The sequence below is a fragment of the Zea mays genome, chromosome 4 (genome assembly GCF_902167145.1).
Source record: "Zea mays cultivar B73 chromosome 4, Zm-B73-REFERENCE-NAM-5.0, whole genome shotgun sequence".
Taxonomy (NCBI): Eukaryota; Viridiplantae; Streptophyta; class Magnoliopsida; order Poales; family Poaceae; genus Zea; species Zea mays.
In genome coordinates, this window is record NC_050099.1 from 31,072,108 (window position 1) to 31,142,093 (window position 69,986).

The 69,986-nt window shown below is 45.4% G+C and overlaps 4 protein-coding genes, 3 non-coding genes and 3 pseudogenes across 22 annotated transcripts in view; 1 reads left to right on the forward strand and 9 right to left on the reverse strand.

The window, feature by feature from the left end:
• Positions 1 to 18,175: 18,175 nt before the first annotated feature.
• LOC103653031 (uncharacterized) lies at positions 18,176 to 22,978 on the reverse strand. Of its 2 annotated transcripts, XR_002269034.3 has the most exons (5): positions 21,794 to 22,978; positions 20,504 to 21,668; positions 20,068 to 20,224; positions 19,721 to 19,898; positions 18,176 to 18,344 (listed from the first exon to the last, which is right to left on the reverse strand). XR_002269034.3 is itself a non-coding variant. In XM_008680011.1 (2 exons), exons 1-2 carry the CDS (start codon positions 19,939 to 19,941, stop codon positions 18,236 to 18,238), a joined length of 330 nt encoding a protein of 109 aa, XP_008678233.1. In that variant the 5' UTR covers positions 19,942 to 20,033; the 3' UTR covers positions 18,176 to 18,235. The 2 variants fall into 2 exon arrangements, 1 of the variants encoding a protein (XP_008678233.1); XM_008680011.1 differs by lacking the exons at positions 20,068 to 20,224; positions 20,504 to 21,668; positions 21,794 to 22,978 and having other exon boundaries at positions 19,721 to 20,033.
• LOC111591445 (small nucleolar RNA snoR99) lies at positions 18,562 to 18,661 on the reverse strand. The gene has a single exon (XR_004858076.1). It is a non-coding gene; the product is annotated as a small nucleolar RNA snoR99 (small nucleolar RNA).
• LOC111591447 (small nucleolar RNA snoR99) lies at positions 18,775 to 18,872 on the reverse strand. Its single transcript, XR_004858078.1, has one exon. It is a non-coding gene; the product is annotated as a small nucleolar RNA snoR99 (small nucleolar RNA).
• On the reverse strand, positions 19,045 to 19,141 carry LOC111591446 (small nucleolar RNA snoR99). The gene has a single exon (XR_004858077.1). It is a non-coding gene; the product is annotated as a small nucleolar RNA snoR99 (small nucleolar RNA).
• Positions 22,979 to 23,065: 87 nt separating the features above from the next.
• Positions 23,066 to 32,063, forward strand: LOC100274932 (uncharacterized). Of its 9 annotated transcripts, none has more exons than XM_020551393.3 (4): positions 23,066 to 23,670; positions 31,240 to 31,339; positions 31,482 to 31,524; positions 31,596 to 32,063. In XM_020551393.3, the coding sequence occupies exons 1-3, from the start codon at positions 23,262 to 23,264 to the stop codon at positions 31,492 to 31,494; spliced, it is 522 nt and encodes a 173-aa protein (XP_020406982.1). In that variant the 5' UTR covers positions 23,066 to 23,261; the 3' UTR covers positions 31,495 to 31,524; positions 31,596 to 32,063. The 9 variants fall into 9 exon arrangements, 7 of the variants coding, with proteins under 7 accessions (XP_020406982.1, XP_035823114.1, XP_035823115.1 ...); XM_035967217.1 differs by having other exon boundaries at positions 23,190 to 23,670; positions 31,168 to 31,339; XM_035967218.1 differs by having other exon boundaries at positions 23,190 to 23,670; positions 31,168 to 31,339; positions 31,599 to 32,063.
• LOC100191482 (uncharacterized) lies at positions 23,864 to 31,056 on the reverse strand. 3 transcript variants are annotated; one of them, XM_020552503.3, is made up of 4 exons: positions 30,511 to 30,834; positions 29,849 to 30,008; positions 26,841 to 27,134; positions 23,866 to 26,248 (listed from the first exon to the last, which is right to left on the reverse strand). In XM_020552503.3, the coding sequence occupies exons 3-4, from the start codon at positions 27,130 to 27,132 to the stop codon at positions 24,153 to 24,155; spliced, it is 2,388 nt and encodes a 795-aa protein (XP_020408092.1). In that variant the 5' UTR covers positions 27,133 to 27,134; positions 29,849 to 30,008; positions 30,511 to 30,834; the 3' UTR covers positions 23,866 to 24,152. The 3 variants fall into 3 exon arrangements, with proteins under 3 accessions (XP_035823109.1, XP_020408092.1, XP_020408093.1); XM_020552504.2 differs by having other exon boundaries at positions 30,359 to 30,796; XM_035967216.1 differs by having other exon boundaries at positions 23,864 to 26,248; positions 29,849 to 31,056.
• An 818-nt stretch (positions 32,064 to 32,881) lies between the features above and the next one.
• LOC115307086 (LOC100383769-like pseudogene) lies at positions 32,882 to 34,014 on the reverse strand (annotated as a pseudogene). The gene is made up of 2 exons (NR_163961.1): positions 33,725 to 34,014; positions 32,882 to 33,472 (listed from the first exon to the last, which is right to left on the reverse strand). The product of NR_163961.1 is annotated as a protein-like pseudogene (transcript).
• Positions 32,902 to 36,709, reverse strand: LOC115307087 (uncharacterized; annotated as a pseudogene). The gene is made up of 6 exons (NR_163962.1): positions 36,363 to 36,709; positions 36,145 to 36,240; positions 35,956 to 36,004; positions 35,746 to 35,843; positions 33,725 to 34,764; positions 32,902 to 33,472 (listed from the first exon to the last, which is right to left on the reverse strand). The product of NR_163962.1 is annotated as an uncharacterized protein (transcript).
• On the reverse strand, positions 34,645 to 36,783 carry LOC100502263 (LOC100501133-like pseudogene; annotated as a pseudogene). Its single transcript, NR_163960.1, has 5 exons — positions 36,363 to 36,783; positions 36,145 to 36,240; positions 35,956 to 36,004; positions 35,746 to 35,843; positions 34,645 to 34,764 (listed from the first exon to the last, which is right to left on the reverse strand). The product of NR_163960.1 is annotated as a protein-like pseudogene (transcript).
• A 21,244-nt stretch (positions 36,784 to 58,027) lies between these two features.
• LOC100216734 (uncharacterized) overlaps positions 58,028 to 69,986 on the reverse strand; it is an 18,804-nt gene continuing 6,845 nt past the window's right edge. The window contains exons 8-11 of one of the 2 annotated variants that reach the window (XM_020551323.2): positions 69,595 to 69,816; positions 59,353 to 59,853; positions 59,057 to 59,266; positions 58,028 to 58,554 (exon numbers count right to left, since the gene is read on the reverse strand). In XM_020551323.2, coding sequence (XP_020406912.1) covers positions 58,450 to 58,554; positions 59,057 to 59,266; positions 59,353 to 59,853; positions 69,595 to 69,816 — 1,038 coding nt within the window. In that variant the 3' untranslated portion in view covers positions 58,028 to 58,449. The remainder of the gene's footprint in view (positions 58,555 to 59,056; positions 59,267 to 59,352; positions 59,854 to 69,594; positions 69,817 to 69,986) is intronic. The other variant, NM_001320074.1, reaches the window with a different exon arrangement.

Consider the following 69,986-nt stretch of genomic DNA (forward strand, 5'->3'; position numbering starts at 1 on the left):
GTTTGTCTTCATGGTGTGCCAAAGAAGATAGTGTCAGACAGAGGAACGCAGTTCACCTCTCATTTCTGGCAGCAGTTGCATGAAGCCTTGGGCACGCATCTGAATTTCAGTTCAGCTTATCACCCGCAGACAGATGGTCAGACTGAAAGAACCAATCAAATTCTTGAAGATATGTTGAGAGCCTGTGCGTTGCAAGATCAGTCCGGATGGGACAAGCGATTGCCTTATGCAGAGTTTTCCTATAACAACAGTTATCAGGCCAGTTTGAAGATGTCACCATTTCAGGCGCTCTATGGAAGGAGTTGTAGAACTCCGTTGCAATGGGATCAGCCTGGAGAGAAGCAAGTGTTTGGGCCAGACATTTTGCTTGAAGCCGAAGAGAACATCAAGATGGTCCGAGAGAATCTGAAGATAGCGCAATCAAGGCAGCGAAGCTATGCAGACACAAGAAGAAGAGAGCTGAGTTTCGAAGTCGGAGACTTTGTCTATCTGAAAGTGTCACCGATCAGAGGAGTCAGAAGATTCGGAGTGAAAGGCAAGCTAGCACCCCGCTACATTGGTCCGTATCAGATTCTTGCAAGACGTGGAGAAGTGGCTTATCAGCTCAGTTTGCCAGAGAATTTGTCTGCTGTGCATGATGTCTTTCATGTGTCTCAGTTGAAGAAGTGCTTGCGTATGCCAGAAGAGCAGTTGCCAGTGGAAGGTCTTGAAGTCCAGGAGGACTTGACCTACGTTGAGAAGCCAGCTCAGATCCTTGAGGTTGCAGATAGAGTCACCCGAAGGAAGACCGTCAGGATGTGCAAAGTCAGATGGAGTCACCACTCTGAGGAAGAAGCAACCTGGGAGCGTGAAGATGATCTGATGGCCAAGTACCCGGAGCTCTTTGCTAGCCAGCCCTGAATCTCGAGGGCGAGATTCTTTTAAGGGGGATAGGTTTGTAACGCCCCGAATTTTTGCAGTTGAATTTTTTCTTTTCTTTACTCGCCAAAATTCGGGCGTTACCTTTCCTTTTCTTTTTCCCTCGCTAAACCTTGACCTTTTCCAAAGTTCTAGCGGGATTCGGTTTGGATTTCCCGTGTAAGAAAAACCCTAAATGCTTTATGTTGTTTGATGCACCATGCCGAACCTTGCATTTCCTTTGATTGCTTTGAAAGTGCAAATGCATTCATGTAGAAGAATCGGATTTCGAAAATGTTTTCTTTCTCTTTTCTTTCTCTTTTCTCTCTCTCTTCCTTTTTTTTTTCTCTCTCCCGCGCCGTGGGCCGACCCCGGCCGGCCCAGCCGCCCCTGCGCGCCCCCCCCTGGGCCCAATAGGCCCAACCGCCCTCCCCACCTCCCCTTTTTCCCCAAACCCTCTCCCTCTCCCTCTCATTTTCTCTCATTTTCTCTCCCTCTCCCTAAGCCGCCGCCCCTACCCCTGCCCTAAGCCGCCGCCGCCCCCTGCCCAACCGCCGCCCTCGGCCGCCCCTGCCGCCGGCCGCCCCTCGCCGTCGCGCCCCTCCCCGGTGAGCTCCCCCTCCCCCTCTCCTCCCTCCCCCATCCCCTCTCCCCTTTCCCCATGGCCGGTTCGGCCGCCCCCTGCGCCGCCTCCCTGCCCGCCGGTTCGGCCGCCCCGCCCCCCGGCTCGGCCGCCCCCTGCGCCGCCTCCCCAACCGCCGGTTCGGCCGCCCCGCCCCCCGGCTCGGCCGCCCCCTGCGCCGCCCCCTGCCCCGCCGGTTCAGCCGCCCGCGCCCGCGCCCCGCCTAGGGCCGGTTCAACCGCCCTAGGGCCGGTTCAACCGCCCCCCCCTTCTGTTTTTTTATTTTTTTTTTATTTTATTTTATTTACTTTCTGTAATCATAATTACTGTATTTTAAGTAGGCTAATCACTGTTCATGCTATGGGAAAATAGGAAGTTTAATTTAAAATTCCGTTATGCTATTGATGCACGTAGTTAATTGTTTACCCTGTGCAATGTTGATCAACTAAAAGTGATTAGGTTTCCATTAGTGTATATGTAACAGAATTCTTTTGTTAAAAACCAATTGTGTCATTAGTGCATAAGATTTAACCCCCCCCTGCGAGACCTTTCCCGTTTCTTTCTAACCATAACAAATGCGTTATCGAATGTCATACTTGATGCATATTCGCTTTATTTGTTATCTTGTATGGTGTACTGTTCTTTTGTATTAAATATGTGGATGTATGTATGTATGTTTGCGCTCGCATAGAGAACGATCCGGTCGAAGAGCCCGAGGAATTCGCAGGAGAAGCCCCTGAGCAGCAGTCGTTTGGTGGAGGCAAGTGTCCTTTGACCTATCTATGTCCTATTCATTCTTTAATTCACCTCCCGCTTTACACATTTATACCTAAGGATTGACTAGCTTTTGTTATCCATGTCCTTGTTTACCTATTTGGGTCGGATTATTACTACTTAGTCTGATGCTATTGCTCAACTCTAATCAATGAACATGATGTGATTATCTATGATACGCTGTTTTCCCGCTCTTCTTTATGATTATACTTGTGGTTTTCAAGGGGACTCGAGCGGTTTCTCGAGTGCCTCTCCGTAAGGACCTGTTCTATGGATGACCGCCCGGGAAAACAGTGCAACCATGAGGGTGGAATGGGGTGCCCTTAGCTGAATAATTAGAGGATCCGGGGTGTAGTTCACTTAGCCGTCGTGCCGTCAATGGGGCTCGGTGTATGCGGCTCGCTCTGCCAAGTTTGGGTTCGCCCCTTGGGGAGGAGTGCGGTGCATTTAGGAAACCTAACGGGTGGCTACAGCCCCGGGGAATCTTTGTAAAGGCTTCGTAGTGATGCCCTGCTGGATCACCTTGGTAGTGATCAATGGAGAGTCATGATCTCCGGGCAGAATGGGAATCACGGCTTGTGGGTAAAGTGCACAACCTCTGCAGAGTGTTATGAAACTGATATATCAGCCGTGCTCGCGGTTATGAGCGGCCAAGGGAGCTCCAATGATTAGTGGTACTTGATCAGAGATATTGTGGTACAGGTGGTTATGAGACTGTTGAATCTGGTTATGATTATGGTGCTGGTAAGTGGTATTCTTTCCGTTTGGAAGGGATACATTGGGCTAATAACTTGGGTTAATGTTAAAACCTGGCTTTCTACTAGTAAGTAATAACCTGACCAACTAAAAGCAACTGCTTGACTTATCCCCACATAAAGCTAGTCCACTACAGCCAAACAGGATACTTGCTGAGTATGTTGATGTGTACTCACCCTTGCTCTACACACCAAACCCCCCCCCCCCCCAGGTTGTCAGCATTGCAACCACTGCTCAGGCGAAGATGAAGCTGTGGAAGGAGACTTCCAGGAGTTCCAAGATTACGACGAGTTCTAGGTGTGGGTTAGCGGCAACCCCCAGTCGGCTGCCTGTGAAGGCCGCGTTATCTACGTTTCTTTTCCGCACTTTGATTTATTGTAAGAACTATATGGACGTCTCAGACGTATGATGTAATCGACTATTATTTCCCCTTTTAATATTATTTTGAGCACTGTGTGATGATGTCCATATTATGTAACTGCTGTGTACGTGAATAACTGATCCTGGCACGTACATGGTTCGCATTCGGTTTGCCTTCTAAAAACCGGGTGTGACACATACATGGGTCCAACTTTATGTGTACTTTTATTTTGTTGACATTTTCCCCATATTTGCGCTTCTAAAACCTTCTCGCTATAGACTCCCTCCCAGACTTATTGTTGAGTCCTTGAGCTTGTCATCAAGCCCATGGGCCCTTCTACCTAGACTCTTCTTTGTTAAGCTTGGCTTGGTATCCTTGGTACATATCATTCACATTAGGCCCCTAAGTCTTTGATGCGGGAAAATGAGACTCTTCTCGTAAACCTTAACTAAAAACCTTCAAATCTTCAAACCTTCAATAGTTCTTGATTCATGTAATTCTCGTTTAAACTTGAACCATCATGATCGAAATAGTCTATCTTTGGTTGAGTCCTTGACTCACTCTAGCATCTCTCGAGTCTGTAGACTCGGCTCAGAGCTTAGGACTAGCTTGGTCACTTTATCTTTTTAGTGCTCAAATTCATTAGTCTCACAACGTTTTATCTTCTCCAAGCCTCTATAAAAATATATCATCGTGTCACTTTAGCTTGCTTCGGCCAATAACCTTCACTTTCCACTTCTAAATGCTCATCCACAATTGTATCTTTGTCTCCCATTAGAGAGATTCTGTCCTAGGTTCGCTCCACTGCCTACAATGGTCGTCGCTCACTATCACGAGTTTGAGTCTTCCTCATTGGAGCGTAAGGATCTACAAGCTCGTCGGGCGAGGGGACTGTTGCAAAAGAAAGAGGTGGTCCAACGGTATCTCTTTACTTGTAAAGAGCCTTACCGATGCTAAACTAGACAAAGATCTTGGTCTTCACTCCATTTCTAGAGAATGGGTTTGGTCTTTCTGCCTTTCAGTTTTTGTGACCTCATTTAATTCTACCAGATTAAGTTGATCCACTCGAAACCTACTTCTATCTCGCACATTGCTATTTTTGCATATCTGTGCGAAGCCTACTTAGGCATTCCTGAGAGCACCTAGAGGGGGGGGGGGGTGAATAGGTGATCCTGTAAAACTTCAAAACTTAAGCCACAAAAACTTATTAAGTGTTAGCACAATTATGGCCAAGTGGCTAGAGAGGAGTCAAAACACAATAACCACAAGAAATCAATCACAGAGATGACACGATGGTTATCCCGTGGTTCGGCCAAGTACTAAACTTGCCTACTCCACGTTGTGGCGTCCCAACGGACGAGAGTTGCACTCAACTCCTCTCAAGTGATCCAATGATCAACTTGAATACCACGGTGTTCTTGCTTTTCTTTTCACAATCCCGTTTGCGAGGAATCTCCACAACTTGGAGCCTCTCGCCCTTACAAAAGATGTTCACAGAGAATCACGGAGCAAGGGAGGGATTAGCAACTCACACACAACACAAAGATCACAGCGAATACGCACACACAAGACCCAGACTTGAGCTCAAGAGACTAGCACACTAGAACGGAGCTCAAATCACTAGAATGTCGAACACGTGTGCAAGATTGATGTGTGAGTGATCAAGAGTGCTCAAGGAATGCTTGGATGTCTCCTCCATGCGCCTAGGGGTCCCTTTTATAGCCCCAAGGCAGCTAGGAGCCGTTGAGAACAAATCTGGAAGACCATCCTTGCCTTCTGTCGTCGGGTGCACCGGACAGTCCGGTGCACACCGGACACTGTCCGGTGCCCGATTTCTTTCCTTAACAGTCGCAGCCGACCGTTGCCAACCGTTGCAGATCTGGCGCACCGGACAGTCCGGTGCACACCGGACAGTCCGGTGCCCCCTCCCGACCGTTGGCCAGGCCACGTGTCGCGCGCAGATCCCGCGGCCGACCGTTGGCTCAGACGACCGTTGGCTCACCGGACAGTCCGGTGCACACCGGACAGTCCGGTGAATTTTAGCCGAAGTCGCCGGAGAAAAACCCGAGAGCGGCTAGTTTGCCCCGCGCTGGTCTGGCGCACCGGACACTGTCCGGTGCACACCGGACAGTCCGGTGCCCCAGCCCGAAGCAGCCTTTGGCTGTACACAGCCACTCTCCACTTCTTTTTCTTTTTCCTGTTTCTAACACTTAGACAAGAATATTAGTATTCGAAACTAATGTACTAAGGCTTAGAAACATACCTTTACTTGTGATTTGCACTTTGTTCACCCATGAGCATATTTTCACATTTAAGCACTTGTGTTTGCACCCAATCACCAAAATACTTAGAAATGGCCCAAGGGCACATTTCCCTTTCAATCTCCCCCTTTTTGGTGATTTATGCCAACACAACATAAAGCAACTAGAACAAGTGCAAAATCACTTCAAATAAAAACTAACTTTGAGTTTTATTCAACTTTGGCATATATGGATCATCTTTTGCCACCACTTGGTTTGTTTTTGCAAATCAAACTCAAATCTCTATCTCTAAGTCAAACACACATGTTGAAGCATAAAGAGAGTCATTCCAAAAGAGATTGATCAAAGATTTCAAAAACTCCCCCTAATTCCCATAATCAATACTTCTCCCCACAAGAAGCCAACTTTTGACGAAAGAGACAATGCAAGAGTTTTGAACAAACCAAATACTCTATTCTACTATTTTCAAAATCTCTCAAGTGGTAGTTGATCCATTTATTGCTTTGGCCTTTATTTTCTCCCCCTTTGGCATCAAGCACCAAAACGGGATCAATCTTGGCCCTTTAACCCCATTGCCTCACCAAAATCTTCAATTAAGAGCAAATGGCAATAAGAGTTCATGAGATGGACTTGGAATAGGTTACCCTCTCATCGGAGTGCAGTGGAAGTCTTTCATGGTCCAAGTCCACCTTTTCCCTTTCAATCCTCCTTCGAGACTAAATCAAGCAAACTCAAGCATATGGTTAGTCTCAAAGGGTCAAGTTGTAACACATCTCCCCCTAAACATGTGCATCACTTTGCAACGGACTTGTGAGGTCCAGGGAGTGTTTGTACAACTTGAGCACCACAATAAGCAACAAAATTGCAGAATGAACATGATCAAAGGCATAAACACATGTATGCTACACTTCAATCCAAGTTCCGCGAATCTAAGACATTTAGCTCACTACGCAGCCTGCAAAAGGTCTTCTCATCTAGAGGCTTGGTAAAGATATCAGCTAGCTGGTTCTCGGTGCTAACATGAAACACTTCGATATCCCCCTTTTGCTGGTGGTCTCTCAAAAAGTGATGCCGGATGTCTATGTGCTTTGTGCGGCTGTGTTCAACAGGATTTTCCGCCATGCGGATAGCACTCTCATTATCACAAAGGAGTGGGACTTTGCTCAGATTGTAGCCAAAGTCCCTGAGGGTTTGCCTCATCCAAAGTAGTTGCGCACAACACTGTCCTGCGGCAACATACTCGGCCTCAGCGGTGGATAGGGCAACGGATGTTTGTTTCTTAGAGTTCCATGACACCAGGGACCTTCCTAAGAATTGGCACGTCCCCGATGTACTCTTCCTATCGACCTTACATCCAGCATAGTCGGAGTCTGAGTATCCAACCAAGTCAAAGGTAGACCCCTTTGGATACCAGAGCCCGAAGCAAGGCGTAGCAACTAAATATCTAAGGATTCGCTTCACCGCCACTAAGTGACACTCCTTAGGATCGGATTGAAATCTAGCACACATGCATACGCTAAGCATAATATCCGGTCTACTAGCACATAAATAAAGTAAAGACCCTATCATTGACCGGTATGCTTTTTGATCAACGGACTTACCTCCTTTGTTGAGGTCGGTGTGTCCGTCGGTTCCCATCGGAGTCTTTGCGGGCTTGGCGTCCTTCATCCCAAACCGCTTTAGCAGATCTTGCGTATACTTCGTTTGGGAGATGAAAGTGCCGTCCTTGAGTTGCTTCACTTGGAATCCAAGGAAGTAGTTCAACTCGCCCATCATCGACATCTCGAATTTCTGCGTCATCACCCTGCTAAACTCTTCACAAGACTTTTGATTAGTAGAACCAAATATTATGTCATCGACATAAATTTGGCACACAAACAAATCACCATCACATGTCTTAGTGAAAAGAGTTGGATCGGCTTTCCCAACCTTGAACGCATTAGCAATTAAGAAATCTCTAAGGCATTCATACCATGCTCTTGGGGCTTGCTTAAGTCCATAAAGCGCCTTAGAGAGCTTACACACGTGGTCGGGGTACCGTTCATCCTCGAAGCCAGGGGGTTGCTCCACGTACACCTCCTCCTTTATAGGCCCGTTGAGGAAAGCGCTCTTCACATCCATTTGGTACAACCTGAAAGAATGGTGAGCGGCATATGCTAGCAAGATACGAATTGATTCTAGCCTAGCCACAGGAGCAAAAGTCTCCTCGAAATCCAAACCTGCGACTTGGGCATAACCTTTTGCCACAAGTCGAGCCTTGTTTCTCGTTACCACCCCGTGCTCGTCCTGTTTGTTGCGGAACACCCACTTGGTTCCCACAACATTCTGCTTGGGACGAGGCACCAGTGTCCAAACTTCATTCCTCTTGAAGTTGTTGAGCTCCTCTTGCATGGCCAACACCCAGTCCGGATCTAGCAAGGCCTCTTCTACCTTGAAAGGCTCAATAGAAGAGACAAAGGAGTAATGCTCACAAAAATTAACTAATCGAGACCGAGTAGTTACTCCCTTGCTAATGTCACCCAGAATTTGGTCGACGGGATGATCCCTTTGAATCATCGCTCGAACTTGGGTTGGAGGTGCCGGTTGCGCTTCTTCCTCCATCACATGATCATCTTGTGCTCCCCCTTGATCACACGCCTCCTGTTGATGAACCTGTTCATCGTCTTGAGTTGGGGGATGCACCATAGAAGGTTGATCTCGTTCATCTTGTTCCAGTGGCCGCACTTCTCCAATCGCCATAGTTCGTATAGCGGCCGTCGGAACATCTTCTTCATCTACATCATCACAATCAACAACTTGCTCTCTTGGAGAGCCATTAGTCTCATCAAATACAACGTCGCTAGAGACTTCAACCAAACCCGATGATTTGTTGAAGACTCTATACGCCTTTGTATTTGAGTCATAACCTAATAAAAACCCTTCTACAGCTTTGGGAGCAAACTTAGAATTTCTACCCTTCTTCACTAGAATGTAGCACTTGCTCCCAAATACACGAAAGTAAGATACATTGGGTTTGTTACCGGTTAGTAGCTCATACGACGTCTTCTTGAGGAGGCGATGAAGATAGACCCTGTTGATGGCGTGGCAAGCCGTGTTCACGGCTTCCGTCCAAAAGCACTCGGGGGTCTTGAATTCTCCTAGCATCGTCCTCGCCATGTCGATGAGCGTCCTATTCTTCCTTTCTACCACACCATTTTGCTGTGGTGTGTAGGGAGCGGAGAACTCGTGCTTGATCCCTTCCTCTTCAAGGAACTCCTCCACTTGAAGGTTCTTGAACTCGGACCCGTTGTCGCTCCTTATCTTCTTCACCTTGAGCTCAAACTCATTTTGAGCTCTCCTGAGGAAGCGCTTGAGGGTCCCTTGGGTTTCAGACTTATCCTGCAAAAAGAACACCCAAGTGAAGCGGGAAAAGTCATCAACAATAACCAGACCATACTTACTTCCTCCTATACTCAGATAGGCGACGGGTCCGAAGAGGTCCATATGCAGCAGCTCCAGGGGTCTTGAAGTGGTCATCACATTCTTGCTGTGATGTGCTCCTCCCACTTGTTTACCTGCTTGACAAGCTGCACAAGGTCTATCTTTTTCGAATTGCACGTTAGTCAAACCTGTCACGTGTTCTCCCTTTAGAAGCTTGTGAAGGTTCTTCATTCCCACATGTGCTAAGCGGCGATGCCACAGCCAGCCCATGCTAGTCTTAGCTATTAAACATGCATCTAGACCGGCCTCTTCTTTTGCAAAATCAACTAAGTAAAGTTTGCCGTCTAATACACCCTTAAAAGCTAGTGAACCATCACTTCTTCTAAAGACAGACACATCTACATTTGTAAATAGACAGTTATACCCCATGTTGCATAATTGACTAACAGATAGCAAATTATAACCAAGAGACTCTACTAAAAACACATTAGAGATAGAGTGCTCATTAGAAATTGCAATTTTTCCTAACCCTTTTACCTTGCCTTGATTCCCATCACCGAATACAATTGAAACTTGGGAATCCTTACTCTTGACGTAGGAGGTGAACATCTTCTTCTCCCCCGTCATATGGTTTGTGCATCCGCTGTCAATAATCCAGCTTGAACCCCCGGATGCATAAACCTGCAAGGCAAATTTAGGCTTGGGTCTTAGGTACCCAACTCATGTTGGGTCCTACAAGGTTAGCACAAATATCCTTAGGGACCCAAATGCAAGTTTTGTCTCCCTTGCATTTTGCCCCTAATTTCCTAGCAATCACTTTTCTATCCTTTCTACAAATAGCAAAGGAAGCATTCAAAGCACAGTAAATGGTAGAAGGTTCATTTGCTACTTTCCTAGGAGCATGAATAACATTCTTTTTAGGAACAACATTTTTCCTAGTAACATTTCTATCATACACATAAGAAGAACTAGGAGCAAACATGGCATGAGAATCATAAGCATATGAATCAAAAGCATCATAACTTCTATTTGCATTTCTAGTATGTCTTCTATCATGATATAAAAAGGCATGGTTCCTTTTAGCGCTAGTAGCCATAGGGGCCTTCCCTTTCTCCTTGGCGGGAATGGGAGCCTTATGGCTTGTTAAGTTCTTGGCTTCCTTCTTGAAGCCAAGTCCATCCTTAATTGAGGGGTGTCTACCAACCGTGTAGGCATCCCTAGCAAATTTTAGCTTTTCAAAATCACTTTTGCTAGTCTTAAGTTGAGCATTAAGACTAGCTACTTCATCATTTAGTTTTGAAATTGAAACTAGATGTTCATTACAAGCATTAATGTCAAAATCCTTACACCTAGTACAAATTGCAACATGTTCTACACAAGAGTTAGTTTTATTTGCTACTTCTAGTTTAGCAGTTAAAACATTAATTTCACCTTTTAAGGAAGAAATGGTTTCATTACAAGTAGAAAGTTCACAAGAAAGTATTCCATTTCTTTTAACTTCTAGAGCAAGTGAATTTTGTGCACTAACAAATTTATCATGTTCTTCATATAAAAGGTCTTCCTGTTTCTCTAAGATTCTATCCTTTTCATTTAAGGCATCAATCAACTCATTAATCTTAGCTATCTTAGTTCTATCCAATCCCTTGAATAAACTAGAGTAATCAATTTCATCCTCACTAGATTCATCATCACTAGAAGAATCATAAGTATTAGCATTACGAGTGATTACCTTCTTTTCCCTTGCCATGAGGCAAGTGTGATGCTCGTTGGGGAAGAGGGCCGATTTGTTGAAGGCAGTGGCGGCGAGTCCCTCACTGTCGGAGTCGGAGGAGGAGCAATCCGAATCCCACTCCTTGCCTAGATGCGCCTCGCCCTTGGCCTTCTTGTAATTCTTCTTCTTTTCCCTCTTGTTTCCCTGTTCCTGGTCACTATCGTTATCGGGGCAGTTAGCGATAAAATGACCAATCTTACCGCACTTGAAGCATGAGCGTTTCCCCTTTGTCTTGTTCTTGCTTGGCTGCCCCTTGTGACCCTTCAGCACCGTCTTGAATCTCTTGATGATGAGAGCCATCTCTTCATCATTGAGCCCGGCCGCCTCAACTTGCGCCACCTTGCTAGGTAGCGACTCCTTGTTCCTTGTTGCCTTTAGAGCAATGGGTTGAGGCTCGTGGAGTGGACCGTTCAACGCGTCGTCGACGTATCTTGCCTCCTTGATCATCATCCGCCCGCTCACGAATTTTCCAAGTACTTCCTCGGGCGTCATCATCGTGTACCTGGGATTCTCACGAATATTGTTCACGAGATGAGGATCAAGAACGGTAAAGGACCTGAGCATTAGGCAGACGACGTCGTGATCCGTCCAACGCGTGCTTCCGTAGCTCCTTATTTTGTTGATAAGGGTCTTGAGCCGGTTGTAAGTTTGAGTTGGCTCTTCTCCCCTTATCATGGCGAATCGTCCAAGCTCGCCCTCCACCAACTCCATCTTGGTGAGCATGGTGATATCGTTCCCCTCGTGTGAAATCTTGAGGGTGTCCCATATCTGCTTGGCATTGTCCAAGCCGCTCACCTTATTGTACTCGTCCCTGCACAAGGAAGCTAGCAACACAGTAGTAGCTTGTGCATTTTTATGAATCTGTTCATTAATAAACATGGGGCTATCCGTACTATCAAAGTGCATTCCACTCTCTACAATCTCCCATATGCTAGGATGGAGAGAGAACAAGTGAGTACGCATTTTGTGGCTCCAAAATCCGTAGTCCTCTCCATCAAAGTGAGGAGGCTTGCCAAGTGGAATGGGGAGCAAATGCGAATTTGAACTTTGCGGAATACGAGAATAGTCAAAAGAAAAGTTCGAATTAACCGGTTTTCTTTTCTCGTAGTCGTTGTGGTCGTCGTCCTTTTGGGAGGAGGAAGACTCGTCGCTGTCGTAGTAGACGATCTCCTTGATGCGCCTTGTCTTCTTCTTCTTCCCATCTTTTCGTCTATGGCCCGAGCCAGAGTCATTGGACTTGTCATCCTTTGGCTCGTTGATGAAAGACTCCTTCTCCTTATCGTTGATCACGATTCCCTTCCCCTTAGGATCCATCTCTTCGGGCGGTTAGTCCCTTTCTTGAAGAGAACGGCTCCGATACCAATTGAGAGCACCTAGAGGGGGGGGTGAATAGGTGATCCTGTAAAACTTCAAAACTTAAGCCACAAAAACTTATTAAGTGTTAGCACAATTATGGCCAAGTGGCTAGAGAGGAGTCAAAACACAATAACCACAAGAAATCAATCACAGAGATGACACGGTGGTTATCCCGTGGTTCGGCCAAGTACAAAACTTGCCTACTCCATGTTGTGGCGTCCCAACGGACGAGAGTTGCACTCAACTCCTCTCAAGTGATCCAATGATCAACTTGAATACCACGGTGTTCTTGCTTTTCTTTTCACAATCCCGTTTGCGAGGAATCTCCACAACTTGGAGCCTCTCGCCCTTACAAAAGATGTTCACAGAGAATCACGGAGCAAGGGAGGGATTAGCAACTCACACACAACACAAAGATCACAGCGAATACGCACACACAAGACCCAGACTTGAGCTCAAGAGACTAGCACACTAGAACGGAGCTCAAATCACTAGAATGTCGAACACGTGTGCAAGATTGATGTGTGAGTGATCAAGAGTGCTCAAGGAATGCTTGGATGTCTCCTCCATGCGCCTAGGGGTCCCTTTTATAGCCCCAAGGCAGCTAGGAGCCGTTGAGAACAAATCTGGAAGGCCATCCTTGCCTTCTGTCGTCGGGTGCACCGGACAGTCCGGTGCACACCGGACACTGTCCGGTGCCCGATTTCTTTCCTTAACAGTCGCAGCCGACCGTTGCCAACCGTTGCAGATCTGGCGCACCGGACAGTCCGGTGCACACCGGACAGTCCGGTGCCCCCTCCCGACCGTTGGCCAGGCCACGTGTCGCGCGCAGATCCCGCGGCCGACCGTTGGCTCAGACGACCGTTGGCTCACCGGACAGTCCGGTGCACACCGGACAGTCCGGTGAATTTTAGCCGAAGTCGCCGGAGAAAAACCCGAGAGCGGCTAGTTTGCCCCGCGCTGGTCTGGCGCACCGGACACTGTCCGGTGCACACCGGACAGTCCGGTGCCCCAGCCCGAAGCAGCCTTTGGCTGTACACAGCCACTCTCCACTTCTTTTTCTTTTTCCTGTTTCTAACACTTAGACAAGAATATTAGTATTCGAAACTAATGTACTAAGGCTTAGAAACATACCTTTACTTGTGATTTGCACTTTGTTCACCCATGAGCATATTTTCACATTTAAGCACTTGTGTTTGCACCCAATCACCAAAATACTTAGAAATGGCCCAAGGGCACATTTCCCTTTCAATTCCTCCTTTCTTTCCTTATTTCAACATCTCTTATTTTTTTGTCCATGTCCCAACAAGAATCCACACATGGTGGTTGGTGATGTCGGGATTCAACTCCCAACCAACCACCAATGTCTTGACTGCCCACTAAAATTTCTCATAAGTACTGGGATAAACGATGGTTTTATTATGGAAACGATATATGCCCAAACTATCTGAGTTTTTAGGTCAGCATCCTAAGCCTTGCTATGAATGGGTAAAAGACCCACTGCCCAAGTATCTCAATGTTATCACATCAATCTTGAACAAAACCTAAGAGATAAAGGAATTAGGCCTCTCTATTGTCCATATGGCGGGCAACTAGGTTCACTGTCGAGTTCCTTATTTGTATGAAAAAGCTAATTAGGCTTGAGAGCATGGCAAAAATGAAGATCCTTCTAGATCTAAGACTAAGTCGATCAACATGTTAGATTCCATGACTCAACTTTGACAACTCTTTACTTCAATTGACAGCTGGCTCGAGATGCTTAATGGAAACTTACCCTTCTCGAGCCTCATCCTAATGTACTTTTGATAATTCTCTTATTTATATTCTTCTTGATACCCTTAGTATTGTATAAAGCATTTTATACTTATTCAGATATTTGAACATTGTTTCTCTCCATGGACGATGAAAAATGATGACAAGATGGGCCCAAACTTTTTTCCTGGCCAATTGATCGACTAACACACCAAGCGGTAGGCTGACACTGCCAATCAAAGCCCTCGTCATGAGACAATGAAGATGGGAAGAGTAGCACAAATCAACGATTCAGATGATGATGATGACTCACTGCCTCCTGCTCCAAGCCCTCGTCGTTCCAAGTGAGGGTGCTTCGCCAATCAATCGACATGCCCCCACTCAAAGGTGGATACCCCAAAGTAGACAACAACAACAACAAACGATTATCGATTGGGGTCTACCACAAGGCCCAAAGTCCAAGATGGCTCACCCACCAGTGTTGAGGCTCAAGGGGGCTCAAGTCCCCTCCTCTAAAGAGGACATGTTTTAAACAGTCGATAATTTATGTATTCTTATTATCCAATCTTTCCTTCATGTAAAGGAGTTGAGTGTAACTCTTGGTCTATCAGAAAACTGGTGGAACTGTCTAAAATATAATACATGTCCTATCTCTCAAGAGAAAATATATGTTGCTAGTGTTCCTGCTGGTGCCGAGTTCATCGAATCTCCTAGCATCCCTAGTGACCCCACTCTTGCAAAGAGACCACCTAAGCCCAAAGGGCTAGGTGAAGTCGTTTCTGACTAAGCAACTACCAATGTAGAAACTACCACAAGTTACACCAAACTATGATGGATGCGGTGGTGAAGCTTGCTTCTAAGTCTTCAACGAGAGGGGGGCGAATGACACAAGAGTGGATCTACATTGATTGGGATTGTGAATATTTCCACAACCCACTCATGTAAGGCTACTTCAATGATCTATGTGTTTACCCTCCTCTCTACCGCATGTAGAGGAGTCTCTTTCTTTAAATCTTAGAGATTGGGTGAACATTCCCCCTATTTCACTCTCAAAGTTGATGCACTCAACCACAATACGTTTTTCCGCCACAAAAAATGCACTACTTCCCTTAGTATGCTAGCCTATAATAGCATTGCTGACTCCATTGATGAGTACATCAAAATGGGGAAAAGCTTGGTCTTAGAGTATATTGAACATTTATGTAGGGTCATTATTTCATGTTTTGGTGAGGAGTATAGTTGTTGTACCACTATTGATGATCTTAGGTGTCCTTTTTAGCTAAGAGGGAGGATAGAGGATTTCTTGATATGATAAAGAGTATAGATTGCATGCATTAGAAGTGGAGAAACTTTCCTATTGGATGGAAATGATAGTTTACTAAGTGGACATCGGATCCTCGACCATCATGCTTGAGGTGGTTGTCTCATATAACTTGTGCATTTGGTATGCTTTTTGGGATAGCAGGGTCAAATAACAATGTCAGAATGCTCAACCAACCGTAGTTGTTCACCGACATGCTTAAGGGAGATGTACCAAATACGAACTTCACGGTGAATGGACATGAACACAACCAAGGTTACTACCTCGCCAATGGCATTTACCCCAGGTGACCAGTGTTTGTGAAGGCCATTTGCCTTCCACAAACTCCGAAGCAAAATTTGTTTACTGCATGCTCGAAGGACGCATAGAACACAGATAGACCATTCAGGGTCTTAAAGGTCCGCTTCCATATTCTCGCCAGCCTAGATCGTTTTGTTTTCTCACCAAGTACTTGGTGTGATCATGCGTGCGTATAGCAGTCCACATTACATGATCGTTGAGGATGAGCGTGGAGCAGCATATGACATGGACGGTTATAAGATAACAGTGTCCTCTATTTCATCACAACGCGAGGTCGTAACCTACGCCGGTTTTGGAGCATGGCCAGCTCCAAAATAATTTAGCAGAGCGTATCGGTGACATGCGTTATGACAATCAGATTTTGTCTATGAATCATGTAGGTTTTTAGCTTTAGAAATTACTCATTTTTTATCTATGTTTTATCAATCATGTAATTTTTAGTTCTGTTTTTTTATGAATTATGTACCTTTTATCTTATTTTTATTTTTTATAAAACAATGCGTTTTTATTATAGCTTAAAGTCTGTAAAAAAAGTTGATACATGGATTAATTAGATAGACCGATGGTGATGGATAGCAAGATTATAGTCACTTGATGTACTAGACTCCCGGTGTCCTATTAGTTATCGTTTTGGACAAGATTTGAGTCAAAATTATAAAATTTTAACTACAAATAACTATTTTATTATGTAGTTTTGAAACATAATGTTTATATGCATCGATTTGCCTTAACAAGTACTTTTATGAAATCATAAATGTATTAACAGTTTATTTGTATTTAAAAAAACATTAGCCAAAGTTATATTTTGGAGGCTATGTATCTCTCCACTGTACTAAACTATAACTAATAGTACACCGTATGTAGTAGATTAGAACCGGCCTGAGAGTGTGACGGAACCAGAGCAATCAAGCGCACAAGAATAGAATAGCAGGCCAGTCCGACGGCCCCACCACGATCCCGAGGCGGCGAGGCCGAGCCTATCTGGGTTCTCTTCTGGTAGGTGAGGTGAGAATTTCCGCCGGACCGACGTGCTTTCTGGCATACAGTACGTCAGTGCTACGTATCCATGAGACCAAGGTGACATGAGTCTTGGCCTTTGGCTTGCACACGTTGTAACCGTGTCGGCCGTCTCGTCTCCGCCCTCGCTTATATATATACTAGTTGTATGCCCGTACGTTGTTACGGCGGCAACATATTATGATAAATTCTATTAATATTTAGAAACATTAATCATCATTCTACATGTGCTCCCCAATGAACAAACGGATGTCAAGAAATCAAAAAGGATGGGAAACAAAATCATCGACCAGCTAATTCATACAAGGGAGTAGCGCTTTCCCGGTCAGCATCCCACCTTTTTCTAATCAATATTGCACCTTGTAAAATTCAATTTGATTCTACAAAAAAGTATATTCAAGAAACAATTGAGCAGACTCATCATAAGTCGTCGATGAAACACGTTTTTTTTGTGGCACAATGACATATAATCGAAGTAAAAGCAGAAAAACGGGACAAGGTGATGTATCTTTAGTTACTACTTTTGCCTAGGCTTTTGAAGATTTTTGGGTTTGCCACTGCTCATCGATTGCCACGCCACGTTCGCCTCGTTCGCACAAGCCACCTTCTCCAGCGTGAACATGTGCGACAATAAGGAGATTAGCATCATATACAAATACAACCTCTATATACATGAAGATTCTCAAAATTCAATTTTTAAAATAGCAAACGTGAATAGCATTTAGTAATGCAGATAAGACTTGGGCAACAAATAGAATATAGACCTTTGTACAAATGAACTTGCCTTTTAGTTCTATTGGAAGGCCGTGGCAATCCCAAAACCAGGAACAAAGGACACTTTATGATTCTGAAGCAGCTGCATACAGAAGAACTCAAGAAACTATAAGGAAAGCTGTGATTCTGAAACACTAACCAACAGCAATAGTCATATGAATGACAGTTAATACCTTGTAGCGATTTATAAAATCCTTGAGGATTTTATTGAGGGCATGACCCATGTGAAGATCACCATTAGCATAGGGAGGGACATCGTGGAGAACAAAAGCAGTCTAATCAATCGTCCAAACAGAACAAGCAACTAAATCGGATTCATAGGTCTATTAAATATTTGAAGTTACATACTTGAATATATCAACTCACCCCAGTGTTCCTCAGAAACCCTTTTCAGAACCTAATTATCGTCCCATAATTTTTGGAGCTCTAGCTCCCGCTGTACAGAATTCGCTCTCAGCTCAAATGTTGTTTTCGGGAGATCCACAGAGTGCTTGTATTTTCCATCTTCCTGTTTTTCACCTAGCAAGAGCAAACAAGACAAACTCAATTCTACTACTTTGTTCCTGACAATAAAACCAGGATTGATTGCTAGAGCAGAGATCAAACTATCAAATATCAACAGACTGCTTCACTTTTTTATCTAAAAAAACAAATCAGATCAAAATTACGGGTATAACCAAGCAATGTTCTACCCTATACATGAAACTTCAGATATTCAAATGTTCAGATATTCAGATTATTTGAAATTCTTCAGACTTTAGACAAAAAGTAACTCTAATATAGCAGCTTCACACACCCATAGGCGACAACTCCGAAACTGCGTGGGCAGAAGACTTTCAACACGGTCGAAAAGCTAAAGCCTATGGGCGAGCAGCAACCGGTGCTGGTGCTGGAGCTGGAGCTGTAGCAGCAGCACCAGGACCAGGGCGGAGGCCTCCTTGTCCACCAGCAGGCCTATCCTCCTGAACAGAACACAATGCGAAAATAAACTTATTATTATCCACCGCAAAATAGCATTGAGGAGACAGAACGGGAAAACAGAAGGATACCAAGAACAAATAGCATGCATTATAGCAATCTAAATTGCATGTAGCAGGACAAATTAAGGTCTAAGCACTAACAATGTTTGCACAAAAGAACAACACTTGGCAAGCCAGTACATGAATAAAACAAATGTAAGAATTTCCCATCCTTAAATGATCAGCTAATAATGTGAATAATAGCTGACAAAGTGAGCAAAATGGTAGTAAATATTGGGACCTGTTCATCCCACAGGCACTGTTATTGCCATCGGGGCAACGTATTAGTCCCAAAAACATGGTATTTCAAATAAGATGTGATCAAGCAGAGGCAAGCAGAACATATAACATAGCAAGAAAATTCTACTTTTAACCATTTCCCATTCTTAATGATCAGCTAAACAATTATGGCCAACAGCTGAGAGTAAAAAAAATGGAGCAAATGTTGGGACCTGTTCATCCCACAGGCACAACATAAAAGCCATAGGGGCAACGTAGAAGTCCCAAATATGTGGCATGTCAGATCAGACAGGAAGCAAAGGTTGCTCTTTAGCAATTTTAAGTTGTATCTAAGTATTAACAAAAAAAATTGTGGCAAGTGTTGTCAGGCAGAGATAGAAACATGGATCACATCCACGTATGGAAATTTCCCATCTTTCATGATCAGCTGAAAACAAAATATCAACTGACAAAGTAAATAAATGATTGACGTGTCAGGGACATTTTCATCCCACAGGCACTACAGACCTGCCATCGGGGCAGACATGAAGTCCCAAACAAACATATGTTATACCCTATACATGAAACTTCAAGCTCGCTAAACTAAAATCGGGTATTATGATCCCACCAATATCATTGCAAAATTTGCATAACTCAGCATAAAAACGATCACGACAACTAAGGATAGCAGATTCTATTCACATACATCCTATTTAAATTGGCCGGATAAGAACACATGGTAAACATCTTACAGCTAAAAGGCAAATAGTGAAATACGGAGTATAACTGAAGGCAGTTGACCATTAAGACACGGCTATCAAGACATCATGAGACAGGTGTATCTTACTTCTTACATGTACTAATCAGAACAGTAAATGCTATCTGAAAACAATCAGGGGTGTGTCCATCAGAGGAACTGGAAACAGTTAAAAGGTGCATCATAGACGAGATAAACTAACCAGCAAAAAGACTAATTAGACGAGCGCTAATCAGAACTAAGTCACAAGCATGCATTGACAGATCTCCTTCTTAACAACTTATTTCACAGGATATTCATTATAAACGCTAAATCGGTCGGCGATAGAATGATCTAATCATACCCTGCCAAGGTCACGCCCGACGAGGTCAGCGCGTCCGCCCGTTCTACGGCCACGAGCAGACGCCGCCGCATCCCATGCCTTGGCCGCATATTTCTTTCGAATTGGCTGTGTGAATTTTTTCTTCCAGATATGTGTTTCCTTTCTAATCCTTGTAGGGCATCATTGTTAAGAACTTCAGCTGCAACATCCACATCGTGCAAAAATGCCAGCAGTGAGCGCATGAAACCATGTTCCAAGACAGAAGAATGCAAATTCAGAATCAACTTATTCAACTACCTGCCAATGTTAAAGTATTTTTTGTTTCTAATGCAGGATAGCAAGCAAAAATGTTAAAGTATCTCGCTGACCAGTAAGGCGGAGGGTGCGGCCGTGTGCCCGTGCCCAGCACGGCGAGGGCTAGCCCGACGGCCTGCACGTCTCTGGCCAGCATGGGGCGTAGGGGCGACCGTCTGGCGACGGGCAGTTCTTGACAGATCGAGTGATCCTTTCTCTCCTCGTCCATGGCTGCGCATAGCAGATCAGCAGGTGACGAAGAGATGTAAGGGTAAATGTGAGTATAAAATACGTGGAAAGAAATTAGAAAAGTGAAAAAATACGATAAATAGTAGTATAATCAATTGGAAGATGTTTATTGTCCCGTTTTTACAAAATAAATGTTTTGGATGGTATTATTGCGAAACGTCATATTTGAAGTCCCAAAAATGCAATTGTCTCATTGACAGGAATGATCAATACAAAGTGCAAAGCTTATGAACACATATATAGATCAATGAAGAAGCAAACCTGAGCAGAATCAGATATTAGTAGCAAAACAGGATCACTGCTTGGTACAGTCTCCCATATATCACCCAAAGTTCAACTCTCTTTGGTGAATCCTGCTGCTTGGGCTTCATCAAAAGATTTAGAACCTTACCGAAGACCAGTCTGAAATAAAAACAACAGAATTAGAGATGCAAAGGCTGCTTATTGCTTTAGTAACATCGAGTGAACAAGAAATGAAGGAAAATATGATGGCCCTTTGAAGTCATGATTTAGAACTGTCCTCCTGCCTCTAACTCAGACGAAACGTCCTCCTAGCCCAAGTAGAAGGCATCACGGCGGCGACCAAACACCACGGCGGAGCGCCCGCCGGAGCACCCACAGCTCGCCCTCCGGTGCCCCATAACCCAATCACCACGGCGAGGGCTAGCCCGACGGCCTGCACGTCTCTGGCCAGCATGGGGCGTAGGGGCGACCGTCTGGCGACGGGCAGTTCTTGAGAGATCGAGTGATCCTTTTCTCTCCTCGTCCATGGCAGCGCATAGCAGATTAGCAGGTGACGAAGAGATGTAAGGGTAAATGTGAGTATAAAATACGTGGAAAGAAATTAGAAAAGTGAAAAAATACGATAAATAGTAGTATAATCAATTGGAAGATGTTTATTGTCCCGTTTTTACAAAATAAATGTTTTGGATGGTATTATTGCGAAACGTCATATTTGAAGTCACAAAAATGCAATTGTCTCTTATATCTCCTATATATCTCCTCGCATGTATATGTTGTCTCTTATATATTGTCAAAACACCATGAGAATTCTGATAATGCCAGGGGTAACATAGCCACCATTTATATAAGTAATAAACAAAGAAAGAAAAGAGGATTAAAAATATCAAATTGTCATTGACAGGAAAGAAATAAATGTTTTGGATGGTATTATTGCGAAACGTCATATTTGAAGTCCCAAAAATGCAATTGTCTCATTGACAGGAATGATCAATACAAAGTGCAAAGCTTATGAACACATATATAGATCAATGAAAAAGCAAACCTGAGCAGAATCAGATATTAGTAGCAAAACATGATCACTGCTTGGTACAGTCTCCCATATATCACCCAAAGTTCAACTCTCTTTGGTGAATCCTGCTGCTTGGGCTTCATCAAAAGATTTAGAACCTTACCGAAGACCAGTCTGAAATAAAAACAACAGAATCAGAGATGCAAAGGCTGCTTATTGCTTTAGTAACATCGAGTCAACAAGAAATGAAGGGAAATATGATGGCCCTTTGAAGTCATGATTTAGAACCGTCCTCCTACCTCTAACTCAGACGAACCGTCCTCCTAGCCCAAGTAGAAGGCACCGCGGCGGCGACCAAACACCACGGCGGAGCGCCCGCCGGAGCACCCACAGCTCGACCTCCGGTGCCCCATAACCCAATCCGAGACGCATACACAAGTAGGAGAACCAAGTGAGCACAAGGAGGGGATTCTTACCGGCGCGTTCGCAGTGTAGAGCTCAGGCCACGGCGGCAGACGAATCCGCGGCGCCACCCAACACCGGCGAGAAATCCGGTTGACGCCGGTGGTGCACACACCAAATTGCGCACACCCACACGATCCGCACGCGCCAGTGAACTCCAATCTCGCCTTCCCCGAAGCAAGAACGTCAACATTCCGAGGAATCGTCGCGGCGGCAACCCCTCTCTCTCTCTCTCTCCGCGTTCTCTCCACTGGTGCCGTTAACTGTGACCCAAAGGCTTCGGGCGGCTAGGGTTTTGGAAGCTTCGGGGCCTCATCTACTTGGCGCTTCGCGGCTGACATATCGCGGCGGTTCACGGCGGATGGCGGGGTTGCCCCATAACCCAATCCGAGACGCATACACAAGTAGGAGAACCAAGCGAGCACAAGGAGGGGATTCTTACCGGCGCGTTCGCAGTGTAGAGCTCAGGCCACGGCGGCGACGAATCCGCGGCGCCACCCAACACCGGCGAGAAATCCGGTTGACGCCGGTGGTGCACACACCAAATTGCGCACACCCACACGATCCGCACGCGCCAGTGAACTCCAATCTCGCCTTCCCCGAAGCAAGAACGGCAACGTTCCGAGGAATCGTCGCGGCGGCAACCCCTCTCTCTCTCTCTCTCTCCGCGTTCTCTCCACTGGTGCCGTTAACTGTGACCCAAAGGCTTCGGGCGGCTAGGGTTTTGGAAGCTTCGGGGCCTCATCCACTTGGCGCTTCGCGGCTGGCATATCGCGGCGGTTCACGACGGATGGCGGGGTTGGCGGCGTACGGGTCGGGTGGATAGCGCCGGGCGGGGTTCACGGCGGCGGCCGGGGTTCGCGACACGAGTGCGGGCTGGCTAACGGGGTCACGCCTTGCGGTTGGCGGCGGGATGGCGGGCGGGGTTCGCGGCGTACGGATCGAGGCTTGCGGTTGGCGGCGGCGGGATGGCAGGCGGGGTTCGCGGCGTATGGATCGAGGCTTGCGGTTAGCGGCGGGGCGTGCGGGCGTTTGCGGCGAAGGTGGATTGGCGGGGGCAGTCTACACTGGAGTCTTAATAGTTAGTACAGATATAGAGAGAGAGAGCCAAATCTCGCTCCACGCCCTTCTCCTTCCGGTCTTCCTCTTCTTCGATCGGTGAGCATAGCACACACGTACGGGAAGGCCCGCAGCATCAGCACTGCGCGAGCTCTCTGCTCAGCTCAGGAGGCTCTACGCGTCCGCGCTCGCTCCATCGGCCGGTACCGCTCCTTCACCTACTGCATACCAAGCACCAGTCTGTCTATGTCTATCTACGGTTCCACGCCGCCGCCGCCGATGAGCACGCCGGGGAGCAGGGCCAGGGCCATCGGCCTCACCATCACGCTGCTTTCCGTCAGCGGCGGCATCCACTTCAGCAGCACCTGCGGCTTCGGCTTGCTCCTCAGCTTCACGGGGATCCTCGCCGGCGCCAACCTTGTCGCCTTTGGCGTCAGCAAGGCCGACGACAACCCGGCGCCCACCTTCCCTACGGCGTTCGACAGTGCACGTGCTCTCGCGGCGTTCATGCGCCGCAGCACCGCCACCGCGGGGCTCGTCATGGCTTCCTGTGCCGTCACGGCTGTCTCCAGCGGCGAGGCTGACCCGGTGCTCTTCTTCGCCATGTTCGCTCTGCTCCTGCTGGGGGTCTCACTGGTCATCGCCGGAGCTCGTGGTGAGTAATCGGGTTTTCAGCTCTTAATCCGGTGCGTCGGCGATCTTGATCCTCGATTGAGTGTCCTCTGTCTACGAGCAATAATTTGGTTTGGTCAAAATACAGTCGTTGTGTGTGACCTGATGAACATCGTGTTTCGAGTACATGTTTGTTAGCTAGCTCCTATGATCTCTCCAATCAAACGGTACTCGAGTAGACTACTCAAATTGCTTTCTATTGCCGTCATACAAGAACTCTCTCAATCAGGCTAAAGAGCAGCACGGACGCCATTGTCACTGTACAATTAATCTGCCCTAATACCATAAGAAAATCACTAGACAACAATGCACAATACATGTGAACGAACAACACCCGGAAGCCCACGTTTCGTAGCTTCCATTCCATTACCAATGGCTCTGTGCCTGCGAGATGTCTGATATACAGCACACGGTGTACTCTTGCGGTATCATCCTGTATTCCCGGGGTTAGAAGAGCTTACCATTCTATTTAACCCAATCTCGGGTACATACAAGAGCCTCAATTGTTTTGATATTTAATGTGCTCCATTGCTTATGTATCACATTTACCTTACCGCTTAATGCGGCCTCAAAATTAACAGCAGAAGCTGGCACTGCCAGGACATCACGTGCCATAATTGAAAGGGTTGGATACTTTGTAGAATTACTCATCCACCAGTTCAAAATATCAAAATCATCCTTCCTTGGGACAATACCATCTTCAAGGTAGTTGTCAAGTTCTCTCAATTGTTGGTTCCTTGTCTGTGCATTAAGATGTTCGTCCCAATCTTCCAATGAGTCACTGTCAAATTCATCCAACTCAACTTCACGAGTTGATGTATCACCACCCAAGTTATTTGAAAGACCACAATACTCATGGAACAGCTCCCTTATTGTATCACGAATGGCAGATACATACTTTTCCGCATTGGTACCAAAAGCTCGCTTTAAACGGAACTCGATAAAAGTAATTTTGAATCTGGGATCAAGAACAACAGGTATCGAAAGCCACAAGTATGAATTTTGCCAATACTCATTGAATGCTTCCTGCATCTCCCAAACCATGTTAGCAAGTTCAATGAGATCAGTTGATGCTTCTTCTTGCAAAACTGTTCTAACTTTCCACAGTTCATTGAAGTACACATTTGATGTGGGGCAGATAGGGCTACAAATCACTTCGACAGCATGATAAAAAGCCCTGAGTATCCTGCAAACAGACTCAACAGCTTTGTTGTCTCCTGCAGATAACAATTCTTCAGATGGAAATGCCTTCTTGAAATGCAGAAGAACTTCAAGCCTAAAGTATATTATGTGCCACCATTTTGCATCTTCGTGTGGGCACTTCAATCCCATATGTGCAACAGCTTCTAGAAGTTGCTGTCGAGTCAGAGATGAGGACATATGTGCCCGAATAAATGTCTCTAGTATGTTACCAACATGACAAAGCACTTGTTGCCCTTTCGAGACAATGTTGTTAAGTACATCATTCACACAATCGATATTGTATAGCTCACCTCTTATAGGAAGGCATTTCCTTTGGATGAGCAAGTCCATCAGCTTTGAGGTTCCCTCGTCGTTTCTAATTTCACTGCCAGATGTCAAGCTGAAATGCTTCTGATCAAGATTCCAATCCCTTAAAGCTTCCTGTATGACATTAAATGGTCCAATATCAGAATCTAGCACACAGGCCTCCTTAAACTGTATCATCCTTTCCAAACTAGTAGGCAAGGACCAAAACACGCCAAATTTGATGGTTTTCCTTTGAAGTTTCCAATCAGAATCAATAAAATGCACTGCCAAACAGAGATACTTCACCGAGGCCTCAGCTCCATCAGGAGCCCAAACACTTGCTGACAAGGAAACCCGACGGGACAGAAGTGCAATTCTTTCCTTAAGGTCAGCCTTTTCTTTCTGAAACAAAAGAGTTGAATACTCTTCTATATCAATGCTTGAAGCCATGTTGAATGTGGGGTTTAGGCTCTTTGCAAATCTTCTCATTTCTTCATGCTCGACAATTGACAAGGGATAGCCATGTGAAATAACCATTCTAGTTAATTCTAGATAAGATGCTTCCTGGTCAGTTTTCCTGGTTCTATCAGCAGCAGTCTGAGCTGATGGGGTGCTTTTCTCTGAGGGATTCATATCATACATTGCTGGTAAAGCTAGAACATGACGTTCCACAAGGCTTGCATCGCTAGAGCTGCCTTTGAGGAACTTACTAGCATATTCTGCAATCTGAATTTTGCCATTTGTCAAGGCAGGTGAAAGCTCATCTTGAAGGCTAGATTTAGAACTCGGTAGATTGGACTGGAACGACACACCTTTCTGATGATTTAGGATATTTCCACTTCGTGCAGGACAAGTCTGAGTATGCCGGTTCAAATGGCTTCTACCTTTATCTGCAGTGAGTCGCTTGTGGCAATGAACACAGTCAGCACCCTGGACTCTCCCTTGAACATAGAATGGTATAAAATCCTTCCAGACCTTTGACCTGAATTTGCTATTCTCACTATGAGTCACCAACTTTATCTCATCAAGTGAATCTGGAAGAATTTGTTCCAGCGGCTCTACTTCATTAATCACTACATGTATAATGTATACAGTTTGAATAGTTCAGTCATAATATGCACAAAAAATGAAAGACAATTTTCCATGGAGAAAACAGGATTTTAGCTTCATACAACATACAAACTAGCAAACCACAAAATTTATAAAATGAAGAAAAATGAGAGGTCAATGTGCTGTACACAGTCTATTGTATGCTCCTCTGTTTAACAACAGATCTCTTTAAGTGTTCTAAACAAATGCTTCTTTTTAAATCGGCCATGCATACCGATTAAACTCTTAATATCCTTCACAACATTAAAGTAGGGGCGCAAAACTAGAAGTCAAAAAGTGTAAGAAAATATTTTATCTTTATAATGGTAATCATCATGAAATGACAGTTCAATTGTGAAGGCCTAAAATCATCCATACTAATTAAGGAAATAGAAATTTCTACAAAAAAGTTATAACATTTGATAATCAATGTTGTGCAGCTTAGAAAATACATAATACCAGCTTAGAAAATACATAATACCACAGAAAATCATTATGCAGAGTCCACAGTTGTATTAGCTGCTTGAAATGAAAATTGGCATATCTCTTAAGAACTTGTCAGTAGCTAAAGCATACCAGATGAAAAGTCTGCATCCTGTTGCAGTTGGCTTGGACAAAACTCATCTTTTGCTCGGCAAATTTTCTGGTGTCGCCACAAATGGCTTGTCCCATTGGACTGACCATCAGCACCTCTGCAACTCATGTGCATATGGCAGTAGCGGCATTCCGCGCTCTGAATTGCTCCATCTACAATGATGGGCTCGTATTCGTCCCAAACCTTGGACCTCTTTTTTCTGAGTCTGGAGGGGCCATCAGAAGCTGCCCCTACTTTCATGTCATCACTGTCATGCTCATCAGAGTGATCCATGTCTGTAGATAATCCAATATTATCAACTTGCTCAAACATGTACCTTATTCTAAATTAAACAGAATGACAAACACCATAATAAAAATGCTTAATCACCATGAGAAAATGTCTAGAGGTTCCACTGAAAGCTAAACTCAACAGGAGACCTCACTTACAGAAAACCTCTCAGTATAAAATGTCAGAAACATTCTGCACAAACAAACAATAGGTGCAAAAGCTAACTACTACATGGATAACAAGGTGCCAAACACAGCAGATAGTCATTAACTCCCACCCACCTTACTATTTATTAACAAGGACATACTACAAATGCAAAGCCAACACATAGTATTCTCTAAGCAACTTAATGCACACAAACAGCTACAACTACAAAGCTAACACAGTATTCTCTAAGTAACTTACGTCTCCAAGCGCCCAACTAATGGCGGAGGACAGAATAAATTCACGGTAGGGTGAAGTCAATAGCATAAACCACGAAATAAGGTTTAAAATCAAAGTATATAACACATATAGGGCCTGTTTGGATAATCGGAATTGATCCGACTTAGTCAGTTTCCACACCAGTGTGTTAGGCTCCACAGAGGAATTAGAAAGTAAGAATCCAGAGCTTTCCATCCTAGAAGAAGGAAAACCACAACCAATTCACAGGCTTATAGATGGAAATCGATTTACCCATGCCCCTGACTCCCCCCCCCCCAACACCCTCATCCTGATTCCTGAGCTCTACTCTCAGGGCTATGGCGGGGTAAGGTTTCCTAGTTCCAGCCCTTCAATAGCCACATTCATCCTTCCATAACCAGGTCTGAGTGAGACGTCAGCGTCCTCCATCCTCCTCCCAACATCCTAGAAGCGAGCCCTGCACACCGGCCACCTGCACAACGCCACCTCCATATCTGTGGTGTAATCCCTCGACCTGCCGCTGCTGCGGTCAGGGCAGTCCTAGAACCACTTGTGCTCCGTCTCAACCAGGAGCTGCCCCGCACTGAGGACACTGCAGTGTGAGGGCAGGGGTGCCCCATGACAGTTGCAGTGGAGCACGCACCACTCCAATGCAGCGGCGGTAGCCATGCCAAGCTGGCGACATGGAGGCTGCCCATGGAGAGGTTGAAGAAGTCCTACAGATTCGCTAGCCTGACCAGATTAACCCTCACCTCGCCGTCCCTCCCTCCACTTCATCCAAAGGTTTGGGTCCATCTAATACACTAGCATATGTTCCTCAGTTACTCAAACAGCATCAGAGAAATGCAAAAAGCCTTGCAATGTTAGTCATTCTAGAGACTGCAGCTCAAAGAGTCTCTCCTCTTTCAGTCGTCACTCCCCAAGATTTACCATTTTATTTCCCCTGAGAAATGTAAAGTTCCATTCATTCTTGAAAATACTTCTCCTGTTTCGGTTAATTCAATGTCTGCACTCTTTCACCTGAAAACTTAGTATTGCTTCACCACTAGTTGGTTAAATCATTCTAGAGAATCCATCACTTGGTCAGTGCTGTTACTTAAAATCAGTAGTGGGGAACTGTGGTTGTACCGAGATGATAGGCTCAGTTCCCATTCCCTGGCGCTTTTGTTAGCCGCCGCCAACTAACAAAATTCTAAGAAACAGCCAAACAAGAATTGGAATTTAATTCTAAGAAAAAGTTTCCATGTACACCCAAACAAAAAGTTCAATTGAATCAAATTCTAGGTAACCTATTTCTGGTGGGATCTAATTGCTAGAATCATTCATGGAATATTCAATTATGGGGATCCAAACAGCCCCATATAGAAATGATATCTCAGTCAATGTAGCACATCATTAAGTCATTAAGACAAACATTAGGCATCTTGTTATGCAATTCAGTATTGATAATATTTATTTTCGAAAAGGCCCATTCAACTGTTATGTAGCACCAATACAGATATGCATATCTGTAGTCGGTCCTGGGAGCTCGACTTGGGGACCCGGCTCAACTTTTCTGGCAAGTCGGGCGACTTGTCAACGACTGGATAGTCGACTAGTCGTCGACTTGGTCTGGCAAGTCGGCCGACTTGTGCCCCAATTCAGCCCAAAAAGCCCACAGGCCCATTACACAACATATTTTCTTGATTTGGGAGAAAATGCAATGGATGATCTTGATTTAGGAGATATTTAGGGTATCTATTATCTAGTATCTATCTAGCTGCAGCAGCAGCTTAGCTATCTAATGGAGCTTATTTCCTTTCAAGTTTGAACTATATTTTCTTGCAATTTGTTTTCCAATTTGAACTATATGGCTGTTATGACTTATGAGTTTGACTTATCGCTGATTTGGTTCAGTTTGAGGCTTCAAATGAGGTAAGACTTGCTGTTTATTTCAGTTTAGTTCAATTTCATGCTTCAAATGAGGTAAAACATGCTCTTTCTTCATATATAAGTGTTATATTGTCTATATGAAGCCATTATATAGGCAAAACAACCACTATATTGGCACGTCGACGACTAGTCGACTGACTTATCGACTAGTCACCAAGTCGGTACCTTGTCGACTCGACTTAACGACTTGAAAACCTTGTCTGTACCTGCCGTTTGGGGGGAAAAACAATATGTGGATACAAGTAAATTTTGTTTTAAAAACATAACAAGGCATGCCATCTAGGTTTTGTAGCAATCAGTGACACCATTAACGGAGCAGGAGCACACAGTTCACAGGATGGGAAGAAATTAAAGGAGGAAAAGTGATAGAACATGATGAACTCACCTGCTCCCAACGAATTGCTGCCTTCTCGGTCAGTGGTCCCACTGTCGTCAGAGCTGCAAATCAGAAGGACAAATCCACCACTGCGCACCGAGGGGCCTGTGAAGAGAGGAACGCAAGCGCGCCACCAGCCCACCACACCAGTCAAGGGAAGTCGCAGAACCTGGTGTCGAATCAGGGCAGATATGAGGATCCTTTGAACTGAAAGAAAACTACAATTTAATTTCCTTGAGTTGTCCTTCAGAGTTCAGAGTGAACTATCTGTCACTAAACTTGGCTAATTTTTGAACTTGTAACTTACTGCTTACACTTATATAAAAATGGATCATATGTATATGTACGTGCAAAATTGTAGAAGACTAAGTGAGACTAGCAGCACTGGGGGCCAATCTTCATAATAATGGAGAGAGAATAGGGCTACAATTGTAAAACAGATCGAGCACCCAAAAATCCTCAGTTAATTACAGAATGTAGTACAAGCTATGTGGCGCCAAGAAGAAGGTGGGGGGGTACCAGCGCGAATCCAGCACGGGTTCCGGTGGTAGCGACTCCCGGCGGCCAGGGTGGCGGCGGCGGCGGCGGTGAAATACGAGCTGGGCGCTACTTCAGCAGGGCAGGGGATGATGCGGAGAATAGATAGGGGAGGAGAGCAAGAGGAGGCGCACCTGGATCAACGGACGTCGCCGCCTCGCTGGAGAAGGTCACGCGGGAACGGCGGCGGCGGGCCGCGGGCCGGCGGCGTTGCCGCTCTATTTCTGCGGGAGCCGGGAGCGGACGGCAGATCGACCCGACGTGCCCTACGGCCCTACCCACTCCGACCCGCCCCAACCCGCATCGCAGTGAACCCAACCCGCCCCGGCCCGCTAGCTATCGAAACCCATTTCCACCCAGCCCATAGAACTCATTTCGACCCACCCCATTGCATCACGCTGTTCATTGCATCGCAGCAGCACCTGATGGACGGGAGGAATTTATCAAAATAGGTCGTTCTAAACTGCCGCTCTGCAAAATACGCCTGCGCTAGCTCAGGTCGTAAAAATGGGTCGCTCAAGCGCTGTCACTCGCCAGGAGAGGTCACGACAGCTTCTGGCGTACCTGGTAGGTGGGCCCGTGTTGCTCCCTGCCGATTTTGCCCTTACGGCCGTTCACAACGCCGTCTTCTCCCTCCATTAACCGAAGCATATCGAGCTCTCAGTGTCCGCTCTCTGCTGCTCTCTGGCTCTGGAACGCCGCTCTCCTCGCGCTCTCAGTGTCCGCCGCCACCGATCTTCACGGCCTGGCCGGCGACGGCGACGACTAACCCCACTCCTCCTCCTCTGCAGGTGATCTTCCCCCTTCCCTCTTCCCCTGTCCGCTGACATATCCCCTACCCTCTGTAACGTTTACGTACCCAGGCGAATGTGCGGCAGCCGGCAGTGAGTGGGTTCATCCAGAGGGTCGTGCAAGCCATTGGAATAGAACTGCGAAGACGTCTGCCACTCCTCCCCTTTGCAGGTAACTTTTGCCCACCCCACCCCTCTGTCACGGCGTCGCGGTGCTCAATCCGGGCAGCTCCCAAGTTCTATCGCCGCCGCGGCAGCGCCATATATTCAAAATATGTTTGACCATTATGTGTAATAATTTGTGCTAACACTAGATATAGGTGGTGACATTCCGTCTCCGAAGTCTACATATGATAGGTACATTTCACTTATAACTCTTTTGCTTTTAATGTCGGAGTATAATGACTAATTAAAATTTTATTTTGTAGTAGCCTTGTACTTGTGTCAGTTAGTGGCATCCAATCTTCAAGTGTGCCAAGTGGAGAAGGTGGACCATCCGCTGTTTTAGAAACACAAGGTGCAGCTCCTAGTGGAGAAGGTGGACCATCCGCTGTTTTAGAAACACAAGGTGCAGCGCCAAGTATAGAAGGTGGAAGACCTCTTTTATTACTAGGACCATCCAGTGTAGCGCCAAATCTTCCAACTACTCCATCATGCCATGGCACTGGTCCTAGAATGCTTAAAAAGAAGTTCACACCAAAAAAAAAGGAAGGCATGAGTACCTGATATGTAAGATTTGAAATATGTTGTGTGAACTATGTGTTATTTGAGACCATGTGAAGTGTAAGATTTGAAATATGTTGTGTGAACTATGTGTTATTTGAGACCATGTGAAGTGTAAGATTTGACATAGAACTGTTGAGCTGCATTCCCAGTTGAGACCAACAATCTGTTCATTTGTTATCTGTTTTTTGATCTGCTGAGCTGTTCATTTATTAATAACTGAACTAGAGCAGTTGTTAACAGATTGACAGATTGTGAGCAGTTCTGGAAGTTCTGGACAGATTCTGAACAGATTGACAGATTCTATCGTATTTACAATGTGTTAACTGACAGTTCTGGACAGTTCATTATCTGATAACTGGGAGCAAGTCGATCTGTTAACAACTGTTTGGAGCAACTGTTTGGAGATGTTTGGGAGCTGAGCCTGTTTGGAGCAAGTCCAACAACAGGCGTCCTTGAATTTACACTGTTGTCATCTCCAAACAGCTGGACAGTTCTCCAAACAATTTACAAACAGGCTCAGCTCAAGTGCACACCGAGACAAACAGCCAACACTTGAGCCAGCACTTGCCAGCACTTGAATTGTCCAGCAGCCAGAACTAGAGCAGCAGCAGCTCAGGTGCTAACAACTGGGAATGCAGCTCAAGTGCTGGCTGTTGGCGTTAACAACTGGGAATGCAGCTCAAGTGCTGGCTGTCCTTGAATTTACACTGTTGTCATCTCCAAACAGCTGGCTGTCCTCAGCTGCTCTAGTTCAGTTTTGACGACAGTGTAAATTCAACTGGGAATGCAGCTCAACTGCTGGACCAACAATCTGATGGTATGCACAATCTGTTGTTAGCACCAGAACTGGACTAACAATCTGTTGGTATGCACAGCAGCAGCAGCCAGAATTAGAGCAGCAGTAGCTCAGGTGCTGGACCAACAATGAACACCCAACACCAAGCAGTGGCACTCCCTCAAGTTATACCACCAGGCCGAACACAATTAGTGGAGTTAACAAATTATACTGAACAATGAACACTGAATTTCAGTTCACCATTAAACCCAGAACTAGAGTTCACATAGACATCCAAAATACCATTACACAAGACACCATTCAGTCAGTTCACCATTACATCCACACATCCAGAATTACAGTTCACATACACATCCAAAATACCATTACACCCAAACATCCAGAATTTCACAGCACCATAAACTCTGAGCCTAGTCGGAGTAGCTAGGCATCTGGTCCGAGTTGTAATCAACGCCCCAAAACTTCTCAATGTGCTCTTCAAGGGATAGGAAGCAGTCCGAATCAGGAGAAGAAGTGGGCTTTCAATCATCTGTGAAGCCACCTTCTCGTCATGCTCCAATTGTTCCTCCTTAACAGTTGCATCCAATTCCTCTTGGCAAAAAAGGGAGTCCTGGTCCAATCCTTCGGCGGCGAATTCAAGTGCTTCACGAAGTTCTTTGACCTCAAATGCAGTCAATCCTTTACCCAATATTAGCTTCTCATTGCAAATACGATAGATATGCTTGGCATGATCCTGCATCAAGATGATTGCTTTATCTGCGATTTCCGTGCTCTTCGACATCCCTGCATCCATTAGTACACGGCGAGGAGCAGATAAAAAATCACAACAGCAGCTAAACACTAAACCTCTAAACCCTAACCCTAAAACCAAAAAATACAGGGTGCATATCGAGCTCTCAGTGAATCACCACTGCAGCTAAACACTATACCTCTAAACCCTAACCCTAAAACCAAAAAATACAGGGTGCACAACCATGCCTAAGCGTCGATTAGGGTAGGGGAAAGGTTACTCACTGAGGGAAGGGGGAAGGTTACCTGCGAGGAGACTGGTGGACGACGTGCCTCCTAATCGCCGTGTACGTCTCCCACGACCGCCGACAGAGGAGGAGAAGGAGTGCTCGGCGTCCAGAGAAGAAGAACAGACGGCATGGAGTTAAACCGTAAGGGCATAATAGGTACAAGCGTACTGGGGCCCACCTGCCAGGTACGCCAGAAGCTGCCGTGACCTCTCCTGGCGAGTGACAGCGCTTGAGCGACCCATTTTTACGACCTGAGCTAGCGCGGGCGTATTTTGCAGAGCGGCAGTTTAGAACGACCTATTTTGACAAATTCCTCGACGGACGGACGGAACCAAGCATGAGCATGACAGCAAAAGACTATTCAAACTTAGCAAACTAAAACATCTGAGTAGCTAAAAGATGACATATCAATCGAGAACCCGTTATTGTTAGCATAGAGTGAGTGCGAAACAAGGGTTTTAATCAAAAGAAATCTGAACCGGTTTTATCCAGTGTATCGTGGATTGGAATTGGATGATGAAAAACCAACAAGCAGCAAACACAGGTTGTGTTGTCATAACGTGTCATAGTTTGCAGCAATTCAAACAGCTAGTTTTAATCATGGGTTTAATCCGAAGTCATAAACTGTTTTCGGGCGCAAGTATAAAGTGCAAATCAACTGGCAGCTACAAACTGAACAGAAATTACCGCTTAGAACAAAACAAGACCTGGGTTTTGGTTGTTAATTGTCATGCAGCAACTGACCATTCAGGCTTGAGGCGATAGCTAACGTACTGCTAGAACAAACATGATTAAAAATTAGATGCTCTGAGCGTGAAAGGTACATCGACAGTAGCATCTTACGGGATGCACAAGAAATGCGACGAAGCAAAAAAAAAAGTTCCAAGGATCGAAGGAACTATTATTGACTTTTCGGGATATCTGGAAATGGAGATGTAGCAATGAACTATCTCATGTACTCATGCAACGGTGATATTATGTACAAATGTGCAAGTCCCTGCTGCGAAGCCGATTTAAGACTCAACATGTGACCTCAATTGATGTGGACAACAGCACCTGATCAAGATTAAACAAACAAGAATCAGCCAGGTAGGGATTGAATACTGTGTGTAAAAAAACAAAAACAAAAAAACATGAAACGAGAAGCTGCCTCTATCAGTGTTCCAAGGAACTGTAACAATGCATGCCGTTACAACATTTAATTATTCTGTTCTGATGAAAATTGGCAGGAAGGACGAATAAGGAGGAGGATATTTTTGAGAAACTAGAAACATCTCGCGGACCCATTTGCTAGAAAAATTGACTTGCCCGACAGAACATCCTCAAAATAAAAATCCCAGCATCATTAGCGTGATGACACCTCCAAGAAAAATAATAATGGTACTTCCAAGCAATTTAAGGTGTACGGACCTTGCTTTATGCTTTTTTTATGGAACAGATCCTTCATATTTGCCTACAATGTCACCATGCTGAAATTTCTGAAAATGCAATTGCTACATCCAGTAAATGACATGGTCCTGAATTTTGAAATTTACCGTAGGAGTTCAGATTTTGAATAAAAATTGGCATGCCTAAAAAAGCCGAAGTCTAGGATATTCTCTCGACACGGGTAAGTCCCTCTCTAGTTTGACCAAATTCCTACTATGAAATCAGTAACTCTTATTTGACAAACTAGCTGATTGTTATTCCAAAATCAAAATTCATTGTAGTGTTCTCAAAATGCAATTCTAGACAACTCAGCAAATACAGTATTCAAGTTTCTTCTCGCAACATACAAACTCAGAGCGCATGTCGCATGGTATTGTAAACCAGGAATCAGGATATCAAAACACTAAGCTATACGGCAGTCGGCAGGACGACCTAGCTCTAGAGTACTAGAGCAGTACCCATCATCCATCACATGTGCGTACTATATATCTACTTCTTTCAACACTTAACAGTCGCTAGAAATAACAGATATTCGGCAGCGAACAACATGTGCAATGTGGATAAGTCATTTTACCCATATTCAGTTCGTATGAACACAGCCCGACTCACCAGCTAAGCTGATGGTATAGCGGAGATGTAGCGACTGCGCAAGCCATCAATAGCCCTCTCCATGGACTTCGTCATCTCAGGGACAGTCACCTTGCACACTGGCCGCCACCAACAGAGTTATAACACAGCATGTTGAAGAGAGAAACGAGCACATGGAAGTGGAACCGGACAGAAATACAGAGAAGTATTTTTTTCCGTGTGCAAAAGTACCACGGGATGTGGACGCCTGCACTTCAGCCACGAACTTCTTGTAAGAGGTCTGCCGAAACACGGAAAGCACCAGGAATTCAGCATTCAGATCAACAAGCGACCAACCAGCAACATAGTCACTCAGCTACGTGCCTACGTCTATGACGAACAGCAATAGCAAACGCAAGGAGTAAGATCAGGGGTACCTACCTTCACCAGCTCGGCGCGCTCGGCGATCTTGTCGGCTATCTTCTGCTGTTCCTTGTCCACTTCCTCTGCTAGCTGCAGGCAGCCATGGGACTCCATCTGGGCGCAGGGCACGCGGGAGAAGATGACATCAGTCATCACATCATCGCACATGATGAACTCGACGAAGCAACCGAAGGAGTGAGCGAGCTACGCAGAGGCAGGGAACGGGGACCAGCCACCTTGACGCGCTTGGAGATGCGGGAGTGGGAGGCCTCAAGGTCGCGGACATAGTCGCCGTGGAGCGCGTCCAAGCGGCGCTTCAGGGAGTCGAGGTGCGACGCGGCGAGGCTCCTCAGGTCTCCGATGGTGGACATGGTAGTGGGGGCGGCGAGGGGCGAAGAATTCCTGGTTCCGGGTTCCGCGGGCGGGGAGGAGGGCGAGAGGAAGCTGAGGTCGGCGGCAGCAGGGGACGGCGTGCGGCACGCGTAAGGAGAGGAGATGCCGGAGAGCAGGGAGACGGGGCTGGGCGTCGCCCTAGGCTTGGCCCTGGACCTGGGCTTGGGCTTGGGCTTCGGCTTCGGCTTCGGCTTGGAAGAGGCTGCGGTGGTGGTAGCTCTCGGTCTCCCCATGGCCGACTGGACTTCCTTGTGACTATGTGAGCCTGTGATGGGATCCTGTCTCTTCGTGGTGGAAAGCGTGCAGAAGAAATTTGAAATTTGAACGGTGAGGGAACAGGACAGGCTTACGAGGCTACTTTCAGTGCACCATCACCGCTGCATATCACTTCTCAACTCGTCCATGCTCCAGTGCATACCTATTGCATGCTCTAGCCTCATCTATAGCTATATTGTGCATACACTATAGCATGTTTCACCTTCAGTCTATAGCTACATCAGCTTTTCTATTTTATAATTACCTAATTCACACGGATCTATTTTCAGAAATCCCCTAACATAATATTTTTTATTAAATTAAAAATTATAAAGTGTATAATAATTTAAAATTAATAATTATAAATTTGAGATTTTTTATTTTGAATTTTTACTACAAACAGTCAAAAACGATTTGTTGCAACACCTAACACACGTGGACCAATCAGAAGACACCACATCATTCTCGCTTGTCGCTCTCGCCCACGTCTAGTCCGTGCCAGTGTGTTGACCTCCTCTCGCCTCCCTCTCGTCATCCTCTCACCCGGGCGTGCTCTCCAGCGCGGGTGAGACAATATCGCCCACTCTCACGAGCGCGAGAGCGTCGCCTGGGAACACGCTCTTGGCTTGCTCTCACCCACGGTCGGGCGACACTGACCCCGTCTCGCCCACACTATAGGCTCCATTAGCACAGTCCTAAGAGCATCTCCAACTTGCTTTAAATCGGTGCCTTAAATTGAAATATGGAGCTCTATGCAGGAAAAACTAATTTAACAGTGCCTCATTTCATAAAATTTGGTCAAAAAATTATATGACTCTCTCAAGTGTCTCAAATATACTACACTGTAGTATACTATCCTATAATCTAAATTTGAGACTTTACTGTTCTAATATTTTATTAATGCCCTAAATTCTGTGAAATATACTCATGTATAAATTATAAGGCATTTTATAGGTTGTTGCAGATGCTTTAAACTCAGCCGGCTACGAAAGCAGCAGTCGATGAATCACACAATCTCTGATGCTGCTGTCTAAACTTGACATCTAAATAGGAAGAACGGTTCCTTGAATGAGGTTTATCTGTTTAGCCTTTAGTCGTGTACATACATTATTGTTGAATTGAAATAGAAAAAATAAGTCTATGTAACTCATTCACTTGTATAGGGTGATCTTCACCCTTCACTTTCAAAATCGATTGTTTAACTCGTCAGCTTTATAAAAGCAGACACATAACCGTTTGGTTCTGTCATTTCATTGTATCCAAAATTTATATAAATTTAGACAAAAATCAGTAATTACATATTATGTTTTGCCATAATTTTCTTGAAAATTTAGGAGTAGCAGCTTCATTAATAAGAATAAAAAAATACATAAAAAGATGTTAATATTTTTCGTCTCTAATTCATTTCTTACCTTCTAAGACTAATAATTTTACTAGAGCTAAATATTATTATAACTAAACTACTAAAAGTTTTGTTTATTTTATTAAGTTAAATGGTCTTTCTTCTAATCTCTACTACTCTATAAGACAGTATCGTAGACGTCACACCGTGCACCACGGTTCTGCCCGCGCCTGCGCTCCACCTCGCGCCCTTGCTGATGTGTACCTTCCATTGGCGCTCCCGCAATCCCAGGAAATCCTTCGTCGACGCCCCGCCATCATCGCCCCCCGCGTCGTCCTCATGCCCTCGCCCCCCTGTCGTCCTCATGCCCTTGCCCCTAACCTCGCGCACCTTCCTTCGGCTTCGCCCCCATCCCCACCACGCCCTGCCTCTGTGACCCCCGCGCCCACCCCGCTGCCCCGGCAATCTCGCTTCATCACCCCGCGCCCCACCCCCGTTCCATCTCCCAATCTCGCTCCGTGACCCCCAATCTCATGGAGGCAGTACTGACGGGGAAGGGTGAGGCGGAGAGGAAGAAGAGATCCGGAGACGAGCGAGCGTCGAGGCCGGCGCCACCCGACCCGTCCCGTCGATCCCCATCAGTACTGGCTCCGTGACCGCCTTGCGCACCTCTCCGCCTCCTCCTCGACGACCACCACCGCGGGCTCTTCAAATCGCAGCTGGAGGCACCCTGCACAACGTGCTTCCAGGTCGGGCGGTCATGGGCGATGGTGTCGACGAAGATTCTTCCGTGGTCGCGACCGTAACCTGCAGGACGTGCTTCCGTGGTCGCGACCGTCGTCAAGTGGAAGGTGGGTGACCTCGTGCTTACCAAGATGAAGAGCTTCCTGGCCTGGCCGGCTATGGTGAGTGTGTCGTCTCAACAGCTCCTTCTCTACTCGCTGATCCTTGTTTGTGCTATGGTGTCGCCTCCTTCTCTACTCGCTGGCCGGCTATGGTGAGCTTTAGGTAGTAGGGGTTACTTCTACTATGGATAATTTTTAAATCTCCATTTTCTATCTCAACGAACAAGTCAACAAATGGAGAAGGGTGTGACATGAAGTAATTATTTACTTTAGAATCCCTTCAGTGACCATTTCTTAGATAATTATTTTTCATTGCGATGTGTGTCACTCTGACAGATATGTGGCTTGTTTTAGAGAAATCACAATTCCCCAACATCACACATGAATTCATCATTGCATTTTCATTACACATCTGGAGGAACAATTTCACAGAAAGCAAACAAGGACAAGGACATGAGGAGCTTGATGGAGCTAGCTTGCGAGAACATGAAGAATTCACAAAGGTGAAAAATATCACAAAGGTTGAACTGGGGAGATATGAGATAGATACATCATACATGGTATTTCTCTCCTTTTCCACTAGATTATAATGACTGCCCAAAACTATTTTTCTGTGAATTTTGCCTCAGCTTCATGAAGCACCGAGAATTAGCTTCAGAGGCACATGGTGAGCTATACTTGTTTGTGCTTTATACCTTGCCTATTTGTTAGATACATGCTACTAACATGAGATTAAAACTGGTTTATTTAGCTCGATTCTTATTTGTCTAAACTCATCTAATTTCTATTTAGTTTTAACCTAGGTGCTAGACTGGACACCCAGAGACAATGAAGCAGAAACTAGAGTATCAAGACAGTAACTAGAAGTTCTAGATGGTACTGTATTGAGACGGCAAACATCCATATCGAATCCCAGGTACGCACGTATCTCATCTGTGTGTTGAGGCAGAGGCGGCGACCAGCAAGAGCGGCATGCGCACCTCAGGCCAGCCTCTTCTCTCAACCAACCACAGGTAAATTACTGCCCTCGTTGTTTCTAATTGCCCTCTGCCTCTACGCCATACCATTGGTTTGATCTCGCCCTAGGGGATGATTTGGTTTTGATGAGAATTTGGGATCTCGATTGTAGCTTTAGAAAGCCCAGCAATGGCCACAGAGGACACCAGCGGTTGGTGAACCAGCACGGCACCACCAGTTTCCAGCCTGCACTCACGCATGGTTAACCACCTTATTTTTATTCTTGTTTATTTCTTTTCACGGAAGCCATTAAAGGGGTTTAACTTTCAATTTGGTAGTATATAAATATTAATGGGTTGCCGGTATGATTTTGTTAACCCTTTTTACCTCTAGCTTGGGGCATGAAGCTATATAGAAGAAATTACCTTTTGCTTTCTGTACAACAATTTCATGCTAGGACAAGCTCAGCTCGTCCAAACTTGGATGAACAAAAACGTAATCAGGTATCTTGTCTTCTCTTGTTTATCTGATATTATGATGTATGTTATTCTTATTTGTTGTTCAGTGCTTGTTTATTTGACTGCTAGAACTAGCAAAAATATTGAATGTTCCCTGAACTAGGTAATATAGTGATGCATGGTGTGCTCCACAAATAGTCTATTGATCAAACACACTAAGCAAAGAAAAGCCATGGTAAACTTTTGCTACCTTCAGTTCAGTAGTAATGTTGTTGTGTGTCTATACTGTACCGTTAGACACTTAGATAATACCTAAAGCTTATGTGATCATTTGTCGTCCTACAACTAGGAACTAAAACATTTCAACATTTTGAGTGCTGCAAACAAAGAGTTAATTCTCATTGAACTCAAGAACAGCCTGGGGACATATGAGTCCTTTTAAGTAGATGTTGTTATCTGTTCATACCTGAAAGTAGGATAAGTTGTCACCTAGAATAAATCTGTTAAATAATAACATTGCCATGTTTAATTATATGCCAAAGATTCTATTGGTTTATCTCTAGATTCTGAGAATTTTCCTCAAATGCTGTAAGTTGGAACTCGTAAACTGGCTGCAATCTCGAACTGAGATAACCTGGAATGGTTGATTCTTTCCAAGCTTGATAGACTGATTGCATCAAGTCTCGGTTAACCGGTTATTTTCAAATCTGAAGACAAATGGGGTCCTGTTTTTTTCAATTGGGGTCTCGCTCGCGCTCTGGATTCGGGCGGTTGGGCGACTCGGGCTGTGACATCTGCTCGGGTAAAGAGCGATCTCGCAGCTGGGACGTCCTATCGATAGGGTTTGGTGCGCGATTCTCAGAAAAGTTTCATCCTCAGTTTTATTCAGTGAGCTATAGACAAAGTTGACAATGGTACCCACATAGCTTTACAAGAAATCGTCGCAGATTCACCGCAGTAATCACCGCAGTATTTTTTTGTCATTCCTACCATTAAATTGGGCATTCAATACCTATTCATTATCTTTATGCTTATGCAATCCAATAATGATGGAAAATAACTGACTTGGCTGCTCTCTTGAGTCGTCACCATTTTAATTTATTAGAAGTCTGACATGTTCTGGATAACAGACGGCAGAGCCAGTTATCATTCTAATCTTTTTGTTGCAGAAAAGCTATATGATTTTCCTAATATTCAGCTATAAAGTGATTTAAATATTAAAAGAAGAACTCTCAACTTTCCCCTTTTGTCAAGCTATTTTTTTCTATTTACCATGTTGGCATTACTTGTTGTTCAGATAAAAAAGTCTTGTGGTGGCAGGGCTCATCCTAAACTTCCTCAAATACTTTGGCTATGTTTCTCCATGGTGCTTCGTTCTGAGGTGAGCTGATTCTTCTATCTGTGTGTTTTGTTTTAAGTGTGTGTTCGATTCACTCAGATGAGGAATTAACCTTGCTGTTTCATTGTTGCGACTTTCCCCAATCGGCTTGGTCGAAGTTCGTTAGAGCATCACAGTTAAACTTATAAATGGTCTTGTTCAGAAATCTTCTCTATTTTTTCTGGATAACAGACAGCAGAGCCAGTTATCATTCTAATCTTTTTGTTGCAGAAAAGCTATATGATTTTCCTAATATTCAGCTATAAAGTGATTTAAATATGAAAAGAAGAACTCTCAACTTTCCCCTTTTGTCAAGCTATTTTTTTCTATTTACCATGTTGGCATTACTTGCTGTTCAGATAAAAAAAGTCTTGTGGTGGCAGGGTTCATCCTAAACTTCCTCAAATACTTTGGCTATGTGTAACATCCCAAAATCCCAACCCAGGTTTGAAACCCTAAACCCCCCCCCTAATCCCCCCCTTCATTTTATTCTTCTCCCTTAACCCTACCCCTAGGTCACCCAATCATTTGCATGCACTTAAAATGATTTGAAGCACCTCACATAGACCATATTTATCACCAAGTTCATTTAGAGAATTTTTGTTAAGAGAAAAAGAAACAAAAAGACACAAAAGTAGAAAAGAAAAAGAAAAAGAATTAGAATAAGAAAAGAAAAAGGAAATCCCTCTCCCCTCCCTCGGCTAGGCCGAATTCCAGCCCAGCTCGCGCGCGCCCGCTCCCCCCCTCTCTTCCGGCCTAGGCGGCCCAAACCACGCGCCGCTCCCGCCCACTGACCTCCGGGCCCCGCCCGTCAGCGCCTCACCGCTCTCTCTCTCTCGCGCAGACCCCTCTCCCTGGCAGCCCGACCCCACCCGTCAGCTCCTTCTCCCTCGCCCATCCCTCACCAGCGCGATCGCCGCCGAGCGCCCCCTCGCCTCGTCGCCTCGCCATTAATGCTCGCCAGCCTCCGCGGCAACCCCGCCACTGTGCTTGAGCCGACCTCTCACCCCCTCGGCCTGCCCGAGCCGTCCCAATCGGCGTTAGCGCCATTCCCGCCCCCATGGCGAGCTCGCCGTCTCCCCCATCCCCCTCCCTCCCCCGAGCGCCTATAAAAGGACCCGCCCGAGCCCCGTCTTCGCCACACAACTCCAGCCATCCCCACTGCCCTCCTCCCCGAGCCGTTCAAGCGAGCGCCGCCGTGCTCCCTGCTTTGCTCCGGTGAGCTCCCCTCCCCCTCTCTAGCTTTTCTCTGTTCAATTAAGCTATGGCCGAAGCTCCGCCACACGCTCGCGATCACTAGGCACCACTTTGCCTCCCCTGTCGTGGCCGGAAACCTCACCGGCGGCTTCGCCGCCGCGGGCACCCGCCACTGCGTCGTGGACCGACCGCCATATGCCCCCGCAGGCCAAATTCGCCCCACCCCCGTGACCCACTTCACCCGCCCGTGCTTCGCCACCACTTCCCCGCCAGAGAACCGGACCGACGGCGGAGAACCGCCGCAGAGTTCGCCGCCGACCGGCCCCGGTCAAGCCCCTCCCCCCTCCGTTGCCGAGTAACGCCGTCAGCCCCCCCCCCCCCCCTCTCTCCCTGGCTGGTGGGCCCGCGCTACGGCGCCGTCCCCGCCGCCGCTCCCTCACAGCTGGGCTGGCTGGGCCGCAAGCGCGCCCGCGCCCGCGCGCCGAGTGGGCCAAAATTTCCCCCCTGGCCCAGTTAGATGGAGAATTCTTTTTCTTTTTCTTTTCCTATTTTCTTTTCTCATTTTCACATATATATTTAGATGCTAATATTTTATGCACCAAAAATTGTCCAAATAAATTATTAGGGCACAAAAATAATGAAGTATAAAAATTTGCACACCCCACAAAGGTCACTATGTTTGATGTATTGTTATTATCTGTGTTTAATTAGCGGAAGAGGGATCTGATCCTCCAGAACTCTTAGCTCCGGAAGAAGGGCAAGAACCCGACCCCTCCGAGATTAACCTCTTGTGCCAGGAAAGCTTCGACGAAGGCAAGTCCATCTTTCCCTTGATGCATTATTTACCTATTTCTCTCTACCACTGCCTAAGCCTGGATTATGGGATGGGAATCGAATTGCATGGTGAGCATGAGAGAGCCCGCATTAACTATTACTTCGATTAAAAGATATGGGACAAGTGAAAAGGGGTATAAGTGAAATGTTTTCCAAAAGAGTGCGATGAAGGGTGTTCACCCTCATCACCTGGTGAAGTAGGATGATCAGGGACTCCCTGGTTTAGGGGAGGGCCTAAGGTGTTGGCTCAGCTGGTTTAGGCGTGAGCAGAAGGATCGTCCTCTCATATAAGGACCGGTTTGTCATCTTTCATTACATGTACTCTCAAAAGTACAACCACTCGAGGCTGTGTGGGCAGCCACTCAATCTGAACTCGTACGGTCCAACCCCAGGGTTATGAAGGCTGGGGTAGCACCGGGAGGATAAGGAGGGGGAATGTTTTGTCCGGTTTGGACATGGCGGTGGCCTGACTCCTTCCGGTATAACCGTTAAGGTTTGGACGTACAAGGAAGGAAAGAGTTTCGGATTCGGGTCTCATTGGCCATGAGATCGCAGAGCCGGACTAGTGGGTAAAGTGTACCCCTCTTCGCAGAGTCTAAACCTATTCGAATAGTCTGTGTCCACTGGTATGGACGAGTCTGGTAAGGTATGACAATTAGTGTTTCTACTACAACTGGGAACAGGGAAATGTGTGTGTATGTTCTGGAAAGAAAGTAGTACCACGAGAGCGGGAAGCTCAGTGGTGGTCAAGCAAGTGTTACTTCTATTGTCTTGGGAAAACCCTAACCATTGAGTACTGCCTTTCTCTGAAAAAGTATGAGTGACTTCAACTCCACCATATAAAGCATGTACAATATAGGTCACTTTCTCTTTACGGGAGCCGGGTGGGCTTGCGGAATACCTAGTGTAGTCACCCAGATTTATTTATGTTTTTCAGCAGTTGAAGACTTCTTTTCTGCTATGCTTGATTGATGGGGCTGTGTCTTCACCCAGTTCTGCCTGTGGCCTGGGCTATTTTATCTTCCACTGCGCTTTATGTTTTTCGGCTCACTTTCGAGCTTGTATCCCCGGTATTGTAATAACATTATTCAGACTCTGTAACTATTTGAAGTAATGAATGTGGTTACTAGCCTCCTGGAACTAGTAATTGTATCACATTTGAGTCCCAAAGGATCGGGACGCTTCAGGTGGTATCAGAGCCTATAGGACTGGCCGTAGACCACAGTCCTGACCTTAAAAGTTGCCTTAACAAGAAAACACCCCTTACCCCCCAAGAAACACTCTTTCCCCTCTTCCCCGATATTAATAGACCTTTCTTTTCGTCTACCAGATGGAAAACCCCTGGGTGATTAGGACTTCCTATTGCTCAGAGGAGGAAGGCTTTCCTCACCTTCTTCGGAGTTGCGCGCTACGCTTGGGGATCCGCAAGAAGCCCGAATATGTCTGGAAGGAATACCGTGAAAATGGAATGGAAAAGTGCTCTACGGCGGTCTACTTGGGAGAAAGCCGGAACTACCCAAACCACCCTCCCTTCCAAATTACCTTCATCGGGCACCGCTTCCCAGACACATGCCAGAGCGTTGCTCGAAAAGCCCTCAAACAACTGTGCCAAAACTATAGCCGCGAGATCTTTGAGACCCCCTCCGATATTTCCCACCCAGCAACAAAAACACCCCCACCTGGAAGAAAAGACTCCAGGCTCTGTCAGGAGGAGATCCCATAGAAGATGATCCCACTATCGTCTACATGGCCGGATACCTCCACACCCTCGACAACCACTACGATGAGCTCTCCTCCCACTGTACCCACCTAAACTCCCGAGTGGAAAGCCTAGAGCAACAAGTCAAAGAGCTTAAGCAAGAGAAGGCATCTCTCCAGGAGAGTCTCAACATAGTGGAAGGCGAGGAAGCCAACACCCGTGAGGCCTATCGGACCTTGAAGATAGACTTTGACAAGAAGCTAAAGACACTCGCCCCCAGAAAGAAGATCCAGAAGAAGACCACTAACCAGGGATGCCAGACAGAGAAGAAGAAGAAGAAGGCCCCTCTAGCCCTACCTCCCCCCAGAATAGATGACTGGTCCGATGAAGAAGATGTATCCCTAGCCAGCCTCGATGATCTTCTCAAGGCATTTGGGGACACCTTAGACAAGGAACTCGCTAGTACCTCGAAGAACGCTCTCATGTAGTCCCACCTATAGTAGTCTTATGCTTGTAATGTGATGGTGTAATGAATAAAATAACTTGGTTGAAAACAATTTGCATGTGCATGATAGTGACTCTCTTCCCTGGCAGATGGCTTCGGATAAAACCACGCCTACCGCCTCTGGGATTGGAGCAGGTTTTCCCTGAAGAGCTGAAGGGGAAGTCGTTAGAGAAGAAAGTGAAACCCACCTCCCCGCACCTCCACCCCTACCCTTAGACCTAGCCCAAGTTCTAGCCAATCAGACCCGACTCATCGAGGTCCTCACTCGAAATCTGGAAAATCAACGGCCGAATGGTGGAAGACCGCAAGACAGAATGGGGGACTTCCTGAGACTCAAACCTCCCATGTTCGCCGGATCAAGCAACCCCCTCGATGCAGACGATTGGATGCGCACGATCAAAAGGAAACTGGAAGCCATTGGTTGCCCAGAGAATCACCGTGTTCAACTGGCTGCCCACCAACTTTCTGGGATGGCCTTAGCCTGGTGGGACACCTTCAACGTCACCATCAGAGATGCTACCTGGGCGGAATTTGAAGCAGCTTTCCGGGAACACCATGTGCCCCAGGGACTTGTACAGCTTAAGGAGGACGAGTTCTGAGAATTGACTCAAGACGGAAGATCTGTCAGCGAATATGTGCACAAGTTCACTGAGTTAGCCCGCTACGCGCCAGATGATGTCAGTACCGAGAGCAAGAAGATGGCCCGTTTCCTGAAGGGACTCAGGCCAGAACTCAAGACAATTCTGGCTAGCCAAGACTTCCTCAACTTCTCTCACCTTTCCAACAAGGCCATGCAAGTTGAAAGGGCTAAGGAGGAAGAAAAAGGACATCTCAAAAGGAAGTTCCAGGTTCTCCGGGCACAGCAGCAGGACCGGCACCAGAAGACTCGATCATTTGGGTTTCCACCCAAGGGGCCCAGCTTCAGTAGACCAGCTGGACCCACTCCATCACGATTCAGCCAGCTGAGTCAGAGCTCTTTTCATTCCCCCTCAGTGGCAAGCAACCAACCCCCGGCAAATGCATGTTGGCACTGCGGTGATCCAAGTCACTTCAAGAACAACTGTCCGCAGCTGAAGCCACCAGGACCCGCCTACTCCAACTCGGTGAATGGCCCCAAGAATACCTCGGCATCCGCCCCCAAGGCGCCTTCCGCCGTCAGCCAGCAGAACAAGACTCCGTACCAAGGGAGGGCACGTGTAAATCACGTCGATGCCCAGGAAGCTCAGCAGGCTCCGGGAGTAGTACTCGGTGAGTTCCTCGTTGAATTTACTCCCGCTACCGTACTTTTCGATTCTGGAGCATCCCACTTTTTCATAGCCACTAGCTTTGTGGAAAAATATGGCATTCCCTCTACTCCTCTAGAGATTCCCTTGGTCACCCGAACCCCAGGGTCCGACCTCCTATGCCAGCTAAAATGCTCCCAAGTCAGAATCCTTTTAAGTGGGGTAGTATTCCTGGCAGACTTAATCGTCTTGCCATCCAAAGGAATTGATGTAATCCTAGGGATGGATTGGCTAACTAAACACAAAGGCATTATCAGTTGCGCAGACAAGACAGTCCTCCTCACCGACCAGCAGGGAAAGTCAGTCTCTTGCCAGGCACAGCCACCCGCCAGTGACCCAATGATGTTCAATCTGACAACGGAAAGTATATCAGTAGTAGATGAATTCATGGACGTGTTTCTAGAAGAATTGCCAGGAATGCCACCAGAAAGAGAAGTGGAGTTCTACATAGATCTGATTCCGGGAACAGCCCCCATCGCAAAGAGACCATACCGCATGGCTCCAACCGAGTTAGCATAACTGAAGCTTCAAATCACAGATCTTCAGCAAAAAGGGTACGTTCGTCCCAGCTCATCACCTTGGGGAGCACCAGTCATGTTCGTCTCTAAGAAGGATGGAAGCATGAGAATGTGTATTGATTACCGATCGTTAAATGAAGTTACCATCAAGAACAAGTATCCACTTCCTCGGATTGACGACCTCTTCGATCAGCTTCAAGGAGCCAAGTACTTCTCCAAGATAGACCTAAGGTCTGGTTACCACCAATTGAGGATCAAGGAAGCGGACATCCAAAAGACTGCATTTGTCACCCGGTACGGGCAATATGAATTCACAGTAATGCCGTTCGGACTGACAAACGCACCCGCCTTTTTCATGAACCTCATGAATAAAGTGTTTATGGAAGAGCTAGATAAGTTTGTCGTAGTCTTCATCGACGACATCCTTATTTACTCCAAGAACCGCGAAGACCACAAGCGTCACCTTCGGATCGTCCTTGGAAAACTCAGAGCACACCAACTTTATGCTAAACTCAGTAAATGTGAATTCTGGTTGGAAAAGATAGCCTTCCTTGGGCATATCTTAACCGCAGAAGGGATAGAAGTGGACCCTTCCAAAGTAGAAGCAGTATCAAAATGGAGGCAACCAACCAACGTTAGTGAAGTTCGAAGCTTCCTAGGAATGGTAGGGTATTACCGCCGCTTCATCAAAGGATTCTCCAGCATAGCAAGACCAATGACAGAACTTCTCATGAAAGACCATAAATTTGTGTGGGCCCCAAAATGTGAAGGAAGTTTCCAAATCATAAAGGAGAAACTTACAACGGCACCCGTTCTATCTCTGCCAGATATTCATCAAGATTTTGTCGTCTTCTGTGATGCCTCGAGGCAAGGCTTAGGGTGTGTGCTAATGCAAAACGAGAAAGTCATTGCTTACGCATCACGCCTACTCAAGCCGCACGAACAGAATTATCCCACCCATGATTTGGAATTGGCAGCCATAGTGCATGCCTTGAAGATATGGAGGCATTACCTAATCGAAAACAAATGCCACATTTTCACCGATCACAAGAGTCTGAGGTATATATTCACTCAACCTGATCTCAACCTCCGTCAGCGAAGATGGTTAGAACTGATCAAGGATTATGACCTAGAAATTCACTATCACCCCGGAAAGGCCAACGTGGTAGCTGACGCCCTCAGTCGAAAACCATTCGAAATAAAGGGAACCAACTTTCTAGAAGATTGGAAGAAAAAATCAGCACAACTAAATGCATGTCTGGGAATCAACGACAGTCTCGAAGTCAAACCAATGCTAGAAGACCTCATTGGCAAAGCTCAACGTCTAGACTCAGAAACAGCAAGGATTGTGGAGAAGGCCCGCAAGGAACAACTCCCGGACCTCAGGACAGACGACCAAGGAGTCCTTTGGTTCAAACATCGTCTGTGTGTACCAAAAGGGGAAGCCCGAGAAGTCCTACTCAAGGAAGCTCACGACTCGGCCTACTCCATCCACCCCGGAACTACCAAGATGTACCTGGACCTCAAGACCAGATACTGGTGGAAGGGGATGAAGAAAGAAATAGCTCAGTATGTGGCCCGATGTGACATCTGCCAACGGACGAAGGCCGAACACCAAAAACCTGCAGGCCTATTACAACCCCTCCCGATACCTGAATGGAAGTGGGAAGAAATAGGCATGGACTTCGTAACCGGATTGCCCCGGACGCAAAAAGGGAATGATTCCATCTGGGTAATAATAGACCGCCTCACCAAGGTAGCCCATTTCATTCCAGTGAAAACTACCTTTGGAGGAGCCACCCTTGCCCGGATTTACCTCAAAGAGATAGTCAGACTCCATGGCATCCCAAGAAAGATAGTATCAGACAGAGGAACCCAGTTCACATCCAAATTCTGGACAAGCCTTCAGAAAGCTATGGGCACCAAGCTAGATTTCAGTACCGCTTATCACCCTCAGACAGATGGGCAGACAGAGAGAGTCAACAAAGTCCTTGAAGATCTGTTAAGAGCATGTGTGTTAGCTTTTGATAGAAGTTGGGAATCCAGTCTACCCTACGCAGAGTTCTCATACAACAATAGCTATCAGGCCAGCATCAAGATGTCGCCATTCGAAGCACTGTATGGACGAAAATGCCAGACCCCTCTCATGTGGTCCAACGTGGGGGAAAAGCACTAGAAGGACCTGCCTTTGTCAAAGAGGCGGAAGAGAAAGTTGCACTGATCCGCAGAAGGTTGCTTGAAGCTCAAAGTCGGCAGAAGAGTTACGCAGACAACAGGCGGAGGGAACTCCGATTTGAGGAAGGAGACTTCGTCTACCTCAAGGTTTCTCCAATGCGTGGTGTCAGGAGGTTCCAAGTCAAAGGGAAGCTAGCCCCACGTTTTGTAGGTCCCTATCCCATCATTGGCAAGGTAGGACCCGCAGCATACCGCCTGGAACTACCAGAATCCATGTCCGACATCCACAATGTGTTCCACGTATCCCAGCTCCGCAAATGCCTACAAGCACCAGAAAGTCACCTCGAAGAAGAGACAGTGCAGATTCAGAAAGACCTTCAATATCGTGAAAAAACAGTGAAGATTCTTGATTCAGCAGTCAGAAAGACCCGCACCTCAGAAGTAAAGCTCTGTAAAGTTCAGTGGAGCAGAGAAGGAGAAGAGGAAGCCACATGGGAGAGTGAGGACTTCTTGAGGAGGGAATACCCTTATCTTTTCCCAAATCCAGTCTAATCTCGAGGGCGAGATTCCTTTAAGTGGGGTAGGTTTGTAACATCCCAATATCCCAACCCAGGTTTGAAACCCTAAACCCCCCTAATCCCCCCCTTCATTTTATTCTTCTCCCTTAACCCTACCCCTAGGTCACCCAATAATTTGCATGCACTTAAAATGATTTGAAGCACCTCACATAGACCATATTTATCACCAAGTTCATTTAGAGAATTTTTGTTAAGAGAAAAAGAAACAAAAAGACACAAAAGTAGGAAAGAAAAAGAAAAAGAATTAGAATAAGAAAAGAAAAAGGAAATCCCTCTCCCCTCCCTCGGCTGGGCCGAATTCCAGCCCAGCTCGCGCGCGCCCGCTCCCCCCCCCCCTCTCTTCCGGCCCAGGCGGCCCAAACCGCGCGCCGCTCCCGCCCACTGACCTCCGGGCCCCACCCGTCAGCGCCTCACTGCTCTCTCTCTCTCACTGGCAGCCCGTCCCCACCCGTCAGCTCCTTGTCCCTCGCCCATCCCTCACTGGCGCGATCGCCGCCGAGCGCCCCCTCGCCTCGCCATTAATGCTCGCCAGCCTCCGCGACAACCCCGCCACTGTGCTTGAGCCGACCTCTCACCCCCTCGGCCTGCCCGAGCCGTCCCAATCGGCGTTAGCGCCATTCCCGCCCCCATGGCGAGCTCGCCGGTGCTCGCCGTCTCCCCCATCCCTCTCCCTCCCCCGAGCGCCTATAAAAGGACCCGCCCGAGCCCCGTCTTCGCCACACAACTCCAGCCATCACCACTGCCCTCCTCCCCGAGCCGTTCAAGCGAGCGCCGCCGTGCTCCCTGCTTTGCTCCGGTGAGCTCCCCTCCCCCTCTCTAGCTTTTCTCTGTTCAATTAAGCTATGGCCGAAGCTCCGCCACACGCTCGCGATCACTAGGCACCACTTTGCCTCCCCTGTCGTGGCCGGAAACCTCACCGGCGGCTTCGCCGCCGCGAGCACCCGCCACTGCGCCGTGGACCGGCCGCCATAGGCCCCCGCAGGCCAAATTCGCCCCACCCCCGTGACCCACTTCACCTGCCCATGCTTCGCCACCACTTCCCCGCCAGAGAACCGGACCGACGGTGGAGAACCGCCGCGGAGTTCGCCGCCGACCGGCCCCGGTCGAGCCCCTCCCCCCTCCGTTGCCGAGTAACGCCGTCAGCCCCCCCTCTCTCCCTGGCTGGTGGGCCCGCGCTACGGCGCCGTCCCCGTCGCTGCTCCCTCACAGCTGGGCCGGCTGGGCCGCAAGCGCACCCGCGCCCGCGCGCCGAGTGGGCCAAAATTTCCCCCCTGGCCCAGTTAGATGGAGAATTCCTTTTCTTTTACTTTTCCTATTTTCTTTTCTCATTTTCACATATATATTTAGATGCTAATATTTTATGCACCAAAAATTGTCTAAATAAATTATTAGGGCACAAAAATAATGAAGTATAAAAATTTGCACACCCCACAAAGGTCACTATGTTTGATGTATTGTTATTATCTGTGTTTAATTAGCGGAAGAGGGATCCGATCCTCCGGAACTCTTAGCTCCGGAAGAAGGGCAAGAACCCGACCCCTCCGAGATTAACCTCTTGTGCCAGGAAAGCTTCGACGAAGGCAAGTCCATCTTTCCCTTGATGCATTATTTACCTATTTCTCTCTACCACTGCCTAAGCCTGGATTATGGGATGGGAATCGAATTGCATGGTGAGCATGAGAGAGCCCGCATTAACTATTACTTCGATTAAAAGATATGGGACAAGTGAAAAGGGGTATAAGTGAAATGTTTTCCAAAAGAGTGCGATAAAGGGTGTTCACCCTCATCACCTGGTGAAGTAGGATGATCAGGGACTCCCTGGTTTAGGGGAGGGCCTAAGGTGTTGGCTCAGCTGGTTTAGGCGTGAGCAGAAGGATCGTCCTCTCATATAAGGACCGGTTTGTCATCTTTCATTACCTGTACTCTCAAAAGTACAACCACTCGAGGCTGTGTGGGCAGCCACTCAATCTGAATTCGTACGGTCCAACCCCAGGGTTATGAAGGCTGGGGTAGCACCGGGAGGATAAGGAGGGGGAATGTTTTGTACGGTTTGGACATGGCGGTGGCCTGACTCCTTCCGGTATAACCGTTAAGGTTTGGACGTACAAGGAAGGAAAGAGTTTCGGATTCGGGTCTCATTGGCCATGAGATCGCAGAGCCGGACTAGTGGGTTAAGTGTACCCCTCTGCGCAGAGTCTAAACCTATTCGAATAGTCCGTGTCCACTGGTATGGACGAGTCTGGTAAGGTATGACAATTAGTGTTTCTACTACAACTGGGAACAGGGAAATGTGTGGGTATGTTCTGGAAAGAAAGTAGTACCACGGGAGCGGGAAGCTCAGTGGTGGTCAAGCAAGTGTTACTTCTATTGTCTTGGGAAAACCCTAACCATTGAGTACTGCCTTTCTCTGAAAAAGTATGAGTGACTTCAACTCCACCATATAAAGCATGTACAATATAGGTCACTTTCTCTTTACGGGAGCCGGGTGGGCTTGCGGAATACCTAGTGTATTCACCCAGATTTATTTATGTTTTTCAGCAGCTGAAGACTTCTTTTCTGCTATGCTTGATTGATGGGGCTGTGTCTTCACCCAGTTCTGCCTGTGGCCTGGGCTATTTTATCTTCCACTGCGCTTTATGTTTTTCGGCTCACTTTCGAGCTTGTATCCCCGGTATTGTAATAACATTATTCAGACTCTGTAACTATTTGAAGTAATGAATGTGGTTACTAGCCTCCTGGGACTAGTAATTGTATCACATTTGAGTCCCAAAGGATCGGGACGCTTCACTATGTTTCTCCATGGTGCTTCGTTCTGAGGTGAGTCGATTCTTCTATCTGTGTGTTTTGTTTTAAGTGTGTGTTTGATTCACTCAGATGAGGAATTAACCTTGCTGTTTCATTGTTGCGACTTTCCCCATTCGGCTTGGTCGAAGTTCGTTAGAGCATCACAGTTAAACTTATAAATGGTCTTGTTCAGAAATCTTCTCTGTTATTTTGGCTTGGCCATGGCGGCGGCGGCCGCGGCGCCTCCCATCCCCGCCCCTAACCCCACCGATGACTGGGTGGACGGCTCGTGGACGGTGGACTGTTCCTGCGGCGTCACGTTCGACGACGGCGAGGAGATGGTCAGCTGCGATGAGTGCAGCGTGTGGGTGCACACACGGTGCGCACGCTATGTCCGCAGTGTCCACACATCCTTCTCCTGCCACAAATACCGGAGGTCCAAGCATGTGCCTTCCTCCACCGACGAGGTCGAGGTTGCTGAGCTCCTCGCCGAGCTGCCAACCCACTGCCCGCCTCCGCTATACTTCAGCGCCACTGAATTAGGTAAAGTCATGCAATGTGACCTCTTTATCTTGGTGTAGCCATCGGTCTCTTGAGCCAGAAAAATAAATTATAACATGATTTCTGCTTTCTTCTATTTCATAACGTCGAGATAAACTGTTGTTAATATGTAGATCCTCATTCTCTGTGCTGAACCATTTGTCCTGTTTACTTATGCTGATTACACCATAGCATTTCTTCTATCATGAGTGTGCTGGATGTATAATTACTTTGGTCACCCAACACTGCTTATATTGTCTTGAAATGCAATGCTATAGATATATGTCCTTGATGACAAGGGATTGTTAAAGAATGAATTAACACAGAACACAATCATTTACACTTGACACTACTTGTGCTAAGTATTAACATTGGCTTCTCTCTTTATATACAAGGAGTGTTTTACTTATATTAAGGATGTGGCTGATGCTTATCTCCCAAATTCTCAATTAATAGTCAAGAATGTACCATGCTCAAGGATACTCATATTGATTGCACCTTGATCATGCAGGTACCATGCCAACATAATGCTTAGCTTTTATGCACCAGGTGTGTTCTCTTTAGGATTTGAAACTGTCTTGTGATTTCTTTTCAATGAACAGAATTTTGATTTTTTCAGACTTCTTTTCTGGATGCTAAGTTGTACATAGAGTAGTTTTTAGTGCTCGCATGTGTGGTAATCATACAACATAGGTTCTTCAAGCTCATATATTATGGATGCATGCTATTGTTACTTTGTTAGTGTGTTCACAGATTTTGTGTTCAGTTGTGCAAATAACCACCTCATAGCCTTATGCCATGCCACACCTGTTTTAGAGAACCTGAAGATAGCTTGCCTCACTTCACAGACTTGTAGATGTTCATAAGCGTAATGTTTTACCCCTAAGTCGTTGTTTGTCTAAACTATTGCTTATATGTTTTATGCATGTCTATTGGATATCTCAGCTTTTATGACTGGGATAATGGAATCACAATCATGTGTGCTCGCTAGAAACATTCTGCAGCTGTTTAACTAGATGTTGGTTTCTTGTAAAAGTTGTGGTCTGTGTACATATAGAAGTCACTGATGTTTCCTATTTTTCAGGGTCAATGTTATATATTTATTATTAAGAATTGTTTGATGTTTATAATCTTCCTGTTTTTTTACTGTCAAGAGCGTGACGCCATGTGAGAGCAAAGTTGGGAAAATGGATATTGGCGGTGGTCCAGAGGTTTGTGTCTCTGTCTCACACTTAACCCTGTGTGCTCCTGAATGGATTTTTTGTGTGTTTGGCGTATAACCTCCCATTGTGATTATTCCTGATTTCAGTAGTTATCAGTAGCCCCATGATTATATTATTGAATTTGTTGTGTTCAAGTGTACTCCAAATAGTATATCATGATAGAAATTTAAAGCTTGTGCAGTATGTTTCAGTCCTATGGTAGTCATATTTTGCACCAAACCATTTCACCATTTTTCTTTGCTTCATGATATGACTCCCACTCTCTTCGGTCTTTGCTAATTGTTTGACCCAAAAGTGACCCTGTGGTTTGGGTGAACTTGTGATGTTGTTCTTTGTTTTAGCTTTCTAATTTCTGTTGTCATTGGTTTGGTATGTCATTGATGCTTTCGTTATTAAAAATGTTGCTTCTATTTTATCTTCATCTATCTGAATGATGTTTCATTTCAGGTCACTCTTATTGGCAGTCTAGAAATGCCAAAGGATGACATATGGCTTGTCACAGCTATCCTATCTGGTCTAATTGAATAATGTGCGAAGATATAAGTCACGTAAGTGATTTAATTTATAATACCCAACAAAAAATCACAACAGCTGGTCTTGCTGATTCATGAAAGCAGTGGCTATCAATTTCTGTGAATCAGATCTTTCTTGGCCTCCCATCTTCGCCTCAGGCAGCTGGGAGTGGTTTTATACTCGCTGATGACATCAAGTCTTAGGTGCTTCCATTGATCAATAACTCAGGGAAATATGGAGGGATCATGATGTGGTTCAAGTACTATGATGATCAAGATGGCTACAATTCTTCAATGAAGAGTGATGTTTAGGTTGTTGTCTGTGCTGTGTCACAATATCTGTGTGTTACTTGTGTGTATGTGAGAAATTATGTGACTCTGGAGTCTGGATAGTGTAATAAGTATTACTCAAGTATATGATTGAATCTTCTGTCATATTGTATCTTTTAAGGTATGTAAACATCCATTTTTAGCGATGCTAACAAAAGAATAGAACAGCAATTAGTGTTTTCATATAATGTATTTCATCATATTGATTCCGTAGCAACGCACGGGCATATACCTAGTTACTAAATAAATCAAATTTATAATTGTTTTTTCAAACAATTATCAAACTATAATAAAATGATCCTCAATTTTTTTCATAAACTTTTTCTTAGGTAAAGTAACATACACAAATATTTTCAAAATGTTCTGAGAACTTTGAGTCTGGACCTATAATTTGCATAAATATTTCTGAGAATTCTATATAGGTCTTGATTTAAAGTTCTAAAAAAATCTAGAAATACTTGTATACGTTATATTAGCTAAAAGTATGTTTGTGTAAAAATTAGAGAGCATTTCATCAATATTTGCTAAGTGTTTCAAAAAAGCAAAATGTAAATTCAATTTAGTTAGTAATTAGAAGAAAAAACACTTAACTTGCTTAACAAAACTAATAAAAATGCAGTGGTCTAGTAATAGTATTATTTAGGTCTACTAAAAATTTTAGCATCAAAAGATAAGAAATGAATTAGTGATAAAAATATTAGGCGCTTTTTATGTGGTTTTTTATTTTTACTAATTAAGTTGCTACACCTAAATTACAAGAAAATTAGGACAAATAATATAATATCTAATTATTATTTTTTGTGCAAAATTTAATACATTTTGGATTCTAGTAGAAGACATAATTAAAAAAGACAAAACATGTGCCACTCTAAAACTAACTCAGGGGGTTATTTGTCTTGCTTTGTAAAGTTAAGGTGGTTAAATAACCGGTTTTGAATGTGAAGAGGTAGAATAGATCACCTTCTAAAGGTTAGGAAGTTATATAGACTTTTTTCAATAAAAATATGATGGATGGTAGATATGGTAGTTGAAGAAAAATGATATTATAAGTTTGTGGTGGGGCAAAGAGGAATGATACAAGAGATAGTAATATAGGGGAGATTTTAGGTGACGTGGCAAGGTAGTGGGATATAGGGGACAAATTTAGATAGTCTCAGAACCAGTGATTAGAAATACTTGCGTCTCCCAGCATCATTTAGGTCATTCTCATGGAAGTTTCATACTCATTAAATATTGTGATGCATCATCATACTTGATAACATGGCATCATCATACTTGATAACATGGTAGTGCAATTAAGAGGAGAATCTTTCATGAAAGATGATAGTTTTATAACCTAATTTAAATTTGATATTACAACATTGGAAACAGTACATTGAAACTTACCATTAAGAGCAAGTTTAATAATACAGCCGACCCCTAGCGGTAAAGATCTTTGTAGCCTACCATTTAGCTCATTTGTATAGTAGTTAGTTTTTCATTATTAATGTAGAGCCTCACTTATCTCTCTCACAAAGTATCTTAGTTCTTTAAGTCTAAGCTAGCTTTACATGGTACTTCTACTCTCTCCTCCATCTTAGCATTTAGTCAACTTATAACCTCTTATTATACTTGCTCTAAAGCTCTGTTTGGTTTAGTGTGATTAGTCACTAAAATTAGGGTGATTAATCACTAAAATATCAAACGTATGATTAAAAGCCTACTCCTAAAGTTGTCTTCTAGTCATCAAGAGGAAGAAAAATAACTAAAGTGACATTTTTTAGTGTATCTATGCTCACCCTTCTTTCATGCGTCCAATTAAATAAAGGTAATACAGTCTTTATACATAATAATTAATGCTCTTTTGTCATGTTTAATCACTGAAACTAAACAGGGTACTCCACTAAAGTTTAATTAGATGACTAAAATAACAAAGATGGCCTAGGGCCTACGAATTGCCTTAGGGCTTGTCCGGTTATTTTCAATCCATATGGATTGGAGAGGATTGATACGGACTATGAAAGATTTTAACTTACTAGGGATTAAAACCCCCTCAATCCATATAGATTTGGGTAGAACCGAACAAGCCCGGTAGCACGGCACATGGACACCAACAAAAGTTTTGATTTTTTGGATTTTCTGATGACGGGCAAAGGGACATAACACAGAAGGTACAAAATGCTGACCCGCTGGCAGTATCAGTCTCACATCTCGAGCTAAAACAACTCATTGCAAGTTAGACATGGTGATCATGTATATACATACACTAAATCATAAAGCATTGGCACTGCGGAACTCTCCTCCATGCCCCGGGGAGGGGGGGTTGGGGGGTTATAATTACACATGCTATCTAGCCCTAGATTACCCATCTAGAAATCTGAGCACCACAAAACTGGAGCTGCAGCAAGGCGTGGCGGACATGGACCAATGAGCCTACCCTCGCAATGGTACACCGCCCTTTTGCCGGACTACGATTACAAGGTACAACGCATCATGACCTGACAAGTTGACCGAGGCATTGAGAGAGTTCCCTCGCAATCATATCCTAAATAGGTACCGCAGGTCTTCCACGGTGAGCCGGGTCGCATGGCCGCCGGCTTTGTCATCACCGAAAGCAGAGTTCACCATGGTTCTCTTTTCCTCCTGTTGAACAAGCCAGGATCAGGGGTCAGCTGAGCCAATTAACAGAGTTTTACTAAGAACAGTTGTTACTATTAGAGTTGACCTAGTCCTATGATAGAACCAAGATCACTTCCCATGGTAAAGCGAGTGCTTTGTAACTAAACTACGTTACATTCAAGCACCTAGCGGGCTAAACATCTTTCTTATAACGGAAAATGACGAGCTCTGCTTTTCAATTCATAACTGAGTAAAGAGTGAGAGTTCAAAGGACATAATACATGTTAGTCCCAAGACCCAATGGGGTCTTAACAGTTCCCCAATTAAACATCTAATGATTGTAGGCATCTTGAAAAAAAATGATTTAAATAACATTTGTGTACAACAATGTTAATGCATTTCAGGTAAAAAAACAATGTTAATGCATAGCACTCATGCTCCCGGGAAAAAAAAAACTAATCAGTTAAATGGCCTATAAACAGCGGAAAAGATGTATCAGCAGCAAAACTTTAACCAGAATTATTACCTGCAGAGCTAAAATACGATCTTCCACAGTGTCTTTAACGGTCAAGCGAGATACAGTAACAGGCCTAGTCTGCCCAATCCTGTGTGCCCTATCAACTGCCTGGTCCTCAGCATAAGGGTTCCACCAGAGATCAAGGAGAATTACATGGCAAGCAGAAACCATGTTGAGACCAAGATTACCAGCTTTCAGTGACATAATCATAACTCTAACCTGAAGAAAGAAAAAAAAAATCTTCTTAGTATGTCTGGAAACTGTAAAAGAAACAAAGGCATGAAAAAACAAACATAACATATGACCTCTGGGTCAGTGTTAAAATCCTTCACATTTTTTTCTCTTAAATTGAGAGACATTGTTCCATCTAGTCTCCTGTACTGTATACAGTTGATATTCAGTGAAAGCTCCAGCAAATCCAGCATGCCAGTCCATTGGGAAAAGACAATGGCTTTCACAGGGCCTAGTCCACTTCTGCTTGATTCCATTGTATAACTTTCAGTAAGAGGATCCATGACAATGATTGAATTCAGTATATCAATGGCTGCTTGTATCTTGGATGAGACAAAGCTGCTTTGACTGATTGAAGATGACTCGTTATCTGATGATGAACTAGCTACTGCAGAACTCGATTTGCCAGAGATGCAAATCTTTAAAGCTCCTGACGAAAATAACAATTCAAGACCTAATGTTCTACTGCAATTAGGGGCAGGGCACATATTCTCATCAGTCGTTATTCGTTCATGTATACATTGATAGCAGAAAACATGACCACAAATTGTCACAATAGCATCCTCAGGTGTATCCTGCAAAAGGTGTAATTCATTGCAGACATATAAAATAAGCCGAAAGCAAAGCATTTTAAAGTGCATGCAGTAGAATGAAAATTTGAAAACCAGCTATTGCAAATAACACGCTTACATACTGCACGCCAGGAAATGGAAAAATGAAAGAAAAATGAGTAAAAGTATTTCCTAAATGTGTGCAAACTTGGCCCAGCTCCTTGGTAGTGTTAGGCCTAGACACAACACTAGATTAAGCATGGCCCAGAATAAATTATGTTTTCATCGGTTCAACCAGTCATTTCGTTATATGTTCATGCCTAAAATAATCTCGACCCTTGGTGGGTTTCGGCAACTAATGACGACACAAGATTACTATGATTAACATATGTTTTGCAGAAGCATTTGAGTTAGGTCACTATAATAGTGATTGCTTGGCAGTCAATGATTTTCATGCCCCTAATGATGCAATTCATTTCGGATTTTAAAATTTAAAGGACGGACTAGTTCTAAGTGTTAATTAGAATTGAGACACTTAAACTAGAATAGGACTTTGTTTTTTCCCTTGGTTTTACTATAAGGGGGTATGAACAAATAGTTTGACCTAGAAAAGTCTAAGGCGTTAGGTGTGACGCATGCTTATCAAACTTAACACTAGATATATGATATATCAGAGGAGGCCCAAAAATCTGTAACACATCAAAATCCTATTTTGGGACTTAGGAAAATTCACCAAAAAGATTTCAATTAAGATGTCTTTTAATAGGGATTTTATTACCTTTGAAAATAAATAAATGGTAATGTTATTCTAAAGTTAGTTTTGAATATTAAAACTGGAATTTAATCCAGAAAAGAAAAACATAATAACAAAAGCCCTTCAATCTACTTGCTAAAGTGGATTTCTCTCTCATGAACTATACCATTAGAAATACTTTTTAATAAAGAATATATATATATATATATATATATATATATATATATATATATATATATATATATATATATATATATATATATATATATATATTACTTTCTCCCAAAAAAAGTCAGTAACAAATATTCACTTTTGAATTAACTTTCAATTTGACCACACATTCAATAATGATATTTCCCTAAAGAGAACAATGTGTAAATTACTTTTTTATTATATGTTTTGGAGCATTTACTTAAAGGAATGTAATAATAAGTAAATAAAGAAAGAAAGAAAGAAATAATCAAATATACTTTTGCATTTTCATACTGAAGTTTCTTGTTTCTGCATTAAACTCGAACTTAAATTTAAAACAGATTTGAATTTGGATTTGGATTAAAGAGAAAACATAATCGAAATTTAAAAAAAAGGGGGAAAGAACTTCTTGGGCCAAGACCTTGTGGCCGGCCCAACCCCTCGCCCGCGCGCAGTCGCGCTCGGGTATCACTGGCGGTCGGGGCCCGCTCCTTAGCCTTTAGTAGAACACGTGCATCGTCAGCGTTCACTGGCAGGTGGGCCTAGGAAGTCGAAAGCTTCCCCTCCGCGATTTTGTTACGGAACGCAGCAAACTCCGTATCGCCGGGGTTGTTCACCGGCCGATCCCACCCGCCTCGGACTCGTTTCCCTGACCCTATAAAAACAAATGGTTGTGCTCGCCCCGCCCATCTCGTCGATATCCCATGTCCATAACCGAGAGCGCGGACGTCGAGACCGAGAGAGAGAGCAGAGAGAGAAAGGAGTCTCCACCGTGGTTGCCGCGATTCACCGGCAATTGGCCGTAGAGAGTGATCCGAGGACGTTTGCCGATGCACGAGGATGGTGACCATGTCCTCATCCCACGGGATTACGGTCGGGCCGTGAGGAATTTCTCGCCAGACTCCGTCTGCCATCACGGATCCGCCTTGCGTCGTGGACTCGTGGTCCACGCCGTCGTCGTCTTCACCGCCTAAGACATCCTCCTTTGTGTTCGCCTTGCTCTCTGTGTGGTGTAGCGCTTGTGGGAGTAGGAGATTGTGCATCGATGGCTGGGATCGAGTGCTCGCCGGAGTTGCACGCCGTGGGGGCGTGACCGCCATCGCCCATAAACGATCGGAGGAGGGAGGCGAGTGGATAGCCATTGATCGGCTAATGGAGGGTCCCGATTAGATTGGGCCGACACCGATGGGATGAACCGATCGTGCCCGTCCACCGTTGATCGGGCGTATTGGATTAGACCCCGTTTCATAAAACTCGGACCGTAGGATTTAGATCTGAAGGCCAGGGTCGCATACCTCTTCGTGATCTAATCTGGGCTCGCCCTAGATCCGACGGCCAGAACGAGCCGAGGTCATTCAGTTGTGACAATTTAGCTAAAGAGCCCCGTGTTTTTATAAAAACTAACCCGCACTTCACTGTAGTACGAGTTTTATCACAAAACAGTCCAAAAGTTTATAAAACAAATCTAGAAAATGATTCCCACAGTCTAGGGTATATCCAAATTATATAACATAAATCTGGAAAATGATTTGTAGTTAAAAAGCTTAGAAAAAATCATCTCTTGTGTTGTTACTCCGAATTTAGTAATTCTTGAACCTACGTCTTCGTAGCAACGCGTAGAATATTATTACGCAGTTTGTTTTCATATTTGGTGTAATGTTATTTTTATTTGTTCGTTGTCAATCTACATGCATTGTTGTGAATAGAAGCAAGGTTACGAGGAACCTGAAGCTCCAATTGGAGAAGTACCAGAGTTGCACCAAATAAGACAAGATGTGTCCTTGATCGCATTGTTTGACCTAATAATATTTATGATTTTGTAAATCACTGTTGCACAATTAGGTTAAATTGATGGGTCCTAATAGGTTACCTAGTTTGTTTACCCTACACCTTACATACAAATGAATTATTGGATAGTCTTGCTATTGCTCTACCTGGTCTTGGGATTAATGCTCCACATGAATTATGATCATGCTTTCCACATGAAATATGATCATGTTTTACTATTATTGTTGCCTTGATATTATTATGCATGATAAGATTACTGTGTTTAATTGGAACATGGAGCGTCAACCCAAGACAACAGTGCTACCACAAAACTATAATGGCTCTGGTCCTGGCTAATTAATTAGGAAAAATGGTATGTGAGGGCCTTACCCGAAAGGGGCAAGCAGGAAGGAGTTGTGCAAGTATAGGGAGGTTCTCAGGTCGATCTGTCTGTGATAGCTTTTCGGGCGAAGGATTCCTATATCCCCTCTGCCTAAAACCGTAGCGGGTTTTCTCATGCTAGTGGAACTTTGTAAAGGTCTCGTAGTGTACCCTCGCCAACTCACCTTGAAAGTGTTTAAGGGTCCATACAACCCCCGATGAAAAGGGAACAAAACTTGTGGGTGAAGATGCACAACTTCTGCAGAGTATAAACCTGGTATATCAATCGTGCTCACGGTCATGAGCGGCTTATGCCTCTCGCATGATTAAATGGAGTTAAATTAAACCGGACATGCATTGCATTGTGGGATATTTCATTATGATTTATTATTTAATTGGGATGTTATTTACTTATACTTAGTAATTGCTAATAAAATTTTAACCAACAAAGTTAAAAGTTATGCTCAGACTCAGCCATTTCCCTTGGTAAGCCTTACATTTCTTGAGCCCCAACCATAAGTGGGCTCATACACACTTTTCCCCACAATTGTTGAGCGATGGCCGCATGAGAGCTCACCCTTGCTATAATCATGGTTTTTAAAGCAGTATGGCGAGACAAAGCGTTGGACCACCGCCTGGACGCCTAGGTGAAGCCTTTAAAACAATGAATCACACTAGGTCAAGAGCACTTACCGCCGGAGGGGATCATAAAGAGGAGTTCGGAGAGGTCTAGGTCGTCGTCTCCTAGTCAATTATAGTTGTGGAGGATCGTTGTCGTCATATGGTATGATTTATTTAGTTATTTTGTACAAAAATTGTATTAAATGATAAAGATGTGATATTGTTTTTTGTACACTGAGTCGCCATATGTGTGGAACTTGATCCCTGCACGCATGTGAGATGTATCTGGATTTGTCCTTAAATCCAAGTGTGACAGAAGTGGTATCAGAACAACGTTGATTGTAGGACGTAGCCTAGATAGAACTGGACAAACCTTTGCATACTTACCTTTACTACTCTGATTCTTTCTATACTTTCCTTGATCTTTTCTCATCTTTGTTGCTTTACTCTGATTACTCTTACCTTTTTCTAAAGACAAAAGGATTTCACACCTTGGAATCCTACATCTCATATTCCCCCTAAGAAATAGGAGTCCTAATTCTAGAAATAATAAAAGGTAAAAAAATTATTTTTATATATATACTTATGTGTTTGAATGGTTGTTGTTATGCTAATTGCTTGATTTGCCTCTTTGATTGAGTGCGATGAGTTGTGGAGTAATGTCCTCAATTGCATCCGTTAGAATCCCGTTTAAGGTTTTGGGCTAGCCCCTTGTAATTGCATTCATACCCCTGTGTAATGTGTCAGGCCCAACATCACTTGGTCTATTAATACAATTCCCAACACTAAGTTAGGGTTAGGGTTTCCCACATGGTATAGAGCTAGGTTTTCTTTTCCAATTTCCTCTCCTCTCACCTCCCCTCTAGCAGCCAGGCACATTCCCGCCGCCCCCCTCGTCGGCCGCCACCCTTCTTCGTATGTCGGCCTTGCCATTGCCGACCTCCCCCTTTCCTACGTCGCGGTTGCCGGCCAGTTCGCCGCCGCGAGCGGCGCAGGTGTGTTCGTCGCCGCCGCGACTCTGTCGCAGGCACGGCCGCCACCGCCGGCGGCGTGACCCCACACAGCCCCTTCACTGTCGCAAACGCTGCTGGCCCGACGCGCCGCCGACACCCTCCACAACATCCTCTCCATCATGGGCCTCTTCTCGACGGCCAGTCCTCCCCGCCGAGGGCTCCCTCGCAGCAGGCCTCCACCCCACCGCAGGCTCCTTCTAGGTCGGGCTTTCCGGTGCCTTCCCTGCGTAACAACAGCTGCATCAGCGCACCCGATCTTCCCCACCCACCACCTCACTCTTGCCGCTCTCGCATGGGCCGACACCGTCGCGTCCTTGACGGCTCCACCTGCATCCTCTGCGCTTGTCGCGACCGTCGCCACCATTCAGGTGGCTGTTGCTGCCTCCCAGGAGCGCGAACGCGCCGCGTCTCTTGCCTTGGAGCAAGAATGTGCCATGGGCGCCACTTTGACCGCCCATCACCCAAGAAGCTCCCCCGGTCGCTACCGGGACTCTCCACACCTCTGGGCTCAACGCCGACACCATCGTCGCGCTCCACGCTCAGGTCGTCGGGGTTCACAACATTCGGTCTCTTGTGCCTGTTGTGTTGGACCTAGCGTCCTCCCACTACCCTCGTTGGCAAGCTCAGGTGGTCCTCACGCTTCGGCGGTTCGGCCTCGCCGACCACGTCCTCGACGGCCCGTTGCCCCGCTGTCTCCATCATGGTACCAGATGGACAGCGTGGTCCTCTCGTGGCTCAACGGCTCCATCACCGTCGAGCACTAGGTCATCGTCCTTGACCAGGCGGACACCGCTCGCCAGGTGTGGATCGCTCTCGAGGGCTAGGCTAGTTCCTCGGGAATCAGGAAGCTCGAGCGCTCCACCTCGACGTTCAATTCCACCTGTTCTCTCAGGGGGATCTCTCTGTGGGCGAGTACTGTCGCGCAGATGAAGGGCATGACAGACTCTCTCCGCGAACTTAGCGAGCCCATCGCCGACTGTACCTTGGTGTTGAACCTTCTATGTGGCCTCAGCCCCCGCTACGACCACCTGAAGGCTCTCATCAAGATGATCGTGCCCTTCCCCACCTTCCACGCCGTCCGCAACGATCTTCTCGAGGAGCTCACCATGGACACCGAGACAACCGCTCCTGTCCCAGCCCTCTACAGCGCGCCTCCCGGTGGTCGGGCGTCATTGGGGGTTAGGCCCCTCTCGCCCTCCGTCGGCCGGGACTCCTATCCGCCCTGCCCCCGCCGTCCCTGCGGCTTCTCGTCCGGCTCCCACCGTCGATGAAGGCTGGCGTTCCTGCAAGGGCGGTCGCGGTAGTGGCGGCTCCACCCGGGGTGGTCCCTCTGGAAGGTGGCGGCCAGGCGTGGTTGTCGTTCTACAACCCCTAGACCGTGACCATCTCCATGTGGCCAGGTCAGACCTCGGGTGCCGCCCTGCCTCGTCCTCCTACGTCGGCCCTCCCGACGGCGCCCCCCTACGGCATACCCCGATGACTCCGGCACCACCCCCACTCCCGCCTCCGGGGACCCGCCACCCTGTCACCATGGTCCCCGCTGGCTGGAGGGTGGGACTCAACCTCCCTCGCCGCCGCCTTCAGCACCATGGCGATGACATCACCCCCCTCCGACTGGGTGGTCGACTCCGGCGCGTCCTACCACACCACCTCCACCCCCGACACATTATCTCGCTCCCATCCCCCTCGATCCTCATTGGGACGGTTCCACTCCACCGATCACCTCAGTAGGTGTCTTGGTTCTCCTAGGACCTTTCTATCTCAACGACATTCTCGTTTTTTCCTCGGAAGCGTAGGGAACTGCGCTTTAGAATATATTAAGAAGTAGGTCTAAAGAAGACATGGGGTTCTCGTAGCTCCTCATATTACTCATAACCTTCTTTTTGTTCGTCGGTTCATCGCCAACAATTCTTGTTCCATTGAGTTTGACCCTTTTGGTTTCTCTGTGAAGGATCTGGCCACCAGGACCCCCCTCGCCCGCTGTGACAGCTTGGGGCCCCTCTACACGCTTCGGCCTTCCTCCACCAGCGTGTCCTCCCCACCCATCCTGGTCTCCACCACATCCTCCACCACTTGGCATCGTAGTCTCGACCATCCAGGACCCAACGTTATGACCAAGCTCACCAGTAGTTTAGACATTTCATGTAGTAGGGGACATTTTGAGGGTTTCTATCATGCTAGGCCGACATACTCGTCTCCCATTTACTACTTCTCGGGCTGAGCAGGCTTTTGATCTAGTTCATTGTGATCTCTGGACTTCTCCTGTACTCGGTCTTTCTGGATATAAATACTACCTTCTCTATTTCGTTTTATATAATCATATCATTCGTTCTATTTCATTTTACATAATCATGTCATTAGTTCATTGCTTGTTTAGTTTACTTCTCCCACAATCTAATGTTAAACGAGCTTTAATTTCTATACTCACGCTTATTTCATATCCTTTGAGTTGCTCATTTAGTTTACTTCTACCATAATCTTATGTTAAACGAGCTTTAATTTCTACACTCGCGCTTATTTCATATCCTTTGAGTACATATTATGGACTTGGTTTGTATAAGCATGTTTAACCCATGTCATTACTATCTTATGCTTATATGAATCAAGTGTGAAACCTTATCTTGATTTCAAACATATTGAAAGTAGTATTGTCATCAATAACCAAAAAGAGTGACATTCAAAGCATCTAGACCCTTAGTGGAGTTCGATGATTAATGCGACACAAGAATGATGTGACTAATGTGTGTTCTGCAAAGGCATTTGAGTTAGGTCATGATAATGGTGATTGTTTCAACAATCAAATGTTTTTCATGCCCCAAATGATGGAATTTGTTTTGGTTTTTAAAGGACACGCAACAAAATTAAGGTCGAACTAGTTCGAGTGTCAATTGGAGTTTAGAGACATTTAGACTAGTTTAGTACTTTGTTTTTTTCTTTGGTCGTACTATAAAGGGGTATGAACTATTATCTTGACCTAGGTAAATCTATTGTGTTGTGTGGTGCACACTTGTCAAACTTAGCACTAGATTGCTCAGAGGCCTAAATTTTTTTGGAACAAACCTCATTCACAAAGATTTTAAAATAGAAGTGAATTGAGAGGTTAAGTGGGCGTTAGACCAGAGTCATCGAACCATTGAGGAAGATCCGACACACCCACACGTGCAGGTGCCAGAGCTGAGGGATTGTCGGACCCTGAGTTTTTGTCCGTCGAACCAGACGTTGTGCTTGTAGCGGTTAGGGTTAGCTCCGTGGGGCGGCGTCAGACCATGTGAATCCCAAAAAGGTACCAGAGAGAATTTGGCACGTCAGACTGGTTCGACGGGGTGTCATCTGACCTTTCGCTGCACATGTTCCCCAACGGCTATATCTGAGACAATGAGGTCATTGTGACCGTTGAGTTGTTGGATCGTGAGGATTGGTCCGGCACTTAGACATTGGACCGTCCAACGTCTACAAATTCAATGAAGCCAGTAACGGCTAGTTGGCACATTGGAGAGTATAAATATCTCCCCCAACTCATCCATTCTACCATTCTAGCTCTCTTGCCATTTGTTCAGTTGAAGAAACATTTTAGAGAGAAAGGAAGAGCCTTTGGCTAGTGAGATGTTTGAGATTTGATAATGGTAAGATTAGTGACCTCATTAGTGCATAGAGTAGAGAGTAGCAAGTGAGCATCCACCTTCCACATTAGGCTTGCGCGAATCAAGGGGGGCTACTCCAACAAATACTAGGGTCTAGGGATGGCAATTTAACCCATAGACCCAAAACCCGACGGGTGTGAGTATGGGTGCACCCGGCTTGAAGTTTCGTGGTTTGGGTACGAGTTTCTAATTCAACCCACGGGTGAACCGCAACCGACCCTAAATTTGGTTCATTCTTTATTTTGCGCAAAAATGATTAAGATACAATAGTAATTATTTTGAATAAGTAACTTGGCTAATGATTCCATGAAATGTTTTGTTGCTACTCCACGTGAGAAGGCTTAAAATCCATAGATATAACTCAATTATTGTTGGTGCTTAATTTCTTATAGCTGAATTATTGTTTAAAAGCATATACTGAGTAAAACACATGGGTGACCCGAAACCCGACAAGTTTGGGTGCGGGTTTAGAATTACACTCGCGGGTGTGATCGTGGGCAGGTTTAGGTAGACTTCACGGGTGCGATCGTGGGTGGATTTTTGCTCCACCTAACCTGTTGTCATCCCCACTAGTGGGGAGTCACAATTCTCCGATATCTCGAGGAAACATTGTTGTGTTCGTAACTCTTTCTTTACTTTGAGCATTTAATTTTGTGCAATTACCTTCTTGTATTTACTTTACTAGAGTCATCATGCTAGAGTTGGTTGGAATTTAGGCAAACTTGTGTGTGAAGAAAAGAGAACACTTTTAGGCACAAGGGACGAAGTGGGTTATTTGTAGGATTTAATTGTTGAAAGAATTTTTAGATTAGATCAATTCAACACCGTAGGTATCTTGATCCTCTCAATGTTCAATGACAAGAACTAAAAAAATGAAGTTTGATGGAGTATATTCAGAACAAAGTGAGATCAGCTAAAAGGTTGCACTTAAATGGAGGAACAGACCTAAGTTGGATTCTCTAATTTTGTGTGCTTCAAAAAAATCAAATTAAAAGTTTACACCAACTATTTCTGCAAAAAAAAAATGTGTGTTATGAAAAGAGATAACAAATAAGCACCCTTTGCTAAACATAGTACATATTTTAACAACTTTACATAGTACATATTTAACATAAATGTCTAGTTTTTTTAGAAATCTTTAAGGTGTATACATACCCAGATTTTGGAGGAGCTAGTGCAGAAAATCTGCATTAGGGACCACATGGACAAAACTTCTAAACAATTCATCCTATGTTGGGGTAATTAATCTACAAGGGAACCCCCATGCCCAACGACGACCCAACAATCCAACTAATAACACATCCAGAAGTACACATGAGGCTCATGATTATACCAAAAAGAAGAGAAAAGAAGATAAAAAACAGGCGAACATCAAAATAGAGACCAGATTGCTTACATTGCATAAGCCACAAAGTGTTGACCCCACTTCCAGTTTTGCAAGCAAATCTATCACCACTTCCTTAGGAAGTTTCTTTGCCATTTCTATAGAACCATCACCTCCATATTCTGACTGATTGCCCTTTACAAGAATAGGATGATCACAGGCTTGCCGAAGTCGCAGCAACATTAAAAGGATGTTGGCATAGTTTTGTTTGAGTGTCCCAGCCGCAGCAAATGCCTGAAATAGACAGGCAACACATCAGCATCAAGACATTTCAATTTAAATATTCCCATTGCAAAAATAAGATGCAAATATTTAACTACTGGTCAAAACTATTACTCCCTCCGTCTACATGAATTAGTCATTTTGGGTTTGTTCTAAGTCAATCACTATCAACTTTGACCGGT

Bases quoted from the DNA above. Each gene is read 5' to 3' on its own strand.
- LOC103653031 (XM_008680011.1), bottom strand. From the start codon at position 19,941: ATGCGCTCACTGCTGGCATTTTTGCACGATGTGGATGTTGCAGCTGAA. The intron at 18,345-19,720 runs GTATGATTAGAT...TGTTCTGTTCAG, and splicing joins TCGGGCGTGACCTTGGCAGG to GAGGATAGGCCTGCTGGTGG.
- LOC100274932 (XM_035967217.1), top strand. From the start codon at position 23,262: ATGTCTATCTACGGTTCCACGCCGCCGCCGCCGATGAGCACGCCGGGG. The intron at 23,671-31,167 runs GTGAGTAATCGG...CCTCCTCTGCAG, and splicing joins GGTCATCGCCGGAGCTCGTG to GTGATCTTCCCCCTTCCCTC.
- LOC100191482 (XM_035967216.1), bottom strand. From the start codon at position 27,132: ATGGATCACTCTGATGAGCATGACAGTGATGACATGAAAGTAGGGGCA. The intron at 26,249-26,840 runs GTATGCTTTAGC...TTATACATGTAG, and splicing joins GGATGCAGACTTTTCATCTG to TGATTAATGAAGTAGAGCCG.